Source organism: Phoenix dactylifera, chromosome 12, assembly GCF_051530095.1.
Source record: "Phoenix dactylifera cultivar Ajwa chromosome 12, Ajwa_hap1_PhDact_Kaust_v1.1, whole genome shotgun sequence".
NCBI lineage: Eukaryota > Viridiplantae > Streptophyta > Magnoliopsida > Arecales > Arecaceae > Phoenix > Phoenix dactylifera.
Window position 1 is genome coordinate 22,647,183 of NC_143201.1, and position 60,948 is coordinate 22,708,130.

The 60,948-nt window shown below is 38.5% G+C and overlaps 4 protein-coding genes, 1 long non-coding RNA gene and 1 pseudogene across 19 annotated transcripts; 3 read left to right on the plus strand and 3 right to left on the minus strand.

Moving 5' to 3' along the window:
- Nucleotides 1-2,788: 2,788 nt before the first annotated feature.
- Nucleotides 2,789-3,475, plus strand: LOC103719004 (uncharacterized). The gene has a single exon (XM_008808046.6). It carries the CDS (start codon nt 2,846-2,848, stop codon nt 3,290-3,292), a length of 447 nt encoding a protein of 148 aa, XP_008806268.1. The 5' UTR covers nt 2,789-2,845; the 3' UTR covers nt 3,293-3,475.
- Nucleotides 3,476-19,656: 16,181 nt separating this feature from the next.
- Nucleotides 19,657-34,812, minus strand: LOC103719005 (oligoribonuclease). Of its 10 annotated transcripts, none has more exons than XR_015972259.2 (10): nt 34,374-34,650; nt 33,308-33,498; nt 29,761-29,895; nt 28,288-28,364; nt 27,305-27,386; nt 27,145-27,200; nt 24,118-24,204; nt 22,785-22,875; nt 21,057-21,148; nt 19,657-20,298 (listed from the first exon to the last, which is right to left on the minus strand). XR_015972259.2 is itself a non-coding variant. In XM_089926493.1 (10 exons), exons 3-10 carry the CDS (start codon nt 33,417-33,419, stop codon nt 20,186-20,188), a joined length of 753 nt encoding a protein of 250 aa, XP_089782619.1. In that variant the 5' UTR covers nt 33,420-33,498; nt 33,911-34,264; nt 34,374-34,694; the 3' UTR covers nt 19,657-20,185. The 10 variants fall into 10 exon arrangements, 9 of the variants coding, with proteins under 9 accessions (XP_089782619.1, XP_088565263.2, XP_089782617.1 ...); XM_089926493.1 differs by lacking the exon at nt 21,057-21,148 and adding an exon at nt 33,911-34,264 and having other exon boundaries at nt 34,374-34,694; XM_088709137.2 differs by lacking the exons at nt 21,057-21,148; nt 34,374-34,650 and adding an exon at nt 34,683-34,812.
- A 2,144-nt stretch (nt 34,813-36,956) lies between these two features.
- Nucleotides 36,957-37,610, plus strand: LOC148700487 (indole-3-acetic acid-induced protein ARG7-like; annotated as a pseudogene).
- Nucleotides 37,611-38,098: 488 nt separating this feature from the next.
- LOC120111914 (uncharacterized) lies at nt 38,099-39,918 on the minus strand. The gene is made up of 2 exons (XR_015972260.2): nt 39,482-39,918; nt 38,099-38,395 (listed from the first exon to the last, which is right to left on the minus strand). It is a non-coding gene; the product is annotated as an uncharacterized LOC120111914 (long non-coding RNA).
- A 10,220-nt stretch (nt 39,919-50,138) lies between these two features.
- On the minus strand, nt 50,139-54,024 carry LOC103719007 (protein PIN-LIKES 2). 6 transcript variants are annotated; one of them, XM_089926564.1, is made up of 5 exons: nt 53,648-54,015; nt 52,403-53,159; nt 52,229-52,334; nt 51,968-52,190; nt 50,139-50,886 (listed from the first exon to the last, which is right to left on the minus strand). In XM_089926564.1, the coding sequence occupies exons 2-5, from the start codon at nt 52,557-52,559 to the stop codon at nt 50,854-50,856; spliced, it is 519 nt and encodes a 172-aa protein (XP_089782690.1). In that variant the 5' UTR covers nt 52,560-53,159; nt 53,648-54,015; the 3' UTR covers nt 50,139-50,853. The 6 variants fall into 6 exon arrangements, 3 of the variants coding, with proteins under 3 accessions (XP_089782690.1, XP_089782691.1, XP_088565267.2); XM_089926565.1 differs by having other exon boundaries at nt 51,968-52,084; nt 52,162-52,334; XR_015972262.2 differs by having other exon boundaries at nt 51,840-52,084; nt 52,162-53,159; nt 53,648-54,010.
- Nucleotides 54,025-56,550: 2,526 nt separating this feature from the next.
- LOC103719009 (putative ribose-5-phosphate isomerase 1) lies at nt 56,551-57,893 on the plus strand. The gene has a single exon (XM_008808052.6). The coding sequence runs from the start codon at nt 56,776-56,778 to the stop codon at nt 57,604-57,606; it is 831 nt and encodes a 276-aa protein (XP_008806274.3). The 5' UTR covers nt 56,551-56,775; the 3' UTR covers nt 57,607-57,893.
- The last annotated feature ends 3,055 nt before the right edge of the window (nt 57,894-60,948 follow it).

Sequence of the window (60,948 nt, forward strand, 5' to 3'; positions counted from 1 at the left end):
AAAAAAATAATAATAATAATAAAAGGAGGCATATTCATATGTCCGAGTGGTATTCCGGACGCTAAAACTCCACTAGGTGAATTGAAACCGGCCAGCCATTGTCCGCCGCCCCACAAGCTATTGGGTATAAAATGTGGAGTGCAAGCAACGTCTCTTTTTGAACTTTGAAAACCTTCCTTTTGCCGGCTTTATACCTTAAAACTTTACCTGCTTCCGTGAGAGTTAAATTATGAGCCACCATCCAATTGGAAATTGCAGAACTTTTTGATGAACGCTAGGCCCAGCTTAGGTATTGGGATGAAGGCACTTGTTAGGTTTACCCGCAACGGTAATCTTGATGCATTTGATGGAGGCTTCATCATCCATTCTCTTGGGATGCATCTTAACTAATTATGAGTTGATGTGAGGTGATTCTCTAGTGTGCACGCATGTATACATAGACTAGAGGAATTTACTTAATTTTAATTCGTTGGACATGTTGGGCAACTCATGATTAGGGTTTCCATATTTGGAGGATATTTTGGGAATAAGTGGCCCACAATTTACCTATATAGTATCTTCTCAAATTAGGGAAAGCACAGAGGATCACAAATCTTGGTTTCTGCTCCTAATTTGGCTCCTCATCATTTGGAGGCTATTACTCCATTACGTGGCTCTTTATTGCTTAGTAGATTAGTTAGAAGCTAGTTTATTTTTTGTCTGAAATCTACAAGTTGTTTATCGTAGTAATCATTGTTTTTGTTTGTAAACTTGTAGTCTTTCATGGCGAGTCTTAAATCGGTGCAATCCATCAGAACTTGCGGGGACCATTGCATACCTACAAGCTACAGGTGATATTTGGGATATGCTATACACGAAGCATACATGCAATTCAGATGCTATTATGGATATCTTCCATGTTTATCCATGTCCCTTGAGAGCCTCCACCTTCCGGCTATATCAATGTGAACTTCGATGGTAGCGCTTCCGATGATGGAGACGGAGCAAGTGTGAGTTTTGTGATCCAGAGTCATGACTCTAGGCTAATTGCTGCTGAGGAGCGAAGCATTGCCAAATCGACAGCCGTAGGAGCAGAGTTCAGAGTAGCTTAGGAGAGGGCCTTACCTATGCAAGGCGGGTACTGAGAGCTAAGCATATCATCCTAAAAGGGGATTCCGTGACGGTGATCGATTGGATATGGGGTGAGGGGCAGAGGGAGGATGGAGATCCTCTATTTTGTGATATCCGATGGATGGTGGGAGACTAGCGCTTTTCGAGTCACGCATATGTACCGAGAAACGAACATGGCCGCCTATTGGGCTGCCACCTATGCCGCCCAACACTTTGGAGTGATCCTCTGGCCACATCTGCTTTGTTATTTTCTTTTTTTTGATTCTACTGGCTACACGTTCATTAAAGTAGTGTTAGCAGCCGTTGTAGTAAAAAAAAGTGGTTATGAGCATCGTCTCATAGTTATGAGTTATCTTGAATGCATGTTCCTGAAAACGAAGTTTTCATCACTAAATTAGGCAGTGATTAAAGAAATGGAAACTTCTGAAACATTTATATCTATATTAAAATCAGGAATACAAACTTCTAAAACATTTATATCTATATTTATTTCAAGATAAATATAAAAGAGAAAAGAATAATTAAAATGGAATGAAGTATGCTATCATTAAAAATATTTGGTATCATTAGTTTTTTTAAGTAAAATTAGATTTATTAAACTATTATAGAGTAAGTAAATCCATGGTAACAAAAAAAATAAAACCTGCAAAAAATTAAAAAAAATCTAATAGTTTTCAATATATATAAAGATTTATTAAAATTTTATTAGTAAGTCGGCAATATATAAATCAAAATGTAATAAAAAAAAAATGTATCAAACATACTGGATTGATTCGGCTATAAAAAATTATTCAAAGGATCATTCTATCAAGATAAAAATCAATAAATAATATTTTTTTAATAATTCAGATAATGCTGTTTTTTTTTTTGGGGGGGGGGGGGAATAGGCTCTGCTTTTCATGTCACCGTTAGGTTGGATAGCCATTGACGCCAAAAATCGCTGCCTTGTCGGCTAGTCATTGAGATCTGGCAAGAAGGGGCACCCCATTAAATTGCCCCTTTTAACAACGGAAACGAAACAGTACATCCACTTTCAAAAAAAAATAAAAAATAAAAAAAAAATACATGAATATTCTTCTAAATGTCAAATTTTGTATGATTACTCTTCCAAAATTAATATTTGTATGTATACCCTAATAAAATGCTTGTTTATTTTTATTTTTGCATATGTACTCATGCTATCTAATAGCGTTAAAAGATTAACGGTTTCAAATTAAAATGATTAAAATATTTTTAATGGGTAGACATGCAAATAGATCGCGATTCCGATAGTAGAAAAAAAAGGAACAATAACATAATTTTAAAATTTTATTTTATTTTTAATTAATATAAATATAATTTTTCTTAACACCGTTAGAACAATCGTTATATTATGGGCATTTGTACAATAACACTGTTTTACAAAGGTATACATGTAAATATTAATTTTGATAGAACATTTAAATTTTTTTTTTGATATTTAGGATAATATTTATAAAAAAATCCAAAAAAAAAAAAAAAAAAAAAAACCATCCGCGACCAATGGATTGTACGGCCACCTGTGAATGCCCTCATCGGATACCACCAGGGGGGGCGTCGTCGTCGCGACGTGCCACTTGACCGCCACGAGGCCCCCACACGCTTTCCCCCCGCTCCTAAGTTTCCGAGTGCCACCCACGCCTATATAGACGCCCGACTCGACCAGCCCCCCTATCATCGTCTCCTCCGCTCTTTCTTTCTTTGAAGCTAAGCTAATATGGCGACTTCCATCATCTCTTCCCCTTCGCAATTTCCGGCCGGTTTGCCTCGCCGGCGTGCGAGTCTCCTCCGCCTTCCGAGGAAGGGAAACACGGTTGGATTTGCCCATAAGAAAGAACCCTACGGTTCGGGTTTCGAGGGCCGCCTCGTCGACGAGGATATGATACTGCTGCGGAAGAAGATCCACGAGATGAGGATGGCGGAGACGAACTACGAGCCGCCGTCCAACTGGATGGAGTGGGAGAAGCGGTACTACACGAGCTACGACTCCGATGTGTGCGAGGTGCTCGGCCTGCTGCAGACCCTTCTGATGAACACCAGGCCTAGCTTGGCCATTGGGATGGCGGCCCTTCTTCTGTTCAGTGTACCCACATCGGTAATCCTGATCCTGTACCATTTGATGGAGGCATCCACCTCCATTCTCTCCGCATCGCATCTTACTTGATCAATATCTGTAGCTATCTATAAGAGTAAGAAACTTGTTCCTGGATTAGCTTATTTTCTTTCGTTGTTTATGCCTCCAGGCCGGACGAGTTGGACGGCACATATATCTAGTAAAGTTGGACGGTATCGGTTTTTAATTTAGAATATTTAATGGTAAAAAGTTGCAAATTTGGGATAGAATAAAGAGTAAGGATTATTTTCATTCATAAAAAAATAAAATAGTGAGCGATACTAAGAATTATATCGTGCAAGGATCCCAATGAGCCCGGATGATATAACTGCAGTGGAATGGAAACTTATTCCCTCTGGCTATCCATTCTTTAATGATAAAATCCAAAATTCAATATATTGTATTCCACCGCTTGCTGTTTATCTTTATTCCTCCAACTAAATACCCAAAAAATCGACTCTCCAGCATAAATCCCTATCCCTTCACGCCTTCACGGCACAAGATACAAGCAAAAGGATTACTTAATAAGGCCGCGAACTTCCCCTTTCCTTCACTATTTATCTTGAGGTACTGCCAATCTTCCCGTCTCCATCACCAAGAAGAGGACATAAGGAGCCGAAGTGCGTCCTGCCCCCACGCGCCATTCTTACCTTCGCACTTAAGTTTCCGCGTGTCACGCTCCTCTCCGCCGCTTATTCCGGAACCAATTCCCCCGATTCCCTCCCGAATAATACGTTTCCCCCTTCCCGATCCCACTCTATTGGTTTGAGTAGATTTCTGAGATTGCACCCGTTTCTAGCTCCTTGTGTGTTCACAAGCTTTCCTTTTAGTCTGATTCCTCCGAAGCCGATGGAAACCGCAACCTTTTCTCTCTAGCACCACCATTGCGGTTTCCCGCTTCCTTTCTCGTTTCTCCTCTGTATCCCAAGGAGGAGGGAGCCACTGACGGTCGGATGTGACTCGAGGAGGGACCTCATCAACGAGAGGACGATGGCGGAGAGGGGGCACCCGCCGCCGCGCAATTGGATGGAGGTGGGAGAACTGGTGCTACGAAACCTACGGCTCTGATGAGTGCAAGGTGGTGGGCCTCTCCGTTTCGAATCTTTCTGATGTACACTCGACCGTGTTTCGCCGTTGGTCCTCGGGTCGAGTTTTATGTGATCCCCACTATTCTTCCATCGACTTATGCGGACGCCGTCCCATCGACCACGTGAGACTTACCTAATCCCCACTGTTGTCAGGTTGTCGTAGCTCCATAATGTGAATTGGGTGACTGCCCAACATTTTTTTTTCCTGTTTCTTTTTATTACAGCGGTAACTCACACCGTACTCATATAAGTACATCTATAAAAGTAAAAAAATAAAAAAAATAAAAAAAAGGGAAGAAGTGAATGGAAAAGAAGTAAACTCGAAATTTTCCCAACAGAATTATCGTGAATGATGCACAGCAAAAAAAAAAAAATCCAGTCAGTAACAGTATTCCCCTCCCTATAAACATGAATGGCCGAGCCCTCTCACAAGCTTGCACATACCCCACAGGTGAGATTACAGGTTCTAAATAGTGGATTCAAGTTAGCAATTATTTTTAAAAAAAAAATGGGATTCGAGTTATTATTTGTTGAATAGCAATTACTGGATTTAAATCTGCCGCTCTAATTCGGGACAAGCTTTCTCATGCCTTAGTTCTTGAAAATAGAAAAATAATAAAATTATATATCTCCAAATATTTGGATCTGGATAATTTATCTTGAATGAGTTCTTCCTTCCTTTCTCTCTCTAAACTAGACTTCCAGAGAGTAGAGAGAGAGAGAGATGCATTTCAAATATTTCTTTGTGAGGCGCTGCACGTTTTATATTTTGAATAAGAGAGATTTATCTCAGCAGGATCCATGAAACATGGAAGAATTAGTAAGTGGTTGGCAATGATCAGTTTCTCTCTGGTGTGTTTTGGTTGGGAGGAATTAGCAACGGTCTCGTTGGAGTCCAGGTCAGCATTCAGGAAGTTTTAGCTTAAGCTCCACGCTGTGCACTCCACTACGCAAACGGCGGCTGCCACTTTGACAAAGCTGTACGCATGCGTTTCATGGCTTTAAGATGTCATCAAATCAAATCCATTAATGACAGTTAGAAGTTTTAATTGGGCGTTTCCTTTTTCTTAGGATCCTCTCTCTCTCTCTCTCTCTCTCTCTCTCTCTCTCTCTCTCTCTCTTTTTTTTTTTTTTTTTTTTTTTTTTTTTTTTTTTTTTGCTAAAAGCGGATACTTCATACAGTACGGGTACGAATACACCCAATAAAGTCAAAATACAAGACCTCACGGAGTGCCAATGGCAGCTCCGCCTCTCCTGACCAGAGGGCATACCCCGAGTGGTGGGCCACATGGCCAGCCACCCAATCGACTGTCCCATTGGCCTCCCTGAATACATGTTTGGCCAAGGTGGCCCCTCCCTGACTCATCATCACAATATCGCGAATCAAGGGATGGTCTGTGCTCTCACCCCCCAATCCCCTCTGAATCCATCGGACAACAGTGGCCGAGTCCCCCTCCAAAATAATCGAGCTGGCCCGCAGTACTACCCTCGCATATCGAAGGCCTGCCCAGGCGGCGTGCAACTCTGCTCCAGGCACCGATGTATCAAACAACTGACAGCCACCTGCGGCCACTACCCTGGAGTGCGGGCCTCGTATGACAAAGCCTGCACCGCCTCGCGTGCCGCCATCCAGAACCGACCCATCGAAGTTGACCTTGAGGAAGCTCAGGGGTGGGGGCTCCCAGGTGAAAAACACCAACTGGGAAGCTGCCGAAGCAGGGGGGAACCCCAGGTGTCCCAAGCTGTCAAAGGTCTATCTGTAAGAACGGCGGGTCTGATCTCCAAGGCCTGTGCTCGAGCGAGCTCTGCCACAAACCTCGGTGACACCCTGCGCTCACCGAGAGTGCGGGCATTCCTTGCCAGCCAGATCTGAAGTGCTGTGCAAGTAGCTCTAATGCCCTCCTCGCGGGTCCGTAAACTGGCTAACTACTGCCGTGTCACCCTGAGAAACTGCAGCCGCTCACTCCGGGCCCCCCGCGGGATCCCAGCCCACTGCCATGTCGTCCGCGCCCATGTACACTGGAAGAGCACATGGTCCGCTGACTCCTCAGCTCCGCACGTCTCGCACTCCGCTGGGACCCCCCAACCACGCCTGCTCAGCTCTGCTCTCGTAGGAAGTCGGTTCCAGAACACCTTCCATAGAAAGAGAGCAACCCTCGGATGAAGTCCGGACCTCCAAATCCAGGTGCAGTCCGGCCCCGGCGCATGCCCTGACTGAATGGCGCGCGTGATGTCTCCCAACCTGACACTGGCCTGGCTCGAGGTGTCCCACACTCTGACATCTGGCCCCCCACATCCTGGTAACGGGAGGGATCGGATCCTCGCAGCTAGGTGTACCCCAAACAATAGCCTGAGTCTGGCCTCATCCCATACTGCCTCTCCTGGTACAAGGAGATCGCACACCCGTAACCCCTCAACTGCCTCTGTGTCAAACATAGTTGGCCAGCGGCTCAGGGCCAAGGAGTCCACCCATGAGTCGCTAGCCACATCAATACTCCGGCCGTCACCAATCAGAACCCTGATGTGTGCCAATACTGATGGCAGGTGCCTCCCGATCTCACGCCACATGAAGGAGACTCGGCGGCCCCGCTGTGCCACCCCTGAAGCCCCTCTGCCATATCTGGCTGCCATCACCTGACTCCAGAAGCCGTGTGGCTCTAAGATGAACCGAGCCGCATGCCGAGCAATGAAAGCCTCGCGCCTCTCAATAAGGGACTGCACTCCCAGACCGCCCTCACTAGTGGGGCGGCAGACCTGCTCCCAGGCAACCAGGTGCACTCCGTGACCTCCACCGTATGACCCCCACAGGAAATCCCTAAGAAGGCGCTCGATCCTTAACAGGATCGTCTTGGGAACCACTGTGTTGGCCATAATATAAACCGGTAGAGATCCCAGCACTGCCCTGACCAGTGTCACTCTCCCCATCATGGATAATGAGGACGCCCTCCATCCCTCCAGCCTGCTCTGGACTCGCTGTACCAAGCCGGAACACTCTGCCACCCGCAGTCTCCGGCCAGTGATAGGCACGCCTAGGTAGGTAAGCGTCCCTTCCTGCTCCGGTATCTGAAGGATCCCTCTGATCTCCTGTCTGACTCCGCTCTCTGTGCTGGGGCTGAAAGAGATAGTAGATTTGGAAAAATTCACTCTCTGGCCGGATGCCGCGCAGTAGGCCGCCACCACCCTGCGAAGGACCCGAGCCTCTGTAGTCCGTGCCCTGGCCAGAAGAAGGCAGTCGTCAGCAAAAAGTAAATGTGTGATAGGGTGAGCCCCCGTGGCTGGGGTGTAGGCCTCCAGCTCACGGCTGGCGCACGCTCTCTGCAAAGACCGAGATAAAATATCAGCACAGATAATAAACAAGTAAGGGGATAAGGGACTGTTGCCCAAGGTGACAAGCCAAGAGGGGGGGGGGGTGAATTGGTTTCTTCTAAATTTTGATGCTTTAAACGTTTTCTTAATTAAGTGCGGTGGATGCTTTCTTAAGCTATTTGAGTGAGTTAAACTAACGCAAGAGTAGAAGATGATGCAAGAGTAAATGAAAAACACAAGCACAACACAAACACAACAATATATAGTGGTTCGGTGCTCTCCTTAGCACCTACGTCCACTCCCCAAGCGTCCCCTTGGGAATTCACTATAATCTCGCGGATTACAGTTGGATTGTTTTCCGGGCTCACAATCCAAAAACCTTTGTTGGTTTTACGGGCTCACCAACGAACCTATACACTTTGGTTTTCCGGGTTCACTAAAAACCTTTGTTGGTTTTGCGGGCTCACCAACTAACCTTTACACTTTGGTTTTCCGGGTTCACTAAAAACCTTTGTTAGTTTTGCGGGCTCACCAACGAACCTTTACAAAGTGTTTAATAAACAAAAGGAAAGATTCAAACTCCTAAATGAGCATATGAAACAATATAAGCTACAAGGAAGAGTTAGAAAGTATTTATCGCTTTGAAGTCGCTTTGCTCTTCTTTGTCAAGGATGCTTCACTCTTTAAGGGGGATGGAGCTCTTGATGCCTCTTTGAATCTGCTCAATCCCTTTCTTTGATTCTTGAATGAAGCTCTTGATGAAGAAGATTAGGGCACTTTTGTATTCTTGGGTACTCTTTGATATTCCACTCAAAAGTTGTTCTCTCTGATGAATAATGCCCCTTTAAATAGCTTCCCACCTTCTTAGGACAAGTCCCAATGGTTAGATTTGAAAAACTAGCCGTTACTCACCTTGGGAAGGACAAAAAGTACAGTTGCAGAACTAGCCGTTACTGTTCAGCCCGTGTTTGGGTCGGCTCAACCTGTCCTTGGGTCGACCCAACTTTGCCTTGGGTCGACTCAAACATTCCTTGGGTCGACCCTCTCAGAAACCACAGAAACTTCAATTTCAGCCTTCCTTCCCATGGGTCGACCCAACCATTCTTTGGGTCGACTCAAAGTCCACTTGGGTCGACTCAACTTCTTCTTGGGTCGACCCTCTCAGTAATTCCAGAGAACCAATTTCTGTCTGTCTTTCTGTCTTGCCTTTGGGTCGACCCTCTCAGGGTTTGGGTCGACTCAAGCTTGGGTCGACTCAACCACTGTTTGGGTCGACCCTCTCAGTAAATCCAGAGAGCATTCTTCAGTTGTGTTTTTGAGGTTCTTCAAGGTTGGGTCGACTCATGCTTACCTTGGGTCGACCCAACTCACTGTTCATTTGTGCCATTTTTGCAGGAGTGTGCCAAATGATTTCTTGATGTGCCGGGGTTGACCCAATCAACCTTTGGGTCGACTCAATCCACACTTTGCTGCATTCTCAAGGTTAGATTCATTCAAATGAACAAGGTCATGTATCTATTTTCAATTAACCAAATATACTGAGAGTAATGAACTTATAAATGAAGTATCAATTTAACTTATAGCATACTCTAGATAATTGCTTGTTAATCATCAAAATAACACTATCATCCTCAATCTCCCCCTTTTTGATGATTACAAAATAAAGAGTATAAGTCTATTGATACTTGTCTTTAAAATCAGTTTATAAAAGGGATTAAATTGCTGAATTTCAGCTTTTCATATATACTTGTGAAATCTCCCCCTATATCATTCAAATGTTGCCAATTTGACTTTTTGAATTGCTCCCCCTTTCATTTATAATTCATTAGCAATGAAACTTCAAAAATTGGAGATAAACTCTGAGTTTCAGGTTATGTATCGGGGTGCGAAAGGTGCGTGCCAAATTCTGAATTTATATGTGCCAAATTCTGAACTTTGATGGAAATTTTTGATTTAGTCAATTTCATTGTTACAAATTGCTCCCCCTTAGATGTATAAGCTTTCTTATATGATTTTCAATTTGTTTGCCCATTTATTTCTCTTTTCTTTACATAACTTTTATCTTTATTTCTCCCCTTTTTGTTATATTTCTTTACTTCTCCCAAAATTAATACTCTTTCTTTACTTCTTAAATAAAATACTCTTTCTTTACTTAAATTGAATACTCTTTCTTTTCTTAATACTCTTTCTTTTCTTAAATACTCTTTCTTTTCTTCTCCCCCTTTTTGTTATCATCAAAAATATATATATGGGAAAAGATGCAATAAATAATAAACTTCAAACTTCATTGATCAAAATAGGAACATTTTCATACATTCATGTCAAAAACAAAGACAGATACAATGTTCCTTAATCAAGATTTAAAGATACATAAGATAAAAACAAGATACATAGGAGAAAAGCAAGATACATGTGAGAACTAGATATCTAGCCTAGGCTCTAAACATAGACGCTAAGATCAGCCTAGGGGGAATCTAATGGCTGGGATCTAGTCCTCATCCTCCTAGCATACGTGGCGAGGGGAGGTCGAGCCTGGTGAGACTGTGTCTGGCGTGGAGCACGACGAGCGGGATGACTCTGTGCCGATATTTCTGACTCAGCAGCCTGTGGCACAGACGGTCCATGTGTCTCTCTCTCTCTCCGGAGTGCTCCTATCTGCTGCCTCAGATCACTGATCTCAGCAGACATGACATCCAACCGGGCGTCCAATCGGCTCGTGAGCCCGTCAGTAATAGTCCTCGCCTGAGCTGTCATGAGCTCTGTCATCCTGCTCCAGAAGTCATCCGTATCTGTCGGAGGAGCGGATGACGATGGTCCAGCCTCTGAGGGTACAGTAGGATGATCCATAGGCTCCTCATCCTCATCCTCTGGTGCCTCTCCCTCTGGTGCCTCACCCTGAATGCCTGCACCGGTGTGAATCCACTGCCCGTTCACTTTCGCATATCCCATGCGTATGAGTGTCCGTGCAGTGTACGTGTCCGTGTGATGCAGACTCTTGGATGCCTCCTCCTCAAGAGGTAAACCATGCTGACGGAAGATCAATGTAAGTATCATACCATAAGGTAGTGATACCCTGTTGCTGCACATCACCTTCCTCATCTGCCTTAATATCATAGCCGGAAGATTTAGAGGAGTCCCCCGAATCATACACTCCATAACTGCTAGATCTCGCTCTGAGATGAGATCAAATCTCCCGGTCTTCGGAAATAAAATCCTATTTATCATATTGAGCAATAACCTCATCTCAGCGGAAAGAGAACTAGCTATTACCTTCTGAGAAAAATCGAAGTTTTCGTTTTCCATGATCAATTGCAGAGCTCTCATTTTGTCTTCTGGCCTCTCCGGAGTGGCTCCTATGCAGGGTAGGTGTAGTAACTCACTCAAGCTCTCCTCGGATACACGGATCCGAACCCCTCGAACTTCCGACACAAGCCCTCCCATACCAGTCTTGAGAAAGGCATAGAACTCTTGTACTAACCCAGGGTAGATGACCACATCTAGGGAGCAAAGATACTCCCAACCTTGTCTTTGGATCCATTCCCAAATCCGAAATCCTTCTTGATTGAAAAACTCCGAATGGATCCTTCTCCCGGTAGTAACCGGCCTCCCCGCAAATCTTGCAAGGATCACTGAGGGGGAAGGAGGAGGAGGGACCTCCGCACGTGCCTCACGTCTTGGAGACACGGGAGAAGGCTCGGTAGGGTGCCTTTCCTCTTGTTGGACCCGGGTCACTCTTCCGGATCTCTTGGCTACGGCTCGTTTGGGTCCCATTTCTCCAAGATCCTTAGGAAATCTACTGTTTGGAGGAGTTTAGTGGAGATTGGAGAGTGGGGGCTAGTCTTTTCGGAAGAAGACAAAGGGCAAACAGTGCCCTAGATGTGCTCTCGGGCCCCCTTTTAACAGTGGGGTCCCGACGTTGGGTCGACTCAAGATTTTTCTTGGGTCGACTCAACGTTGGGTCGACCCATGTTCTGGGTTGGGTCGACCCAAGTGCAGAAATTTTCTTTTCTCTTTCTTTTTGCTTCTAAAAAGTTTTCCTTGCTTCCAATCCTTATAAACTCTTTATGGAACAATGATACATGAGTAAGAAATCTATAGATAACAAATTTGACTCATGTTTCATGGGATTTTTGAAATTAGAGGAATGTATCATGAGACTACTATCTCCCTTTTATATTTCTTTAATAAAAAGGATCACATATGCCTAATTCCCTCCTGAGCATACAGAATCTATCTTCACTCAATGGTTTGGTAAATATGTCGGCCAATTGTTTTTCCGTGCATATATGCTCAATACATACATTTCCATTTTGCACATGATCCCTAATAAAATGGTACCTTATTTCTATGTGTTTGGCTTTAGAGTGCTGAACTGGATTTTTAGTGAGATTGATAGCACTAGTATTATCACACTTAATAGGAATATTATCTAGTTTGACTCCATAGTCCTCTAGTTGTTGCTTGAGCCATAATACTTGAGCACAACAACTACCAGCAGCTATGTATTCAGCTTCAGCTGTGGACAGTGCCACTGAGTTCTGCTTCTTACTAAACCATGATACTAAGTTATTTCCTAAGAATTGACATGTGCCACTTGTGCTCTTCCTATCTAACTTGCATCCAGCAAAGTCAGCATCTGAATATGCAAGCAAATCTAGACAGGAGTCTCTCGAGTACCATAATCCAATGGTGGTAGTTCCTCTTAAGTATCTAAGGATTCTCTTAACAGCACTTAAATGTGACTCCTTAGGATCCGATTGGTATCTAGCACATATCCCTACACTAAATACAATGTCGGGTCTACTAGCAGTAAGATAGAGCAAGGATCCAATTAGTCCTCTATAGAGCTTAATATCAACACTTTTCCCTTTTTCATCTTTGTCTAGCTTACTAGTAGGATTCATTGGAGTGCCAATTTTCTTATGATTTTCATTCCCAAACTTCTTCAGTATTTCCTTTGTATACTTAGTTTGATGAATGAAAATGCCTTCTTTGGTTTGTTTGATTTGTAATCCTAGAAAGAAGCTTAGTTCTCCCATCAAACTCATCTCAAATTCTCCATGCATTAAATCAGCGAATTCTTTGCATAGAGTATCATTAGTGGCACCAAAGATTATGTCATCTACATATATTTGCACCACTAATAGATTTTTGTCCTTTCTTTTGATGAATAAAGTTTTATCTACATTTCCTCTACAAAAATCATTTTCAAGCAGAAATTTACTTAGTCGATCATACCAAGCCCTAGGTGCTTGCTTTAATCCATATAATGCATTATGTAGTTTAAACACATGATTTGGCAATTCATGATTTTCAAATCCTGGAGGTTGTTCTACATATACTTCCTCCTCAATAATACCATTTAAGAATGCACTCTTCACATCCATTTGATATAATTTAAAATCCATGAAACATGCAAATGCCAGAAGCAATCTAATAGCCTCTAATCTAGCTACAGGAGCAAATGTCTCATCAAAATCTATTCCTTCTTCTTGATTGTATCCCTTAGCTACAAGTCTAGCCTTATTCCTTATAACTAATCCATTTTCATCTAATTTATTTCTAAATACCCATTTTGTTCCAATTACTGAATTATGCTTTGGTCTTTCAGTTAATGTCCATACATTACTTCTTTTAAATTGATTTAATTCCTCTTGCATGGCATTTATCCAGTTAGTATCTTTTTCAGCCTCTTCATAAGTTTTAGGTTCTAATTGTGAAACGAAAGCAAGATAATCATTTAAATTTCTAAGAGATGATCGAGTTCTTACCCCTTGAGATGGATCACCAATGATTAAATCTTTAGGATGTCCATGTGCATACCTCCATTCTTTTGGCACGTCTTGGGGTTGTGGTGGCACGCAATCATCTCCCTTATCTTGATTTGGCACGTCATCAATTTTCAACTTTTCAAAGTCGATAATTCCTGTATCATCATCAATAGTATTTTCTTTCCTAGCAGACTCACTATCAGACTCATCAAATATAATATTGACTGACTCTTCTACTACTAAGGTTCTTTTGTTGAATACTCTGCATGCCTTGCTAGATGTGGAGTATCCTAAGAAGATACCTTCATTTGACTTGGCATCAAATTTACTTAAGTCCTCCTTGCCATTATTTAAGATAAAACATCTACATCCAAACACTTTAAAATATTTTTCAGTTGGTTTCTTATTCTTCCAAAGTTCATAAGGAGTTTTCTTAGTTATAGGTCGTATTAAAACTCGATTTAGAATATGGCAAGAGGTGTTTATAGCTTCAGCCCAAAAGTACTTTGGAAGATTTGACTCGCACAACATTGTGCGTGCCATTTCTGCCAATGTCCTATTTTTCCTTTCAACAACCCCATTTTGTTGAGGCGTTCTAGGTGCTGAAAATTGATGTGATATTCCATTTTTAGTGCAAAATTCCTCGAAGTGTTGATTTTCAAATTCAGTACCATGATCACTTCGAATGGCTACTAAGGTGAGTTTCTTTTCATTTATGATTTTATTATATAGTTTCAAAAATTCTGAAAATGCTTCATTCTTATGTGCCAAAAATGAAACCCATGTATACCTTGAAAAATCATCAACAATAACTAGTCCATATTTCTTTCCTCCTAGACTTGTAGTTCTAGTAGGTCCAAATAAATCCATATGTATGAGTTCAAATGGTCTAGTTGTTGATACTACGTTTTTCGATTTGAAAGATGACTTAGTTTGTTTTCCCAATGAACATGGTCCACATATTTTGTCCTTTTCAAAAATCAATTTTGGCACATCCTTTATTAATTCTTTCTTAACTAGTTTTGATATTAATTCCATACTAGCATGTCCTAATCTTCGATGCCAAAGCCAACTAGTTTCAATTTTCTTTTCTTCATTAGTAATTAAGCATAAACCATTTTTCTTGCCTAACTCATGAAGATCTACTAAGTAAATATTTCTTTGCCTTTGTCCTACAAGTACAATGCTATTATCTTTAGGATTTGTGATTATGCATACAGATGCTTCAAATGTAACTTTAAATCCTTTATCACAAAATTGACTTATGCTAAGAAGGTTATGTTTCAAACCCTTAACTAATAAAACATTTTCTATAAAAATAGATGGAGCAATGAAAATTTTACCCTTTCCAATGATATACCCTTTACCATTGTCTCCATAGGTCACTACTCCACCTTTCTTTGGTTCCAAGGTGACAAATTGATCTTCGTCACCGGTCATGTGTCTTGAACAGCCACTATCTAGATACCATCGTTTTTCCATTTTATCAGCTGCAAGACACACCTGCAATCAAGATCAAGAAGAACCTTTAGGTACCCAAGCTAAGTTGGGTCCTTTAGGGTTAGTACTCCATGTTCCTTTTAGAACCCAAACTTTCTTGAATTTTATCTTTTGATTATTACTTGATCTGTTTTGACTAGACTTTCTAAAATTACATTCATATGCTCTATGTCCTATCTTATTACAACAATAACAAGTAATATTTTCTCTTTTAGCTTTTACAAAAATATTCTTTAAGAGTTTTTGTTTCCTATTTGTTCTATACCCTAAACCGGCCTTATCATATACAACTTTTTGGCTATCAAGAATCAAGTTTAATTTGGTAGAACTAAGAGTAAATCTATCTACCAAAGATTTATATTTTTCAGCATCTTCTTTTAGCTTGACATTTTCAGCAATTAGATTTTTGGTTTCATTTTCAAGTTTCCTACTTAATGTTTCATAGTTATGAGACAGTTTTATCTTATCTTTAATGAGAGATTGATTTTCTTCTTTTAGAGCTTTATTTTTATTAATTACTTTCTTATGTTCTTCCATGAGTTCTAAGAATGCATCATGCAATTCATCAACAGTAAAATCACAGTCAAGTTCAGAATTTACCTCATCGTCATTGGCCATATGACATATTTGGGCCGTGTCTTGATGATCTTCGTCCTCCGAACTTGATTCCTCACTTTCACTCCAATCGGCCATAAAATTCTTCTTTTTCAACTTTCTTGCCATCCTCTTCAAATCTGGGCAATCTATCTTATAATGCCCGGGTTTGTTACACTCATAGCAAATGGGAGTCTCCTTTTCTTTTTCCTTATCCTTAACCTTTTCTTTGCTTGAGTTACCTTTAAGAAAGGGTTTCTTTTTATGGAACTTATTCTTACCTCTCATGAATCTTCTGAATTTTCTCCCAAGCACTGCCATCCCTTCTTCATCAATATCTTCATCATCATCTGAATCTTCCGATTCAGTTTGTTGTCTAGGGGTGGTAGTCTTTAGGGCAATGGGTTTTCTTCTCTTGACCTCATCTTCTGAATTTTGCCTCATTGTCAACTCATGGGTCATGAGAGATCCTAGGAGCTCCTCTAACTGCAGTGTGTTGAGGTCCTTTGCCTCTTGAATAGCGGTTACCTTGGCCTCCCAATTCCTTGGTAGAGACCTGAGAATTTTACGCACCAAATCAGAGTTAGAATAAGACTTTCCTAAACTTTTAAGCCCATTTATAATATCAGTAAAACGAGTAAACATATCAGTTATGGACTCAGTAGATTCCATTTTAAACAGTTCATACTTGTGTACTAATATGTTTATCTTGGACTCCTTAACTTGATTGGTCCCTTCATGTGTGACCTCAAGTCTATCCCAAATTTCTTTGGCGGTGGTGCAAGTGGATATTCTATTAAATTCATTTACATCTAAAGAGCAGTAAAGTGTATTTACAGCTTTTGCATTTAACTGTGCTAATCTTCTATCACTTTCATTCCAATCCATTTCTGGTTTGGGTATGATAGTGCCATCTATGTTAAGTGTGGGTATGTGAGGTCCTCTAGTGATGATTTGCCACAGTTCATAGTCCGAAGCTTGAATGAATATCTTCATTCTAGCTTTCCAATATGTGTAGTTTGTGCCATTAAATAGAGGTGGTCTATTTGTGGATTGCCCCTCACTCATTGCACATCCCACTTGGGTTGTCATGATCTTTAACTCTTGATTGTTAGATCAATGAGCACTATTAGAGCACCTCGCTCTGATACCACTTGTTGCCCAAGGTGACAAGCCAAGAGGGGGGGGGGGGTGAATTGGTTTCTTCTAAATTTTGATGCTTTAAACGTTTTCTTAATTAAGTGCGGTGGATGCTTTCTTAAGCTATTTGAGTGAGTTAAACTAACGCAAGAGTAGAAGATGATGCAAGAGTAAATGAAAAACACAAGCACAACACAAACACAACAATATATAGTGGTTCGGTGCTCTCCTTAGCACCTACGTCCACTCCCCAAGCGTCCCCTTGGGAATTCACTATAATCTCGTGGATTACAGTTGGATTGTTTTCCGGGCTCACAATCCAAAAACCTTTGTTGGTTTTACGGGCTCACCAACGAACCTATACACTTTGGTTTTCCGGGTTCACCAAAAACCTTTGTTGGTTTTGCGGGCTCACCAACTAACCTTTACACTTTGGTTTTCCGGGTTCACCAAAAACCTTTGTTGGTTTTGCGGGCTCACCAACGAACCTTTACAAAGTGTTTAATAAACAAAAGGAAAGATTCAAACTCCTAAATGAGCATATGAAACAATATAAGCTACAAGGAAGAGTTAGAAAGTATTTATCGCTTTGAAGTCGCTTTGCTCTTCTTTGTCAAGGATGCTTCACTCTTTAAGGGGGATGGAGCTCTTGATGCCTCTTTGAATCTGCTCAATCCCTTTCTTTGATTCTTGAATGAAGCTCTTGATGAAGAAGATTAGGGCACTTTTGTATTCTTGGGTACTCTTTGATATTCCACTCAAAAGTTGTTCTCTCTGATGAATAATGCCCCTTTAAATAGCTTCCCACCTTCTTAGGACAAGTCCCAATGGTTAGATTTGAAAAACTAGCCATTACTCACCTTGGGAAGGACAAAAAGTACAGTTGCAGAACTAGCCGTTACTGTTCAGCCCGTGTTTGGGTCGGCTCAACCTGTCCTTGGGTCGACCCAACTTTGCCTTGGGTCGACTCAAACATTCCTTGGGTCGACCCTCTCAGAAACCACAGAAACTTCAATTTCAGCCTTCCTTCCCATGGGTCGACCCGACCATTCTTTGGGTCGACTCAAAGTCCACTTGGGTCGACTCAACTTCTTCTTGGGTCGACCCTCTCAGTAATTCCAGAGAACCAATTTCTGTCTGTCTTTCTGTCTTGCCTTTGGGTCGACCCGCTCAGGGTTTGGGTCGACTCAAGCTTGGGTCGACTCAACCACTGTTTGGGTCGACCCTCTCAGTAAATCCAGAGAGCATTCTTCAGTTGTGTTTTTGAGGTTCTTCAAGGTTGGGTCGACTCATGCTTACCTTGGGTCGACCCAACTCACTGTTCATTTGTGCCATTTTTGCAGGAGTGTGCCAAATGATTTCTTGATGTGCCGGGGTTGACCCAATCAACCTTTGGGTCGACTCAATCCACACTTTGCTGCATTCTCAAGGTTAGATTCATTCAAATGAACAAGGTCATGTATCTATTTTCAATTAACCAAATATACTGAGAGTAATGAACTTATAAATGAAGTATCAATTTAACTTATAGCATACTCTAGATAATTGCTTGTTAATCATCAAAATAACACTATCATCCTCAGGGACATCCCTGCCGTAGCCCAATAGCTCTCTCTTTTCCCACTTCTATTACAAGAACTTCAGCTAAGCTTATAACATCTATGTTGACAGTGTGACATGGAGTCTAAGAAGTATTTCAAAGAACCAATGGGTTCTTAGATCTTGTCAACATGAATCACTCAAATCATAACGGAAGAAATCGAGCATATAAATGATAGACTCCTCCATGGATTTATTCGGTTACGATTACTTCACTTGACAACAATGACTGATAACAATTAAGAACCAAAGCGTAGATTGAGCCACCCCTAGATTGTACCAGAGAATTGAGTGCAGAAAGCAAGTTCAGTGCCTCATCAGGAGATGTCCGACAAGGCCCAAGCTTGAAGTCGACCTAAAGAGAAGACTTGGTTATTGAGGTGGCGGAGTGGTCGACCCAGATAAAAGAAACAAATTAAGGAGAGAGATGGAGGGCAGGGAAGGCTACTGTAACGGCGGCCAAGGAAGCAAAGACGGTTTGATTAGTAACATAGAAGCAGCATCCTGGAGATTGAGCACAAGCGGACTAGTAAAAGATGAGAGGAGCAAGGTGAAGGATGAGGAGGGAGGAGGAGAAAAGGATCGCATTGGAGGGGAGGAGACACAAGGAGAGGGATTGGATGAGCGAGGTACTTTTGGTTATAGAGGCAACGTTATTCCTACAATCTCAGCTTGATATGTACCGGAGGCAGCACCAAGAAAACCATGCAGGACTCACAAAATAGTTGTAGGTTGTAATCTTAACCCTATTGATTTGCAAGCAAGCAAATAGTAAGCAGATTCCACTAAAAAATAGCTCAACATACTGAAAAACAAGGAGGCAAACCTCAGATAGATAAAGCAAACGAAAATAAATAAAGTTTAATTTGATTACAGAAGAAACCTTAACTCCCAGATGCCCTTGACAAGAACCTCAAGTGCTCCGACAGTGCAAGATCGCACGTCCTCTTTCCATCAAACTAGTAATATAATGACATGACAATCTGAGCTATCGCTTGGCTGTCGCAACTCCACTTACAGGAGGTTGCATGTTGTGCCCCCTCAGATGGGTGACTTGATAATTCACAACACACTTCGTTCTTTGAAATAATCGCTACCACCCTCGATGCAAATCTCAAAAGAGAGAAAAAAAGAAAGGAAAGGAAAGAAAGATTAAAGCCGAAAATAGGGTCCATCCCTACTACTGATGCAAATATAACACAAATCACCGTGCAAAACATCCGATAGACTTGATAACTTGTAGGTTTCTCGATAGAGCATCAGGAAGTCAGCAAAAAATTGATAGGGAAGCCAGAAAAGACTGATGAAGAAAAGTCTTCAAGTGTTCGATCCGCTAATAAAGCATGTGAACAAGTTTCATGAAGCTAGTTCCTATCAACTACTGGTGGCAAATCATCCAGAAATCAATCCACCTCTAGAATTTCAGACAATCTATATTACCGACTGCATCAGCTAAGACAATACAAACAAGATAGCAGCCAACGAAACTTGCTTGAAAGAAGCTTGCAGGCTCATGATCCCCATCCGAGTTATTGAACCGGCTCTTGCTCGAAGGCCAGTTGACTTGACAAGCTAACTCGTCCTGGGAGCCCACAACAAGCTTATATCCATCTAAAACCACACAAAATACAATGCCATGCACTTGGAAGGATAGCACGCAAAAAATTATTGTCCTACAAAGATAATTTACAGATGAAAACAAATCCTTTAGCTCCATTACTATGAGCACCAACAAAAGAACAATGGAGAGGGATCCCGCAACACACCACCCAGTCAGCAACTGATCAGTAGGAATTCCATGGTAAGTTGAATCATTCGCCTAACAGAACCAATGCCTTCCAACGAGACTTATTTCAAGCAAAAACTTCCCCTCCAATGTTGACTTAAATAGAACCTTCACAATCAGGTATCACAGTACAGCATCTCATGTTAATTACCGTTTGGACTTATTTGGTGCTTTTAAAAATGCTTGCTCTGTAGCATTTGAGTTCCCTTATGCTTTCTTTGATGTCATCCATAGCTCTATGCTTCTTTTTCTTTGTAGGTGCCCTTTGCTTTTCTGCTAAAAGACGAGGATAAGAAAAGTGTATATCAATGTTGCCGCTAATGTGATATGAAGCAAACAACTATCACTTTTCATTAATGAAAAGATATTTTTTGATACATTGGTATAGAAGCAAATTCCATTCAACACTTTGAGGCCATAATTTCAGGGGCAAGTTCAGAGAGAGAGAGAGAGATGGCCTACAAGCTTTAACTCCTTGTTAAAATGATCTTGAAATCAATGATAGGCTATTCAAATTGAAAATCCAAACCATTGAACATAATTTATACCACAAAAAATACCTCGAAACCAAAATTTACATATTTTGGTTATATCTAACTCATACATGAATACAAAAATGAATGGTATAATTGTACTAATAAAATACAGGTTAGGGCACAAAAATTAAAACAACTTAAATTCACTAAGTTTTGATGGTTAGTTCATAGTGAGTATAGTATCATGCTATTAAAACTATTCATTTTGACACCTATTTGATAATTAGGTTAGAGATCACCAAAACACACGAATTTTGGCTTTTAAGATTTTTTTGTAGTATAGATCATGTTCAACAGTCTTGAATATATTTATATGTGCGCGCGCGCGCATATTTTAAACAATCAATAGTCCATAGAACAATTATATATTATCCATAAACCAAGTTGAAGTACAAGGTTTGGCCATCTATCATGGCAAAATCACATTAGACTGTCACTAAGACTTGCACGCATACCATAGAAAACTATTCATGGCTGATTTAATAGCAAGCTTACTTGCATGCATGAATTCATTCAATCCAAATTTGCTACTAAATGTAGGTGATATTGCTGTTTCAATTTTGCTTATCTAATGGTTGCATCTTGGCCTGTCACAAAAGAGATGGCGTGTCAACATTTCTGAAAAAATACTCAAGCAACCAGATAAATGGCTACTCAACCAGTAGTCCCCAGTTTAACAAATTGGTTGCATATGATGACTTAAACCAAGACACATTGCAAATATTATATTATTACTAATTAGAAAACTAATCATAAATCACTAGAGTACCTGTAATATACCCACTCAAAAGCAATCCAACAGCGCAAAATCAGCAAGTTGAATCATTATTAAGGACAATTCGAGCATCTAGTTCTATCTAGGAATCTTTTATCTGTTGTAGTCTGGATAGTTTTGCAGTTCCTCTAATCACAGGAAACCTTCCCAGTTAGATATAAAATTAGATATCACTAGCCCTTCATTCGATGCCTAGTTTTTTGTTAACATTTTTGAGGCATCCAAGCAATTGCACTATTGAAGAACTTACAAGCTTATGCTCTTGTTATCAAAAAAAAAAAAAAAAAAAAAAAAAAAAAAAAAAACCTACCTAATTATATTCCAATTTTTTTTGTTCCTTTCTCATAGTCTTCTAAACTTATCTAATAGTTTTGCTCCATTCCACTTTCTATTAATATCAATCAACATGTTTATTGCAACAAAGTCCTAGGTAAACATACTCTAATGAAAAATCCATAAGCCCTGACACTAGAAAAAATTCTTCACCCTGACGCTAAACTCATTGGACTTTAATATATTGGACAGTTAGATAGAATTACTTACCCACTAAAACCAACTTATCTATGAATTCTTCTCCATCATTCATTAGTTCAGACAATTCTCCATAAATTTTCAATGTTATTTGTTATTTTAAATCATTTCTTTCACGAAATGTATACCAAGCATTTCTTTTAGGTAATCAATAATTGCATGGCCATTTGTATTTTCATAACTTGATCCTCAGCCTTACACAAAAGAAGAACAGCAATGAAGAATGCATGGAGCATGCCATATCTTGTTTAATATACAAAAATTAGATCAAACTTGTGAACATCTCAACTTCAAAAATCTACTTTACATTACTGGAAAGGAATACCCATTATATATGATTCACATATACTAGCAAGGATAACAGTTGTCTTCTTTGCTATACAAATGCTACCAGCTGTGGGATGCAGTCACCATTTCACCATGGCAGCATAAGATAAAGAGCTCCATGGACTCTGTATTTTTAATATTTTATTTCTTATGTTCATTTGTTGTGCTAGTGCTTTTAGATCTGAATACACATCCAACATAGAACAGATTTCTGGATTACCATTTTGACATGCATCAGCTACAGTTGAAAAGTCCTGATATCTTCATAATGCTTGGTTTAAAATGGGCATGGTTGACATTTTAACACTGTGGACCTTTAAGCTTGAGTTATCCTACCTAATCATATAATGTGCTTAGAACGAAAAAATAACGGAGGCCCTTACCACAAAACATGGAAGAGTAGATGAACCATCATCTAATTCTGATTATTCAGATTAACATGAATCTTTGGCTTCAGTAGTGGTGGTGGTTTTTTTTTTCCTTTCCTTTTCCTTTCTTTTTTCTATTTTTTTCTATGGCGAACTCATAATTAAAGGACACCTACGAGCTCAGCATGGATAAACATAATATAATTATAAGGAATGCATTACCTTTAGGAAACCAACGGATGCATAAAGCCGTGATGCTGCTAACATCAACAAGTACATGTGGGAAGATAGCTGCCAGATTTGGCATATATTTCTGTTCAGGAAAAGTCCAGCAAAAGTAAGAAAAATAACAAGTAGATGACGGGGTGGCAATACAAGAGAGACCATGAATATCTAATTAAGGAATAAAAACAAATATTTAAATAAGGAAAAATGGTGATAATGCACTGTGATCCCAGAGAAGGTGCAAAACAGGAGGAGCAGCAACAGTCCAAGGAAATTTTCCCATATGTCACAAGAGCCAAAAGCTGATTAGGCTTTCTTATATTGAGATGAAAGAAAAGGAACCCAGATGAACTTCTAAGGGAATTAAATATATTTGTCACTAGAAAGCATGGAGTAGTCCCAGTTTTGGAACTCACTGAATTAGTACAATATGCACCTTGTCACTCGTAAAACTTGTTCATTGTTTAGACTTTTTCAGATATTAGTAGAAATAAATCAGCAATCCAAGATGGTTTATATCAGGGAATCTATAAGAAAGCCATCAAACGGGCAAGTTAATACTCAATTCTTTACCATATCCTCCCTGGTCAGGGGGCTGTCATACAAGCAAGTCATTTATGAGCAGCTCATGCTCGGCTCAATAGTGCCCATTTGATTAGTAAACAAGCTGAGCTTGAACCTGCAATATGATCTCGAAATATAAACAAATAAAACAATAGATTTGATCAACTCTTTGTGTTTGGCTCAATTAATCCAGAAAATAATATATATATATATATAGAGAGAGAGAGAGAGAGTGAGAGAGAGATATAATATAGTATTTATACTATTGGATTTAAAAAAAATGTCTCTAAATTTGTGCTCATGGAATATATATGAAAGCCTCAAGGGACTTGAGGCTCTCACTGACCCTTTAAACTAGCTATCTATCAACAGCTTGAGCTTCACTAACAGTTAATTGTGCCATTAACCTGAGCTTGAGGTTGGCTAATAAGCATGGCCTCGCTCACTCATGCTCAGCTCGTGTAAACTCCTAATCCAGGTGTCATAACATATCCACCTCAGATTGATCATATTTGTTATGCTGACTTCCATGATCCTATTCACTGCAAACATTCTAATCCATAGAATGTTGCCAGCCCCAGCCTAACTGTAGACCCATAATTCCCTGGAGTCTCAAAAGCCAGCGGTGATCACCCAACACCTCAAAGCACACTGACCAGTCAGTTCCATCTGCTCTGAATATGACAGGAAAGTCTTCATCTACCTTTACAATCTTGTACAGTAGACATTAAAGTTTTTGTCTTCAAACATATAACAATTTACCGACCTTTAAGAATAAAAAGTCCACATATACAGAATTTCCAGCTAAAAGTGGTGTACCCGAACGTACATGTTTCTTCACAAAGTCTATAACCTGAAACATGTCAGAGTTTGTTTCATTTGATAATTGCAGTTTAGTTACAAACAAGAAGGTATACAATTGAATAAAGAAAAAAAATCATGTCTTGTAGCATTCCCACTTGCATTAACCATAATATTATATACATGGGATACTTGCAAACATGTAACGTCTTAAGTATTGACAGAACAAATAATTTAAAGAAACATTCAGGAAAACAAATATGGCCCCCAACAATTTTACAAATATCATGAATGATAATACCAAGAACAAAAGGAGCAAAATTTCAGAAATATAAAACACCAAAAATGATTGAATCATAAATAGCAACAGTGAGTCAACACTAAAAAGTCACTAGCATCTTTTTAATCAAAACTTATTGCGTATGAATAACAAACTCTGATGTCCTCCTCAACGAGTTCAATTGTGCAAGTGTAAAAGGATTAGAAGTTCTGAAACAAAAAGAAAAAGGGAAAAGGAATAGGAAGCTTATCAGTGCTCCTTATAACATGCCTTGGAATTTGTCAAATGTATCAATTCGAAGTTGCTTTTATTTTCAATACGCATAATTCTAGCTATCTAATAACTTTGTTGGAGCCCTCTTCCTGTTATTGGTGATGGTACCTACATTCTCTCACTATTTCTCATGTTTCCAATTAGTATCTTAGTAAAAATGTGACTAGACGATTAACCCATCCAATATTAAAATGGCCAACTTTGCTAAGAACCTTACAAATTGCCTTAAACTTCATTTCAAAATTTGCTCCTATAGTTTCACATTGCAGTTTCCGCAGTTTTAGATGTTACCTTTGCTCTTATAAGCTGATATCAGAATGATTTTTTTCTTTGTCTATTCATCTGTTTCCTGTTGACAAGATCTCGTTATGAAAATGATACTTTGGTAAAACAAGTAGTTTTTTTCAAAATACATTAACATTACCAAATTTGTTTCATATCGGGAAGTATACCAGTTAGCAGATTTGCCAGTTTATAGGTTTCAAGATGAGGAAAATTTTAACATAAATTGCACGTTATTGTCAATTTACTATGCTCCAGTTTAGCTGTGATAAAACAACCGCACTTATGGGATTGCATGCTTGTCATGGGATATTTAGACATTACAGAAAAGGATAACTAGCACTTAGAAAAAAAATGCATCCAACTAAAGAGGAAAAAAAAAATGAAATGGATCCTTCCTATGAGGTTTAGCTGGGAGCCCATTAGCCCCTTTCTGAGTTCTCACTAAGAAAGTTGAAGCCTTAGAAAATTTTGGTAACCTTGTGTCCGCTCCCCTCCTCCAAAAAGAAAAAAATCTCAACTAGTGTTCGTCTCATTTTTTTTCAAGATGAGAACAGAATAAATCCATTGGCATTGATTATATCGACACTGAGTGATATATTTAATTATATTTATCTAAAAAGATAAAATCTGATACTAAAATGACTTGCTAAATATTTCCCTTCACCATGCGGAAAGATTGCTAATAAACAATACCGCTCCCAGATAAATCAAAAAGATAAAAGTTGCACTAGCAATAAAATGTTCCAGCAAAATTTGAGATTATCTTCTCTGTTTGAAACCAATATTCTGCTGGATTGAAATGCAGTTCACTGTCATTTATCATAACACCATCAGCTAGTACATATATTTAATCATACATCCGGACTTTGGTTAAACAAATTGGCCAGTTTTTGAATGCATGTGTAGTTATTGTCTTAGATGTTATAGTTCCTTCTAGAAGTGCAGATTCCTTTTTTTTTATGGTGCACCTACACCACGAGTTGTTTCAATCAGCCCAATTGTTAGTGTTCCATCCTGAAAAACATACCTTGTGGACAAGACAACATTCTAGTAGTCCATGGTGGTATCTTACATATTAGTTGGTTAACCTTTTCAATATTTTTTTAAAGATAGTGGCATAGAAGTTACCCCCCTAAACCAAGCCAGGCAATGGATGGTGACAGTACTGGCAAGAATTGAATGAGAGAGAGTGCGAGTGATGCATACATCATTCATCAGTCCTTAGGCATACGCATGGTATCCCAGTTTTGAGTTCTAATTGGAACAAACACCCGTCAAAATCTGACTTAGTCCCCCAAGGGATGAAGGGCTCAAAGTGGAATAGTTTAGCTGGGCTATAGAGTCCTACTTGGTGAACACATCCCAAGAGACACCCCATCAAAGAACAAGTATTTGGAGTAAGCATTACTCTTCTTTTGGTGTTTTTAAAATTTTAGGAAACCATGGTGATTATAATTTATCTACAAAGGCCTGCAATCTATTTACAGTACTTCGCTGATAAAACTAATATAAAATTTCAATTTTTCTGTTATTTGGATATTCAGACCAACAAGGAATGCTCTCACAAGATGCAAAATTATTACATTTTTAATCTATTTTTTGTCAAAATCATAAAACAAAATAATCCTAGTGAGGGTAACACTGTTCCATTGAGCCAAAAAAAGGTCCAATTAAAATTGAAAATGCACATTAGTGATCAAAAGTTTCTGGAAAAATACCACATGCGCATCAAGTTCCTATATAAGTCAATATTTCTGTTGCAAGCATCTTTAATTTTTCATACTATTTGATTCTATTCAAACAAACTTAGCTTGTATAGTTTGATGCTCCAATCCTCATTTGATTTGAAGTTGTACCTAAGAAGATGAACATTTCATGCATACATATATACATACATACACACACAAACACATATGTACATACATACAGTGTATGGTGTGTGCATGCGCACGTTATATGTGTTAGAATAAGCAGGATCAAAACTACAATATTACAACCTGGGACCTTGTTCTACAATAGAGGCAGTTAGGCATATAAGTTATGATTAGATTTCAACAGCAATAAAACACACAAATTATGTCTTTACGCACCTATTCTCCTCCAGAATAGTAGGGCCAAAGGCAGAAAATAAGCCTTTGCAGAGAGTCAAAATACCTGTTTTTCTGCATCTTTTTCAGTAATAGTACTCCGTAGCACTCTCTCAGTCAAACCTAAATTGCACTCAAGTTAGAACCAGTTCCACAGAAGAAAAATATTGAAGATAGAATCTCTTTTTCCTAAAATGAAGCATATCACTATCATATCACTAACATACCACTAGCTGCATGATGGTCTCGACACCATTGGCCCATGTTATCCAAGCACTCCTTCGTCTGGCTAATAACCAAATCTGGACCCTGGTTAGCGGAAGTAGTTAAAATCATGTCTAAACTCATAGAGAACTCAGAACTAATAAAGATTTATAACTAGCGAGCCACCAAACAAGTCAACAGGCACCACCTCTGATCAAGTGATAGTAAATGCTTCAAAAATGATTATATGTAAATACTAACATTTATTACAATAAACAAGATGTAAGAACAAAAATCAACAAAATTAACCATTGAGAGTTGAAGCACAATGGTTAAAAAGAAAACCTTCCCAGGCACAATTAAGAGTTGTTACACAACATCCAACAAAATAACCTTGGATATAATGAAAAAAACCATGAAAATAATGGAAAGGGTTGCAATAATATTATCAATCAAGGACTTCTACCGAGAAGTCTTTGACCCCTAATTGCATTCCCATGGACCCTAGTGTACTCAACTGTTGTGAAATCCAAATTGTTTGTTTTCCTCAAAGCACAATATCACATCTTAATGGTTGTTTTCACATTTCATTTACTTTCATATGGGGGGGGGGGGGGGGGGGGGGGGGGGCTAGATAATTATATTCCGAGGTTTATATATTGTTGCCAATGCTAAAGAGAATAATTTCTATAAATAACATTTACAAAAACTTTCTATACATGTATTGTGTTAGAGATAAAATGAGAAGTTCTATCAACTCAAATTTAGATTTTGCACTTGTTTTTTGGGTAAAAAGAGTTTGCACTTGTTAAATATTATATCTCTATGCCCACTCCGCCCACCCACCCACCCCATAAAAAAGGAAAAAAACACTACGGGTGACATTTCAAGAAAAGAAAAACTAAAACGTGGTGAAATTGCAAGCACCTCATTGATATGGTGAAAAAAGAAGAATAGAAAAAGATTAGTTAAGCTCATAAACATCTATAGCAAATAAATAAGTCACCTCCACTTGTTTGGTTAGTTTACCATCCGTTATAACACAAGCAATCTCCAATATCTGATCAACTTCAATATTCAAACCTAGAGGTGCAAAAAAAAGACAGTGAAAAGACAGTAGATAGATTAATTAGAAATGAAGTTACTCGTAGATGCAACAAAAATCTCCAAAAGTCTACTAAAGACAAGATAAACACTTTCCAATAAATTACCAGATAGCAAATTACACTTAATGTAATACCTTCAGACAGTAATACCTTCAAAAACTAATAGAAAATAGGAATATCTTTTAATTGACTTAGAAACATCGCTGCACTTCTGCACATCTTATTCTTCTTCTTCATATGATATATCAACCTCCCTTGGTTTACAAACTTGTCCATCCCAACCGAGACAAAATTGGCCTTTTGTTTTGTTTATTCTTTTTTACTCCTGTTTCTATCCCTTTTAGTTTGTATTTTCTGTCATTTTTCTTCTTTTTACCTTGACCTTTTTATTGCATGTTTCTCTTTCCTCAATATCTTTCCCCTATATATTTCCTCTTTCTCAACCTCTCCCCTTCTTCATCTTCTTCCTCTGTTTCACACTTAAACAAGACCAATATAGGTCACTAAGTGCTTCACCTAAGACTTTAGAAATTCTCAATACATGGGAATTGCCTAGTTCTCTTGCAACTTTCTTTATAGTAAAGTGTTAGATTCTATGGAGTCTATACTGCATTAAAAATATCTGTTATAATTTCGCTATTTCTCCTTACAATGCATTAGTGTCGTCTGCCAGTTTTATGGGGGCTACTTCATTATCCTACAATTATTAAAATGTTTTGTATTTTAGCTTTAGCACCTCAAGTTTGCGTTCTTTAAAAGTTTTTTAATCTCGCCACTCCCGTGTGGTTTGTTCGACTCACCTAAATTACCAAATAAAACTAGTGGCCAAATCAGAAGGTATATCTCAAAAAGGAATAAAGATTCATTTTGGAAGAAGAGAAGTACAAAAACTTGTTTCAAGTACATCCAACTCGTATAGATGCTATCATTACATAAGATGACAAAAGTGCAATTCCAACATATAATTTACGTCTGATTTAACCTAATTAATTGATGATCCATAGACAAGAATAAGCTATTGCATTCACAGTACGAACCATGATGCACCATACCAGTACATACCACGCATACCATACTGGTACCCAACAGATATGTCGTATGGGGTGGTACATCAAACCGACCCTGAACCAGTCATACTAACACTATACCAAGATGGTACTAGTACGAAGTCCAGTACTGAGATTGTGAACCTTCATGTAAACTATTAATCTATGTTAAAAGAAATATGCTTAATGATATAAACTATAATAACTCTATTTGTATAATAACAAGACATATTCTAATATCAACCGATAACATAAAAGACTGTCTAATTAACTTCTAGATACTTATGGTACACAACATTTAATGCAGCAATTAAAGTAGAAGGATACCTGTCATTTCCAAGTCAATCCACACAAGGGGCTTTTTGTAGGCATCTGAAGACGATGGAAGGCTATCTTCATTTACTTTATCAATTTTCAGATTTCTGGTTTTCCCTGACAATTTACATTTCTTCTTATCTTTATCTGCATATAGAATGCATCCAAACATCATGTTAAAAAAAAACTTCATAGGTTAAGTGAGTCATCTACTTGATCTTGACATATTTTCAACTTATGGCATTATAATATCTATCAGATACATTAAGCATCAAAAGCCTTAGTGTTGTATCAAGTTACCAATAGACAACTACAGGTGCAAACAGAATAGTCGCAGACCCTCAATCAACAGATCAGAGTTACCTCCAGAGCTACAAAAGGCTGTGTAGAATACATTTTGACCAACTTCCAAAGGCTTGACAATATTTTAATAGTAAAACTAATCCATCCTTCAAGCTTCAATAGATCGTGATTTTCTTTTCTGAATAGAACCACGAATTCTATTGTTAGCGCACGCACGCGTGCACACACACACACACACAGAGAGAGAGAACAAGATTAGTATGCCTACACAAAGTCTCCCACTAAGTCACCATTCTGTCAGTGCTCAATACATGGCATTTGGTTAACGGAATAAATGATATTTGGAATAGAAAAGAATTGTTGCAAGACAAGTGTCGATGAGAAAAGGAAAGGGGAAAAAAGATAAAGAGATGTCAACTTTGGAATCAAAAGAATCAATGCATTAGGTATACATGAGCACGGATGCCAGAGAAAAAACATGATCACCTTTTCACAACACAACTAATATCATGTCCATGTGCACCAAAGATTCTCTTCATGAAACTACAAAGTAGGCCATATATGAAAGATCATCAGGTTTCACAGAGAAAAGTTCCTGGAACAGAGGGACAGTTTAGCCTAATCACAGAACTGAGCCTTCTTTTCGATCTGAATTGAGCCTACATTTTAAGTCCATGGTTTAGTACAAGCATCTTATTTTGAGACCTTGCCAGGCTTTTTAATTGGATTATTCATGTCCATGAAGACCCCCACAAGTTAATTACTGTTTTCTTATTTACTAAAAAATAAATCAGCCATTCTGTGATATAATGAGTATTTAAAGTTCTTAAAGGTAGAAAAAGTCGGGGCCTATTAACAAGATGGCCAGATCAAATCTAATTTCTTTCTAAATTTTTTCTTCAAAATTATGCCTATGACATCAGTATGAGATTTTAATGTAATTCATTTTCCTTCCTTCGCCTCTGTTTAACAAAGGACTAGCCATCTTAAAGAGGGAAGCAGCCAACCAGGTACATATTGGGAAAGGAGGAATTATTTGGAATCCCAATCTCTTACCTCTCTTCCTCTCTTCTGCCCTCCTCTACTTTCCTCCTCCATCTAATTCATTATCATCGTGACACATCTGCAAGAGATCTGTTTTGGGGTCTTCCTTTTGACCCCTGCAGAAAACAGCCATAGGAAAGTAAGCATAAGCTTGTCCATTCTCAAACTCAGATCACATCACCTACAATTGGCCAAATGCTAGATAGCTGTAAGCTTCTCACTAATGTTGTTCTTTCAAATTTCATTTTCACACATACATCAAGATTCAAGACCGATCAAAGTTTCAGAAGGAACCTCACAAGACCTGGAAACCAATCCTTACACTTCCAAAAGCAGTCTTTAAATTAAGCTTAAAACTTCGATTTCAATAAATCCCAATTGATCTTAATTCCAAATTTCTACCCCTTTGTTATCTGAAAAGATATGATGTGTCTGTTACTCTGACTGCAGGTAACATATCAGAAAAAGAATGCTACCAGAAAATGTCTCATAATGAAAAAGAAAAAAAAACTTCTTTGTAATATAATTTGCTGATGGGTTATGGTCATACAGTGAGCTAGAAAAATTCTGCTAAGCTTTATACCTGCCTTCTGTTGCAAGTTAAAGGCATTCCAGTAAAAGTTATTAAATTTACCTAAGTTACGTGTTATCTGCTAAATAATCATCTATAATCAAACTTCTTCCTTACAGTTACATCCATCGAATATTGCTACTCGATAGCGTACTAATAACAAAAAGAATCGTGCTTCTTATGACGCCTCGAGGCATGGATAAACATATTTCACATCACTATGCTAGCAGGCATATCACCACCAAATTTGGCAAATTAGTCGAGCCAATCACCATATGCCACATAATTAAACAAGGGCATCTCATTCCTAAGCTATCAAGCAATAGAAAGGCAATGAGAAACGATGATTTTTTCTATAAAAAAAATGAAGGGGATAGATTTGATAAAGAATAAAAAGCATTTTCTTTTCATTAAGGCAGCAGCACTAATTAACAACAACCATTCTCTTTCATCTTGTTGGCACGAGAATCTGCGAATGCATTCTGGCCTGCTACAACAAAGCTTGGCAACATCCCTACAACCTTGCAGGTAACGGTTTAAATCACGTTAATTAATTCTTTCAAGGTGCCTTCATTGAAAAGCTTTAAATTTGTCCATAATCCACTATAATAAATATGTCCTATTTTATAGGTCAAACAAAGATACATCAAAACAATTGCTCTATAAATCTCTCTAAAATTATTTATGTACATTCTTATACAAAAATAGGGACATATATATGGAAATTTTACAAATATTGGCAACATGGCCAAATGCAAGTGTTTTGTTGCCTGCAACTAAACCAGATGCAGGCAACTGAGTTGCACCCTAAGGCCCTTTTGTTGCATCTAGGATGCAGCCAATAATAACCACATCCCAAGTGGCAGGTTTTAGTTGCAAACTTAAAAGGCTACCATCACCTCCCTTTCTCCCAAATAATTATATGAAAAGCATAATGCTGATTATAATAATAAAAAATATCATGATATCATCATAATTTTTATTATAATAATTATTATATAACAAAATAATTATTATCATAATATCGAAGTAGCAACATAATGATATTATGTAAATATAATTATAAAATAGTATAATAGAATAAAATAGTATGAAAATGATATGATAATTTTTATTACAATAATATGATAATAATTATTATAATATAGTTATCATAAATATTGATTAATTAGCAAAACAAAATAATTCTATAACTATATGAATTGATATTATATTAAATATTAATTATATTATATGATAAATATACTATATGGTATCATAATATTATAGTATTATATATAATATTATATTATATGTAGCATAATATTATATTGTTATATAATGCAATATAATATAATATGATATAGTATAATATTATAATAATTCAATGATATAATAATATTATAATAGTATCTAGAATGCAGGCAACCAAACAGCCTCTAATACGTCCACAAAAGCATATAGGTCCTTTATCAGTTTGGCAGAACATATATCCATGATGTTTCTAGCTCAAATGAAATCATACAACTACGAAATCATACAACTACGAAATAATATGCAATTAGAACCTGCATGCAATTCAATGATGTTGTCGTGGATATTCTATAGCTGCACTTGAAATATCGGTATATTCACATTTCACTAGAAGCAAAACCAACTAACCTGATTTTGCGGCATGTTTTTCATCCTTGGCAACTGAAAGCGAGGTTATTTGCTTTTCGTTGTCTTCAGCATCAAAATGAAGAAGTGAGAAAATATTTGAAAGGCCGTTCATTACTACAAAAATTCTCCACACAACGAGAAGAGAAAATCCTCCGCGCTCTATCCTCTTTCTTGATCCCAGACAGCACTCACTTCAGTTAAACGTCAATAACAGTCAGATAGCAGTATCTAATACCAAGAAATACGAAAAAGCTACTTGCATCTCGAAATGAGAAGTAATAATCGTGTATGAAAACATAAATATTATAATCAATGTTAAAGATATTGCAAATAAATTAGAAGTCGGATATACTGTCTATCAGATGGAAATAATATGTATATTCTTATGAAGTTTAATTTGATGAAAGACAACACCTATTCACATAATAAAGCACCATGATATTAATAAAACTAATAGGACCACACACTTTTACACCAAAAATTATTAACCGTTCACAGCAGTCCACTGCTTTCATAATACGGTCTCATCATCCAGAATATCTATACACGATAAGTAGGTTCTTCAGACTTACAAGAAACAGAGACGGAGGAGAGCTTCATTACCAGTAATTGGCATATCGATCTTTCAATCAAAATCGAGTGAAAAGACCAATAAGCGCACTTAGAAAATGGCTTTCACATCACGGCAGCCCAGATTTTCCAATTCGGAAAGGTCACCAACAAGTCATTAGCCTTGCAACCATCGAAGGAACGTGTCCTTCAAGTGGCGGGGCCATGGAAAGAAAACACAAGAGGATAGAAAGAAGTAGAGCACTACAATTTGCATCCAGTGGTCGGCTAGAAATCCTAGCAGATGATAGGCAAGGTCATTCCGCATCATGGAGAGATCCGGTAAGTGGTTCTTGTTCTCAAAACCACTTACTGGAAAAATTTTCCAGACCTCTTTTCAGCGACAATCTAAATTTGATGGAAAGTGCTAGAGATATCAGAAGAAGTTTGCGCACAATCGGTGGGGAGTGCAAAATTCCATAGAAACCACTAATGGTACAGATTCAATCAACCCTACCTCTCCATCCGTAAAACCACCTCTTACGCCGCAACAAGATGAATTCTTGGATATTGCAATGCAAAAAAAAAAGTCGGAAAAAGAAAAGAAAACAAAAATATTTCCACTTCGATATATTTTATACGCAAATTCAAGAACACGAAAATCGAAGAACAAGCACTAAAAATACGATAAAGCTGGAAGCCGATGTCGCTGTTCTTGCAACGAAATCGAAAGAAAGGAAGCTGGTAAGCGTCTCCCATGTCCCGGTCCCCCCCGCCCCAACAAAAAAACAAAGAAAAAATAAAAAAAATAAAAGGAGGGACAGACCGATTTGGGCGCAGTTCTCCCACTAGTCTTCCCAGGTCTTCTTGGGTCGGGCATCAGGGAAACTTGCATTTCAAGGCAACGGCCGGCTTGGAGAAAGCGCACGGATCGTCGCCACGTGTTCATATTCGCCCATCACAGAAGTGTCGTGGGAGGATTCCAGGTGCCAGGGGCATTGTTGTACTAAGGTGAGCGCGTAACGTGCATAAATACAATTAAAGTTTTTTTTTCCATGAGTAACCGTGTAAAAATTTAAATTTGAGTGGATATCTTTTTAAAATTTATATTTAATTTTTCAATCTTATAAAATACTACTTTTACACAAATACTCCTAATATAACGATTTTTCTAGCACCATTAATAAAAATCATATTTATTTTAATTAAAAATAAAATAGAATTTTGAAATTACTTTTTTATTTTCTATCATAATCACCTTATAAATGTTTCTTTTTATACATCTATCCATTAAGAATATTTTAGTCATTTTAATTTAAAATTATTAATTTTTTAACAGCATTAGATAGTATGGATACATATACAAAAATAAAAATAAAAAATAAGTAAAATAGCAAAATAAGTGTTTTATGAGGGTATACATGTAAATATTATTTTTGAAAGGATATTCATACAAAATTTGATATTTAGGAGGGTATTAATGCAAAAACCCCTTCAATTAATCATCAAAACAATAAACCCTCGAGCTAGACTCGGATAGCATGCAAAGCGACTGCATCATAAACTTAGGAGTGGGGTTCCCAAGTGAACTCAATCGCCATAATAAGAATAAAGATGAGAATTCCAGATTTCCTAGGAGAGAAGTTCCATAAGAGAAGCGTGAATGAATTGGACAGAACAGTATAGGTTGCACAAATAATATAAGATATAGTCAGGTGCTTAATTTACAAAGTGAAATCTGAGAGCATAGCAACTAACAAGAAGAAAATGGGAACTAGTAAGATCTAAAAATAAAAAAATTCAGCATTGAAGAATAAACCGCCATTAATTGGGGTTGATTTTTGCCATTGTTGCACACCTAAGATGCTAAGGAGAAAAATTTTAAAGCCAAACTTAAACTAAACACTCCAGGATATCTAGTCTTTTGGAAGCGTTTGTAAAAGCTCTTTCACTTTCGAGCACGCTTCTCCAATAGCTTTAGATAACTGAAGACCTCTTGAAGCAACAGCTGCCATGGAAGATTGTTTGTTCAGAAAATTTCTTGAACTTTGTTCCTTTCCAACATTCTAAAGCTATTGCAAGCAATCAACATAAGTAATACCGGCTGGTCAAGCTTACAAATATTTCTATGCCTCGATCGAGGTAAAGAGACTCAAAAGATACCTATAAAAATTTTTTTTATTCGTATCTAAACTTATTTAAAATTCAAAAATTATCCACAAATTCTACATCCATCTTATCAAAAAATGGCAAATATGTGGGGTATCCAAATCCGCCCTATTAGTATTTATTAAGATTGGGGTAGGCCGATCGGATCGAGTACTCAACACGAAATTACAAAAAAAAATAAAAATGGGAGGGGAGAGATAATATCAAATAAAAATAGGTGTAAATAAACTAGCAGACAATTTGAATATAAATAAATTTTATAGCTTAGTGGATACCCAAGCGTCAAATCCCAACCATAAGAATTTTAATATTAAATTCCAAACTCATCACAATCTCTATAGGCTTTTGCTAAATGACTTCTATTAAGATTCGGGACTCTAACCCTAATAGCATTTGGCGATTTTGCTCAACCCATACAACTAGCCAAAACTCAAGAATAAAGTTGTTGAGGAAGATTAGTATTCCAAAGAGCCCCAGCACCATTTTCCTAATAGTATAAGAGGCCTCGGAAGAAACGATAGCACAAGCTTGTTATGTGCCCAATGTTTCTCGCAGGGGAGGGTTATGGGATATATTGGAGGCCTCTCATGGAATAATCTATGGAGTAAACTTTGAGAATCACTAGGGGGCAAATGGGTTGGGGCAGGTCGGGCCATGAGTGACTCCAACCCAATCCAATTTTTTATTTGGGTTCTAATTTTAGACCCAGACCAAATCCAATAGAAGATCGGGTTGGGTCGGGCTCCACCGCAATCATTTTTAGCCCAACGGGTCATTCGGGTCGACTCAGGTCGACTCGGGCAGGTCCAAATCTTGGAGAAAAAATACACAAGACCAAGCAGTGCATTTTTCCAAGAAACCAGTGAATGAGGCCCAAGCTTGCTAAAAAAGTTGCAGTCCTATTCATGAGTCTTTTGAAAGAAGAAACCGTTGGTCAGTTTGATTCCCCAGACAATGATCTCAGAAAACCAGGTAGACGACCAATAGCCATATAAAAATAAACAAAAGAAAATTACTAAACGAAGGATTGGAGCTCTCTTTAAATTCTGAAGCACCACCCACCATCCCATCTCAGCCCATCACTGCCAACGCGAACAGAGTTTTTGTCTTCTTGAAGAATTTGGGAAGCTATCAAATAAGATCCATGGATTCGAAGAAGCCCAACAAGATCACAGGGATAGTCTTCGGCAGATGCTAAAGAAGTGAAAGAAGCTTGCAGTTGCACCAAAAAGCAACAGCAAGAGCATCAAGTTCCTGAAGAATACCCTCTCCTTCTCCAACACTTCATCAGCACTCTCCGGAGATGTCCCCAAGGGGTATCTCGCTGTATGTGTTGGAGAGGAAATGCAGAGGTTTGTGATCCCTGCCGAGTATTTGAGTCACTGAGCCTTCATAGTTCTGCTTAGAGAAGCTGAAGATGAGTTCGGGTTCCAGCACTTCTGCTATTGTTCCTATGAGGCCTATATTGTTCAGGCCCATTACTCACCGAAACCAATGTAGAGACCATTGGCGTGGGATGCGTTTTTTTTTTTTTAGATTGAATCCGATCGGATCGTAAAGTTAAAAATTCAAAATTATTCAAATTTTAAATAAATTAGATCGAAATTCAGACTTGACCTAAAAAATAAAGAGTCCAACTAGCCCCATAAGTCCTCCAAAACAAGTCGAAGTCGAATCGGGTCACAAGTTAACCTGACCCATTTGTAGCCCTAGGAATCACTACCATCTAGCCAAACTTGCCTAGCTTTTATAAAGTCGAACCACAGTCTTTGGACCCTCCTAAATTCCTTTAAGTCCATTAACACAAGATGAAAACTAAACTCTGGACTGCTCTTTGGCAACAATTCTTTTGAGTTACACCAATTTTCTGATGCCGTGCGAGTGGGGCTGGGGATTTTTTGTTCGTACCAACTGGGAATCCGTAGCATTACTTGATAATTTACAAGCGATAAGAAATAAACCACGAATAAATTCAAGCAATCTTTTCGTATCCTTTCGTAGGCGTTTGTCCCCTAATGAATCAAATTTGATCCATATATCTAAGGATACAACGTTGCCCAGGGACCAAGGCGGTTAGAATATCTTTAGCATGTTCCATTTAAACAGATTGAAGTACTGTAAAGCATTCCAGCAAATCTTGCCTTACAAAAACCCAATTCCATGTATTAAGAAAAGGATAAAAAAGATCAAAGGAGATCAATCTCAATCTCAAGTCGTGACTTAAATGTTTTTCCAGCATAACAAAACAAATAAGTGAGAATAAAAAGAGTAGAAAACGTCCATTGGTTTGGCCTACGTATCCCTTGTTTCAGTCCCCTTTGCCTGGCTACCTCTTCAAGATGCGCATTTGATTCCATCTTCATTTCTGCACTAAGAAAGAACGAGCGGAGAAAAAGTATAATATGTAGTAAAAGTCTATTCGGCTAAATTTTTTATATGAAAAAAGGAGCTTATGATCAGAAGGAACAAACAATAATCCCTGTGAGTCATCACACCACATACTACACAAAGCTAGGAAAGAAAAAGGAAAAAAAAAAAAGGTTTTCTTTAGCTTTGTAAGGCCTGCCGACATCAAGCTTAAAAAAATATTTTTCAAATAATTTCTAACAAAATAATGGAAATACCAAAATAAGATAAAACACTCGTTCGGGAACGACCCCGGCCAACCCACACCAGCTGAAAAAGTTGGGAAAATGATGTAAAAACTGCAGACGAAATACTTGTTTTATTATCAAACAAAAATTAAAGCATCAGCACGTTCAAATCCAACATAGAATCCAAGAAAATCTAACAGGCAAACCGACAGTCGACAGAAAGATGATTACACATCGGAACAAAGGTAGCAAAACATCGCTCCAGCCCCCGTCCAACCAGAATAAAATGCTGAGGCCTGCACCAAGGTGGAAATTTACCATGGAATCTGGTCCTCTGTAGGCATACAAGAGGAAATAAGAGGAAAACAACGAGACCCAACAACAAGAGATGAAAGAGAATGGTAAGTAACAGAGAGTTTAGATGTAGAGCTCCCTTCAATCCAAACGAAGATCGAGAAGGGTTAATGCAGCTCCTGGGTCATGCAAACCACAAGCCTATTCCAAATCCCAAAAGAACTCCCTCTCTCTCACCATTGGCGTCAAAACAAAACCATGGGATAGGATAGTGGAATCCATGTCTCAGCAGCTAAATCCACCCCTCGAAAACCCTCCTTTGGATCTCAAGGAGCTCTACCTCAAATCCTATATCCCAGAATCCCAGACAAAAATCAACTTCTAGCCAAAAAAAAAAAAAAAACATGAAGAAGAAGAACAAACTTGTAAACTTAAATATCAAAGGAGAACCCGAAGCCAGAAGCTATGAAAATAAAATACCATCATCCGAACCATTCCCAAGCTCAAACCCAGAACATGGGAACATTCAGATTGCAGAGAAGGGACTAGTTCAGCTGGTATTACTTACTACTTAGGGCGTAATGGTAAGAGCAGGAGGAGTGGGTGTTCTTATAGAAAGACTTGGGGTTGGGTGGTGCGCTTTAGGGGTCTTTCTTTACTCTCTTTTCTGCATCATATCTAGAGCAAGCCATCGGAAACGGCTTGCATAGATTCCTCTGACTTCTCTGATCACACTCAGATGTCTGGTGGACTCCCACCTCCCCGTCTCTTCATTCCAATCCACCGCGTTCATCTGTGTACGTGGATAGGATCAGGCCCGTGTGAAGCTCTTCCCGTACGTAGTCAGGCTGGTGGCAAATGGTCTGTCATTTAAAACATCACTTTGGAAAGCTCCAGGGAGCTTAAGACAAAAGACACATACGGGTAACTCCGGGTTAGAGCAAGTTTTTGCTTGAAAGAATCTAAACAAGAACTAGGATTGCTAGAAGAAGCTTTCTCTCTAGCTTGCAGAATAAAGCCATCTTAGGATACTCCAGTCATTCTTATCTTCTTCCTCGATTTTTTTAAATTTTTTTTATAAAAAATAATGGTCTACAAGTAGATATGTTAAACTATTCAATAAGTTGAATAATCTTATAAGTGATTTAAAGAATCATTCTGTCTTCAATTTACGACTATATAGTCTTGTATTATGATACGAGTTAGCCTTTTTCTAAAAATATAGATTAACGTCTCTCAACGTGCGGCCAATAATTTTCTCCCTCTATACTAATCTTCTTTGAAGATATATTAGACTGACTAATTAGAAACGCGAATTACTACAAGTTGGATTGTTTAAATGTATTTTGTAAAATTAACCAAGCATTTGAAGAGCATCCAAAATTGCTTTATTTGAGGAAAAGGAGGATAAATAACAGGTGGATGGATGGCTCAATAGGCTGCCTAATGAGACTAAATTCTTAATTTCTTCAATATATGACTCAACCAAATAAATATTAATCTAGTTAATTAAGTATGTCCTGAAAACTAGCTAGCCTTTCAATCTATTTATTCTTGGTCCAAGAGCTTCTCGCAAATCTTGCATTACACTGGCGTTTGCTCGGATTCACGCGTGGAAGCAATTTCTAGATGACAATGACTTGTCGAGCTTATGGGGCATGGCAAGAATCATTGCCTCCACGGCCAAATTCAAAGTTACTCAAAAGAAAATTTAATTCTTTTAATGCACGCGGAATCTAGCTATGAACAGCAAGAAAGGAGTGCGACGAATAATTATTTGACGCCTTCAGCTCTGTCCATATCCTGATGTGGGGGATCCTGCCAAGAACAGAGTACCGTGAATTAAACGGTTGTGCTTGGGAAGCGGATTATTTGCGAAGATGCCATCCCTCAAGGGAAGCAAAGCTCAATGGCCCCCCTTATTGCAAGGCCCCAGTTTTAATTTTCTTAAGAGTTATCTGAGGTTTTGGTTTCATACGGCTACGAGGTCGTCCCTCCATAATGATGTACTCGATTTAAAGTATTATAGAGCTATTAACTAATCTGAGAGGTGACAGTTTTTTGAGCCTACTTTAACAAAGAATAAACCCCCTTTTCCTCCGGATTACGTGTGGATGAGAGCGTAGATGCTGACTTTTAGCTTCCTTTGCCCTGAACATGCTGCGAGGCATTAAAAATTATAACACACACACACACACACTCTCTCTCTCTCTCTCTCTATAGGTGAGGAGTTTTTTTAAATTTGTAGTTTTTTTTTAGTTTTTTGAGATGGGTGATTCCCATCATTTTAATATGAATATATTTAAAAAAACAAAAAGTAAAGCATCGCAAAGTGCTTTTGGAGCTGGTGTCAAATCAATTTATGGCGCGTTTGGTTCGGAAAAAAAATGTTGTCAATTAAAAAATAACGAGATACCACTTGTTTGATTGCAATTTTAAAAATAAAAAATAAAAAAAATATATTTTCATAAAAATATAATTTTCATATTTTATAAAAAAATTTTCTATAAAAAGTATGCAAAAGTTAATTTTTGGTGAGCCGGAAATTACCATATTTTTATTTTTTTCTAAAAAAATTATTCAACATAAAAGAGATATTAAATACCTAATTTTTATTAAAAATATAATAAAAATAACACATAACTTTCTTAAAAAATGGATAGTCAACCAAATATAAGCATTCTGAAAATCTATCATTTTTTTATTATTAACCAAATATGTCAAAAATATTTTTTAAAAAAAAATTATTCTCAAAAATTATATTTTTTTAAAAAAATATTTGCTGCGAGCCAAACAAGCTACAAAATTTGACCAAAGTGCTTGGCTATGAAGTAGGCTCTTAGCCGCCAAGGCGGTAGCTCAGTTGGAACGGAGCTCGGCTTCTAACCAAGTGGTTCCAGGTTCGAAACGCGCGGGCGTCGATTAAATGTGGGGACCGGATGCCCCTAGCCTGGACACGGGGTCTAGAAGTGCTACTGGTCGGCTGGTAGCCTTGGTGGTGCCAGGTGTGACGTACTCACACGTGGTTCTCGAGCCGGAGCCCAGAGGGGTAACCGAGCCGGGGTCACGGGTGGGGAGGGTATGAGTAATATATGGCTGGGGTCTGGTGCGCTGGGCCTATACCAAACGGCCATTCTGCCCGAATCGAACATAGTCCTGGCGGGGGCGGGGCCCGGTTGGGGTTGCTACGCGGGGTGGGCTTGTCCCCCCCCCCCCCCCCCCCCCCCCCCTACCTCCTTTTCTTTTAGCAAAAAAAAAAAAAGTAGGCTCTTAATCCGTTCGCCTCACGCTTCACAAGAAATGAAGTATTCTTTCTTGTCAGTTTCCTAGTGCCCGACAATAGGGGGGTCTATACCCACCCGTCCTATCCATCTCTAGATCCATCCGATAAGTCGCTCTCAACAAGGATGGAACCGGCTCTCAAGACCCATCACGCATAGCTAATACTTGTCCATGCTGTCATCGGTTTGGCTTCTAGAACTAAAGGTATCAAAGACCGAACTTCTTCTGCCCGTTGCTATGAGAAAATATAAGAATGGAAGTTCCCAAGTGTTGAACACCATCAACAGTACTGAAATTTAGAGCTTTTTTATAAAAAGAGTTATATTATTTCCAAATCCCTTTGGAGCAAGAAAGTGAACATAGCAACTATTTTACTCTCGCCATGAAATAATATGGATCATGACAAGTGAATCGACTATGAATTGACGAGTTCGTGTTCCGAGTCATGTATCTCTAAGTATTTAGACAACAAATGAATTGAAAAGTCTAGCTCGTCATTACCAACTATAAGCGTATCACTAAACAAATGATGATCGAGCGTTGTCGTAACATAAAGCAATTACCACTCAACCATCGGTCCTTCCATGAACTAAGGATGGAATTTGTTCTATTGATCATGCTCTTTTTTCATATAATTTGAAAACCAAGCTCGTAAACTAGCCCACCAAAATTAAACTCAACGCAAACCACATGTGAGCTAGTCGATTTACTATTTTTCTCTGAGCTGGCAATTTTTCATGCCAAGTTCATGTACAAAGCTTGAGCTAGTTATAGCTAAACAAGCTCATTTTGAGACCCAAACCCGAGTTGCTTATCAAATATAATGATGGTAATGATGATTTGCTTCTCGCCCAGTGGAACATTTCCATATATTCTTGCTCGGATACGTCTTGACATCTTCCCCCTTACCCAAGTCGGAACTCTTGCATATTTGAAATGTGAACACGTGTTTGAGTTGGGACTCCAAACTAAGGTTGGAATGCTAACATAACCAGTATGAATATAATATAATTAGATCTTGAATAAGATATCAACCATATACAACCAGAAAGAGACGAAGAATAAGTTAAAAAACGTAAACCTGACTCATTGTAACTCGAAGAGATCAGCCAACATAGCAAATGAGTGCATGCAAGTTTCGTGATCCGCCGTCGGCTGCCACGTTCGCCCTCGCCAACCTCCTCCTTTTTCTCATCCTCTCTTCCCCCTTTGCCCGTCATTCCCTCCCTCCTTGCCGGCATCTCTTCACGTCCTCGCCGGTACTCCTCCCGGCCCGTCGCCGGTCGCCGACTGCATCCCTTCCCTCCGCTTCCTTCTCTCCTAACTCTCCGCCGCTCCGCTGCTCCCCTTTCTCCACCTCACTCCAACACCTTGACTTACATCTTCTCCAACTCCAACATCGTTGCCGCCGGCGACCGGCCGTCTTGCAACCCCGGAGGACATCTCGCTGACAACTCTACCATTCCATCGCTGCATGTCCCTGCTCCTCCTCCACCATAATCATCTTCGGCGGCACTGACAAGGCCGTCGTTGACTGCGCATCCAAAAGTAGGAAGGACTCCTGCTAGAGAGCTCCTCCATGGTGGATGAGAGATTAAATAGATTTTCTTTTTTCACTCTTAAGTAATTTTTACTTCCTTTAATAGCAAGGACAACTCCAGAAAATATGTAAATTTTTAAAGTTTTCTAGGTGGCAGCCAGCTCATGTCGCCATATCAGCTCTCACATAATCTGTCCCAACCTTGTATTCAACCATTTTTTTCCGTTAGCTCTTAACCGCAAACTACCAAAGCTATTTTTGAATATAATAGCAATTTTAAAGCAATAAACATTACAGTAGCAGTTATAACAGTATTATAAAAAACGAGTCATTCTTTTGATTCTATAAAAGTTTTGATTAAAAAAATTAAATTAAAAATTAAGATTTAGAACAAAAATAATATTTTATCTAAAAAATAGTAAAGACATAAATGATGGAGATTATAATATTAAATAATATATAAGTAGCTTTATGGTTTTGTGTAATTCATATATAAAATTCTCTTGCTATGCGGGATACAAGTATACAACTCATTTAGGGCGTATATGGTGACCATTTTTATTTTCCTGTCAATAGATATATGATGTAACAAAAAAGAACTTCTATTTATTTTACGGTTATTTAAATACAAAAGATAAAAGAGAATTGATGTTTTAGAAGAACTGATCGTTGTAAGTATGCTATTTTTTTTTTTGACCTAACCGACTTCTTTCAAGAATAATATGATAAAATAATAATTTATTTTTTCTCTTAATTATTATTTTTATCATTTCTGATTTCTTTATTCGGCTTCCATACGTAAATGCTCGAAAAATCTGTGCGGAAGGAAGCTACAAGGCGACAGCGCAAACATTGAAGCGAGACAAAAATATTTCAATAGATGAGTGAAATTATTTGTGAGACAAGACGAGAGCGACGCCCACAATGGCAGGCAGCCGCACGGTTTCTCCGCTGTTCACGGTGACGTGGAGATGAAGCCGAATCTTAGGCGTGTCAGAACCCAAGATCCAGAGATAGATCTCCTGCCCGTTGACCAGTCAACATATGGGTCCCACGTTCCCGCTGCGCGATGATACTTCGTACGGTGCGTCCCACCGCGTGCGGCCGTGCGTTCGGTGGGACTTCACATTGGGAAGCCATCCTCTCCGGGCAGCATCATCCAACGCACAGATCTCAAAACGATTCGAACTCCATCTTCCATTAGCACTTCTCTCAAAGCAACCAGTCCTCCCGAGAGGCGGAGGAACGGGATCTGCCCTTCGATGCTAAATGCCCCCTCAAGAGCTCTTGCTCTGGTGATACAAGTGTGAGGCCTTGAAAGCATGTATAGTTGCAACCAAGATGGTAGTCTGATAGTAACATAGTTTGGATTTCATCTGAGTTGTTCGGATTCAAAACATACGGATGTCGATTAAATCAGAGAACCGCATATCCTACGTCCGGATGGCTCTGTACGCATGAATATGCTCTCGTTCCATCAGTACTGAAATGGCGCTGGGGTAACGTACTCACATGTGGATGATCCAGTGAAATTTTTCACGGGTTGGAAAGAGCATATGGAAACTTGTGACCCACATCGAATATTCTCTAGTTGAATAGGGGCTGCTACGTGGGTCGGATTCTGCACCCCCCCCCCCCCCCCCCCCCCTAATTTTTGACCAAAAAAAAGCCTATATGATCGCCTCCCACTGCTGAATATTTTGTAACAGAGAAATGTTTATCCATATGTAAAGAGATACATGATCAAGCCATGTCCGGTCTCCCAAACTAAGATGTTATATGTTACAGCTTTACTTTGCTATCAAAATTGTTTGGGTGGCCTCAATCTATAATTAATTTTTTCTTGCATGTCTAAAATCGTATATACTTTGCAGCAAAAGAGAATTGATATTTAAAACTTTTGATGATAAATCTAAGTATGGTTAATATGGTTGTAATCCATCATGTATTCCTGTTGGGTTCAGAAGCAGTACTGTCATAGACCACACGCTGTTCCGTTCACTGCTCCTATTATGACACCATGTTCCATATTCCACCAAGCATCAACCATAGCTGAGGATAGTCGAAGTGAATCATGACAGAAGGGTTTTTTAGCACTTTTTTAAAGATATATGATTACTTTATAAAATAGTGTAATCGAAATGATATGTTATATATAATTTAGCATTCCTTTTTTTTTTGTGGTAATGGCGAACGACACGCCATTAAGGTTGGCCTGCCTTATTTCAATATACTGTAGAGCCATCAGTTGCATGTCTCCACTCAAAGTTATTAGAAGACGAGACATTTCAAAAAGCAAAAAGTATTATTTGGATAAATAGACGTCCCTACAAATTTTTATATATTTTTTTCATGTAAATTTTGACATTGTCGTCACACTAAAAGTTCAAATCTAATTAGAATCACCACATTTAACATGTGGTCAATCCCAATAAATTTATACTGCAGTGGATCAAATATGCTCTAATACTGTTTGTCACAATTTAAAACTTTATATTAAAAAAATTAGCTAATAAATATTTTTTAAATTATAAATATCTAAAATTTTTTAAATAAATAATAAATATAGAACTAAATATACAGCTGCGCAGAACCCCGTAAGAGTAATTAAATGCGAGCAAATTAAGAGCATTGCCCGGGTTTCCTAATAATCACCTCCGGAACGTGCTTTGCTGCAATACATAGAATGGTTGCAAGCATACAAATGAACATATAATTATTGCAACATCCCGCTTCCGTCACAAACTACGTGAATGTCATCTCGGTAATCCTTTTATTTTTATAAATTATTTGTCTCCTTCTTAAAGGAAAGTTTCAGTTCAATCAATATGAAGATAGTCTTTATTTCTTTTCCTATTATATTTCCTCTCCGTTCTTTTCTTTTGTTTGGCTCCTTTCGACAACCAAACAAAGTTAAATGATGGGAAACTTCGGGCACATGTGGCTTTACGGAAAGAGGAGAGAGAAAAGTATACAAAAATATTTTTTATAAAAATAAAATTTTTATATTTTATTAAAAAGAAAATTTTATGGAATATTAAAAAAAGACCAACTCTCCCAGCTAAAAATTAGAATTTTTTTTCTTAAAAATACTAATAAATATTTAAATAAAATATGGAAGAATCTTTTTCTTTATCAAAAATATAATGGATATTTTATATATTTTTTAGAAAAAATAGATGCTTAACCAAATACAAACTATTCTACAATATATTATTTTTATAACTAACTAAATATATAAAAATATCATATATCAAGATAAAAAAAATACTTTGAATGGGCCATATTAGGGTGGGGCCGGCAGCATCGGGCTCGAAAAAAGTTAGGCCCTCCTTTAACGAGACTTGTTTGCGGTGTCGGTATAAAAGCCCGGGAAAGAGACTGGTGCCTGCATTTGGCTACAGAATCTGCCGAATTTCGTGCATGAAGCACAGCTTTGGAGCCCGTGAAGGGACACGCCGAGCTGGAAGACGAAACGTGTGGGTGCGTGGGGCTCATGAAAGACCCATCTAACTGCTTTGCCTCCTTCTTTTCATGTAGATAAAAACTGCATCTTCCCCTCCTTTTGGTTCGCCCAGGGGAGGTGAATGCTTCTGGGGCTCCAAAGCTACGTCTCTGCTCCCTGGCAAAGCCAGCATCTTTCATCTTTCATGAGGAAAAGTTGGTGTCTAGCTGCATCAATCACTTTAATGTGGTTTAGATCGAGAAAGGAAAAAAAAAAAAAAGGGCATTTGTTTGGTGAATGGGTGAAACTGAGTTGGCCTGATCGCATGCCAAAGAGGTGAGTAAGAATTTGGATGCAGATATTAGGAAGGCAGGGCCTTAGGTTTCATCTACTTGTCGTGAAACAGGAAAATAAGGTCGAACCATGTTATTGATTGGGTCTGCATGAAGCCTGGCGTTTGTGGATGGCGGGCTCAACTCTTAATTCATTTGTCTAAATCAACGGCTAAATGTTTTGAAAGTTTTCTATAATTTTAGCATTTCTACATTGACTTGGGATGTATATCTATGGTAGGATTTGGCTCAACTTTACAGGCCCGTGCTCACAAGATCTATAACGTAGGTCGAAATCCAACGTGGTTTTCTCTTTTAATTTACATGGATTAATAAATAATTTTTTAGCCCGGATGATTTCTTCCATCTAGCATTTTATGAACTATAGAGATATTTTGGATGAGTTGGTAGCTTCTCGTTCTGCTAAACCTGTATGCCATATGGTTGGAGAGCTAGATTACCGTAGCTTTGAAACATATTATGGTCTACTTAACCTGCACGAAACCCTATGGCCAAGACAACATGATGTAGCTGAGACCAGACAACTTTTGAGGAGGCTCGGACCCCTGAACGCCAGGATCGAGCAGGTAGTTCATATATTTTAATAGCAAGGCCTTCCACTCCCTTCGTAGCTGTTTACTTTACATAACGTAGTTGAGCAACCCAGTCCATTATATAACGTAGTTGAGTAACCCAGTCCATCAATTCCTTATATATATATATGTCCCATTGTTTAATTATAAGTCGTAATGCATGGCATAAAGCAAGATGCTTGGAACTGTTTTAAAGATCTGATGTCACATGAAGCGTTGGCTAAAAAGAAGAAGAAGAAGATAAAGAAAAGAGGCTTAGTTCAAAATGACTTAGTTTGCCCCTAAAAAGTAAGTCGGAGATGGCTATATTTGATCATTTTGCTCTGGTGAGTTAATGCGAGCTATAAACTAGTAAATCGTGAGATTCGGAACTCCAGCTTCAAGGTCAATCTAGCGCATGGCAGTCACCACTCACCACCTCCCTCCATTCTCTCTCGTTTACTTCTTTACTTAACCTATGCTCTCTTTACCACCTAGATTGAGTCGTTGTTGATATTATCTTTTCTTCACTGGTGAAACTAACAAGGGGAAAAGAGTCCTCTCCTTTTCTTTTGTTGTCGTACGGGGAAAGATCAGGATCCTCTCGAGAGGACATGACCAACCTGTTGTGAAGCATTTTCTCGAAAAAGCTTGCCATGAGACATGGTTAATGAATCTATGCTCCGGCGTTTGAAGGCGTTTGAAACCATTAAACATAATGCTGAAGATTTCCATAAAACAAACGAGCAAAGTACGGAAGAACAAGGTCCTAAACTTTAGAGTACGTCTCTAAATATTCGCATGGAACATGTTCTTATCAAACTATAATTAAAGTGGAAGCGTATTTTGCTGAATCATATTTATGACGGGTAAGCATGCTATCCACGATTATCATAAACTTAACATTGCCATGTCGAAGCATACCAAACATTCTACAGTAGAACACCTAATCCTTGCAAGATTATTACCAACAGAAATAAAAGCCTAAAAAGGCCTAATCTTTCTTGTACTGATTAATATATTTAACTCAATGGTAGTTTACTTTAATACTTTGTCATTTTCTTTTAAACAACGTTTAATCCATCATGGAAGAGGGCATGAGTTGCGGTTGGGACACCAAAAAGATATAAGAAACGATAGTGGAAATGGGGGAGGAAAGGGGGAAGAGTTGTTAAGATTACAGTATTGGGATAAGAAAGGGAGAAGTTCTGCTGGATATGGGAGGAAGGATGAATGGTGATTGATTAGGTAAATGAGTGCAGGATCGTGATGGTGGAGGAAAAGAATGGCGTGGATAAAGGAATAGTTTAAGAACCACGGGCCTGATAGGATTCAAGGATAAGAACCGAGTCCTTTTGCACAGAAAAGCTTGATCCCTGGGTAGACTAAAGCCGCCTCCATATATTACTCGGAGAAGGCAATGACAAAATCAGATTCTCTATAATGCATAAAAAGAAGAGAAAACATATTCATCTTTTTTACAACAAATATTTGGAAGACAGCCTAACAGAAAAATCAGCAGTGAAATTGAACTACTACTGAAGAAGACAAACACCTGCAAGAAATATTTTTCTGATATACACTCATTTCACAAGCAAGGTTATGGTATCTACATTGCTCTCAGTTTTTATGAATCTTTTGTGACATGAGAAGAGCTATGAAAACTGCAACATTACTGTAAAGAGAGGTTATAAACAGATGTTGATGAACCTTCAAAGATTTTGCCGCAAACACTGAAGTATAATAAACTCGAGGGGGCATCAGGGTGAAGGATATTTTTTTTCCAGAAAAAAAAAAGAGACAAAAAGAACGTGAAGTAATCGACTCCAGAAAACAAAAACCGGGAAAACACAACAAAAATGTAAAGCTTCATGAATAGCTCCAACAAAAGATGTTTAAATCATATGCTCGTGAAAGGGCAACCTTTCAGTATGCAGAGAAAGAAAACATAAATAAGATGAAGTGAAACCAATATAACTAAATAACCCCTACGTGTATTGTAGCTAATGTGTGAAACCAGTGAACCAGCGCATAAGTATTGCTGTAAGACAGAATTCCTAGAAACCCTAACAGATATTATTTAGTTACATCACACATTGTAGGATATTATTTAGTTACATCTCAAAGATTTTTTAGTTACATCACACATTGTAGGATTGAAAATGCCCCGGCATATGTATATACGTAATGAAATTTATAAGAATTACAGCTTTAAGGTCTTGTGTTAACATAGTCTCCACCTTTGGCCAACTCGTATCCTTTATTGACAAATATCAATGGCATGTCAGGTTATGCAATGAAAGGAAAAACCAGAAGAGAATTAAGATTAGAGTTCCACCAAGGGCATATGAAACAAAGACAAGCAGATTTGAAACGTCTTTGCATCAACACAAGGAGTGTAGCCTTCATAGAAATGAACGGCGAGCTACAAACCTCAACTGCTAGTTAAATGCATGTTTCTTCCTTTGCAAACTTATTTTTTCAAAAAATATTTTTTTTTAAGAAGAAATAGCAAGGAATATCTGTTTAAAGATGTGGCCACCAAGAGAGAGACTATTTTTATTGATAGTTTTCGTAGCATCACCTCTCACCTGCTCAATCAGCTCTGCAAGCATCCTCATCATTATGTCCCTGCTAATAAGAACTTCCAGGGAAAGTTCATTCAAGGAGGAGTTGGAGACAGGGGAGGGAAGATCAAACCTCGATCATGTGTGAATGCCCTCAATAGAATTTAAGCCAAATAAAGCAACCCATGCAGCTGCAGAATCCTCATCTGCCGGCACATGTTGAACAGCTTGGAGACTGCACATAGATTTAGATGATTAAGATGAGAACAGGATCACAACCAAAAGTTTTAAGAATTCTTGATATTAGCTTGCATGAGCTTTTCCTGCATTAAATTTGACCTAGAGTTGAGCCCAAGCTTATACTGCAAATTGTCTTGATTCAAACAATAAAGTTGACCCAAAGAAAAAAGAAACAAAATATAAGCAAAAGGACAATCTTGTGATGGCAGAAAGTTGTGCAGAGGCGGAATCCTTTTCTTTTCGGCATTCTTTATCATGAATGCATCCATAAACTGCTAAGATCCATTAAAGACCAATATATGCAAACTTTGATCCATATTAACAATCAAACCTAATGACCATACAATAGGCTCCAAAGAACACAACCAAAATACAATCTGTATTACATTCTATCAAAAGAAATGCCTCTCATAATTTTCTTGCCTAAAAATTTGAAGGTAAATAATTCATGTCTATAAACCAGTTCATCTGTCAATATATTTATCACTAAGTTCTGAGCTTCCACAAGAAAGTAGCGGATCTTCAAATTTCTAAAGCCAGTCTAGTTCTCCAAGCTCCACACCATAGAATAATTTTCAGACACAGCTTTTCCAATGCACAAGATTTATTGAAGCTCATGTCAGAATAAATTTGCCCGACAATGTTTAGCAAGAGATTGTGCTGGGAACAGAAACTTCAGTGAACCAGATACAGCTTCAGGTCCATATAAATCGTGAATAATACATAGGCAAAGCTCATCTCTGAAAAGGTCTACTTTGGGTATTGCTGAAGCAAAATAAGACTAGTCCGATGAAATCAATAAGTATATATCAAAAATTCACAAATAACATCGAGAGTACTCGGGTCGACTCGAGATAAACCATGCAGAGAGTTACTCCTTCATGCATGTTGTATACAAGAGCTTCAATCATAATTTAATAACATTAATACATTATGGAAGAATAATACCCAAAATAGCATCCGATAGTTCAGTAAAGCTGCCATCATTTGTGCACCATGCAATCAACAAACTGAAGACTTGGAACATTCTAACCTCAAATGTAGGAAAGCAACTTGAAGTAAATAACAACACAAACTGAGAAAGAGAATACTGCACAGATGTGCTGCCAGAACAAAAGTGCTGAAGCTTCCTTGACAGCATAACCCCTCAAGCTAGCGATGGCTCCCAACAGTATAGCACTTGGCATTGTGTCCTGCAACAAAAGTACAAAGCAGTATGTTTGATCTCCTTCAGCCAAAAAATTCAATTTATTTGCCAAAGCAACCATACCAATCCCCACAACTGGAACCACCAACAGCCTTGACACAGTGACCCCACAACTGGAACCACCAACAGCCTTGACACAGTGATACCAATCATAGTTCTGGTACCAAGAGCAGAATCATTAGGACCTTCTGCAAGCATTCCTCCAAGAATCAGCATCACCGAGAAAACCACAGCTCCTGCCAAAATTTCCAAATGGCGCATCAGTCCTGAATACAAAATCTCTAAATAAGGGAACCGTCCCTACCACAAGTGCCAGCAAGAAGCAATGGTTGGAGGAAGCAAAATGTGTTGGATTGGAGTCTCTTCGGCCATAGTTCTAATCCATCGAACAACCTTTGGCTCTGCCAAACACCTAAGAGCCTTCGGACTACTAGGCTCAGCACCGGCACCTCCTTCCTCATTTAAATCAAGGTCTGGGAAAGTGTTCTTCGAAGAGCCCAAAATACTCGCAAAGACTCTGGCAATAAACGGTGTCTTCAAATGTTCTACCATCCCAGGCCATTCAGCTTCATGAAGCAGAGGTCTGTTAATGTTATATATGGGCTCTTCTTCCATGTCACTCCCCTTTTAGGCTATCTTGTAGTATCGCATAGGCGGCTCCATCATGTGATAGACCAAGGTATAACAAGGATCACTGCAACCCACTGCGCAAAGGAGACATAGACAACACCCCTCCTATGGGAATCTGGTCCGAACGGGTTGTCTGCTCTATGGCGGACTGATCCAACAACAGCAATTGGGAGCTTCCCCGTGTTGCCAAATTCAGTCATGATCACAGTAAAAAGGAAGAAACCGGGTGGCAGGCGGCATATGATTGCGACAATGCAACCAAGAGTACAGCCTAAGGTTGTACTGATACGGTGACGGGCACGAACCACCAAAGCAAAACATCAGTAAGGGTGACCGATTTGCCGAGTTGGACGAAGATGAGGCAAGGGAGGAAGAGAGCAAAGACAAGCTTGCTGAGGAGCTTGAAGGTGGCTCTTGGCACAAGGTAAAACCTGAATCAAATAAATTACTCAGCTTTCCATTAGGACACAGTCACATACATGCTCTAAACTTACTTGAGCATCAAAAGCTGGGTTTTTTCCTCGGATTCACAAAGTTTCCAATTGGGAATGAAGAACTTTTGGCCCGAACAACCATAAGACTTCCAAGGAAAAAAAACACGACTTTGAAGATATGACAAGATCTATGAAACAGGTTCTGAAGATTTCCCTACGTTCAACAGTTTTTAGAGATTTCACCGCAGATTTTTAAATACAGACGAGGAAAGCAGGAAAAAAAAGAATTCGATCTTTCGTGAAGCAACAACCGATTTAGATCACGAGCGATGAAAATTTAGCAGCAACGCAAACAATTTTAAGAACCGAAGCAGGGATTTCGTATCAGAAATCTATCTAGAGATTTATACAAAAATACCAGAAATTTCGAAGAAAAAGTTCACGAAACAATGATTAATTCAATGAAATGACGCCCGAAAACTTACCCCAGCATCAAAAAGAGGAAGAAAGATTCAAACTTTTCGTAGCAAAAGTATTGGACTCAAAGCCATCGCCTACTATGATCTTTGCCTTCCCAGTCTCCAATAGGAACGAATGTGTCAGGGCCTCATTCTAAAGTTTCACCCACTGAACGCACAGGGGCTCCGGAGGAGTGATCGTACCCTAATGGCGGTGACGATACCTGGACTCGGACGGTAGTATTTTGGTCCCTTTTTGTATCTAGATATCTAAACAATTGCAAGGATGGATACTATTTTGACAGTTGTGGAATGTACCGTTGAGCAACGGTTCAAATTTCAGTGGGGTAAGAGCAGATTTCTCTATAGAACGAAACAAGATTTCTCTATAGAACGAAACACCCCACTATCCCATCCAGCCTTAATTGAGCACCTTGTAGGTATTGCTTTCCTTTTCTTTTGTTATTTTTTTCTTTCTTTTCCTCCCTACATTCTTTTCTTTTAGTTTTCATTCCTTTTTTTTTCTTTATTTTCTTTATTATTTTTTCTTTCTTTATATTCATTCTTCAGTCCCTCTTTCTTTTTTTTTTCTCCTTTTCTTTTTTCTCTCTTTTCTTGTTTTTTTCTAATCTTCTATTCATCCATTCTTGATTTCATCTTTTTTTTTTTCTTTCATATTATGGACAGATTTCAAAATCTTGCCTCTATCTCAATTCTTGGAGGGCAAATATATCCCTATCCTATCAGAATTTAAAACTATAAGAATTTACTCAAATTTATCAGTAGATTTTTTCAAATAAGGCATATGACCAGGACTTTTTGCATCAATGATAAGATTCATAATGCATCTCTCTTATTAATTTGTAATACATGATTAACTAGTGATTTACTGAAAAAAATCTAAATAGTGGTATCATGCCTTCACCATAGTGCATGCACCACATAAATATTTCAAATTTTATATCTCTGTTGTATTCATCCACATATGACATGTGTGATCACGAATATATTACTTGACCGATCTTTATCCATAAATTTTCTGTTTGATAATATTGTTTGCTAACATATAGAGTTCATATTGCATCCTATATTTTACAAATCAACCCACCAAAAAAGATTTATCTTTTTTTTTTGTCTTATTCTCTTGCTATTTTCTTGCCTTTTTTCTTATAATTCTAAGCCGTTCAAACCAAATCAAAAATGGATGTTTCTAATTTATATCAAATAGGTAACATATGAGACCAGACATATCACCTACTTATATGCTCTATGCACATATGAAAATATAACTAAATAATTTATAGCTTTCATGTCCTTGTATATTTATTTATGCTGTGGAAAATGTTATGCCACTCTCATTGGCTTTCTTAGAAGCTCAGTGGAACCACGTGTAGCTTCTTATCTGGTTGACCAAACTTTAGTGGTTAAAGAGCTTGGCCCAAATCTTGGAAAAAAACTACATCTCCTATTATGAGAAAACATTAATTTCTTCTTCTTCATTGGTAGAATTTGAAGTTGAGAAAACTCTGGATTCTTAATTGCTCTCTTATTCACGTATATTTCTCATCAAGTTGGTGCAGTATGTGATGCGAAGGGTCTTCAGTAAATGTTGCTTCCTCTTTGTTAACTCCTTTTTCAACTTCTACATTTTGGTCCTGTATTTATATCAATGCATCCACAATGTTTGAAAGAAATATATCTGTCGTGGTAAACAAGCTAGTCTTCCAAGGCATGATCAATCATAACACATGAGGGGTCGATAATTAAGAGACAAAATATCCATTATAAATAAAAAATAGGAACTTAGCTACATCTTCATGTTTTCTCTCTTGATCTCATAATTGTGTTGATATATAATTAACTAATGCGGTAGGAACTACTTGTTTCTCAATAGTAACGTCAAAATTGAGACAAACCACCATTTCATTTAACAACCTTTTTATTAAAAAATATATCTTGTAAACTAGTTAATCTGGCAATGCAAATCCATCATTTGATTAAAAAACTAATATAGGGAGGAGATAGATCGATCTATTTATCAACAATCAAATCATATTTTTTCCATGCACCATTGTCAATATAAATTTAATATTAAAAAGATAAATTTAAGTAAATCAAATAAGAATCTATATTGGATGGGCAAAACATAAATCTAAATAATAAATTTTGATTTAAAACAATGAAAGTTTTGAAGTAAAAAAAAAAAAATCCATTACCCTATCCTTAGTATATTATCATGGTTGTCCATCTAATCAATTTGAGAAATTACACAACCATCTGCTCCCCACAAGAAAAAAATTCTTAAATTAAGCAAATACATATTTAGATATCATGTAGAAATATTTATGCGGACTCTTCATTTATCATTCAATATGCTCTTAAATGTATCTTATCTAATCATGTACTATACACTTTTTAGAGAAGAACCCAACACACACACACACATATATATATATATATATATATATATATATATATATATATATATATAAAGTAGATGAAATGATTTCTTAATGATCAATCGGATTTTAAAAAAAAAATCATAAAGCAATCTGAAGTTTTATAGACCATGAAGGATTTTCTCTGCCAAATTTCTACAAACTTCATGAACGAATTTGATCGATTCTCCCATCAGTGATGGACAACTTGGTATAGTATATAAGCTTTTAAACAAAGTATTTATCATCAAATCAACCTCTCCTACCAAGTAGAATTAGAGGAGTCATTGCATAATTATCATGAACCCTTGTGCTGTGCCAGTAATGGATCGTAATCTGATATACAAACGCAATGGCAATAACCCGAATGGATAAAAATATCGTTTATGTTAGCCTTACGTGTCGTACAGCTATTAGCAGTGAAGGTTGCGTTGCGTGCACGCTGACCAGCCAATCAGAGCTCCAAATCTCAGGGGAAAATGATTTCTATCCGTCCAAGGTGCCCTCTCTCTCTTCCGTCCTCCCCCTGCCTCCCGAGTCTCGACTCTCGAAAAAGGGGGAGGGCGTCCTAGCCCCGATGGAACCCTAACCCTAGTATTCTCCCATTCTCTCCTTTTTCCTCTCGATACGAAGGAATTAATCCCGAAACCTCGATCCCGAGATTCCCAGTTCCCCCAAAATCATATAAAAATCCGGTTTTTATTTCATCTAGTCCAGATGCGGGGCGCGTTCTACCCTCAAGCCCTAGATTTGGGGCACCCGTTCCCCCACCACCTCTTCGCCGACCGCCTCCCGGTGTCCCCCCCGGCGCCGACGGTCGCCGCCCTCAGCCAGGACGACCTCAAGCGCATCGCCGCCCACCGCGCCGTGGACCTGGTCGAGTCCGGCATGGTCCTCGGCCTCGGCACCGGCTCCACCACCGCCCACGCTCTGGACCGCCTCGGAGACCTCCTCCGCCGCGGCGCCCTGCGCGACATCGTCGGCATTCCCACCTCCCTGAAGACCGCTGCCCACGCCACCGCCGTCGGCATCCTGCTCTCTGACCTCGACGCCCACCCTGTCGTCGACCTCTCCATCGACGGCGCCGATGAGGTCGACCCCGCGCTCAACCTCGTCAAGGGCCGCGGCGGCTCCCTCCTCCGGGAGAAGATGATCGAGGGCGCCAGCCGTCGTTTCGTGGTCATCGTCGATGAGTCCAAGCTGGTGCCTTGCCTTGGGGGAAGCGGCCTTGCCGTGCCTGTGGAGGTGGTCCCCTTCTGCTGGAAGTACACCCTCGGGCAGCTCGAGAGGCTGTTCGATAACGACTCTGGATTCTATGCAAAGCTGAGGACTTTTTCCGATAAGGAGGGGGTTGAGATGCCCTTTGTCACAGACAATTCGAACTACATTATCGACTTGTACTTCGAGAAGGGTATAGGTGGCGATCTGGATGTCGTGAGTGATTCAATCCTGAGGTTCCCCGGGGTCGTGGAGCACGGGATGTTTCTGGGTATGGCGACGTCCGTGATCGTGGCCGGGAAGAATGGCGTTACTGTCACGAAGAAGTAGAGGGGAAGCCACGGCCGCTTGAGGTAATTACACCGAGCAAGGAAATTAGATTTTTAATTGTATTATGTCCTGCCTCGAGCAGGGAATTGATGGCATTTTTTTTTGGATTTGTTCTCCGTGGAGGGTACAATTTTGTTGCAGTATTTCATGGAAATTTTGTTTTCCGATGAATGGTGAAATCAACGTTGTAGGAGGAGGGGAGAATTGGGGTTCCATGGGTTTTGTTGCTAATTTAGTATAACGGTTATGATATTAAAATGAGTTGGATTTACTTCTCATTTTTCTTACATGGATGTGGTATAAAGAGTCGAAAGCCTCTGAGAATAGTTATTGACTGCCGCGATGCTCTGTTTCTGTAATTTGAGAAAGGTACTTCGTTTTCATAATTTGGGAGAGGTACTTTACTTTTGTAATTTGAGATTACATTTTTTTTAAAGGGTTTCCATATTTATGTTTTCAGTACATGTTATATGAAACCGTTGCACTTTTCTCACAAATCACAATACAATATTATGTTACTTTTCCAGGGTCGTGTCTGTGATAGTTAAGCGTCAGTCCTTTGGTTAAATTTAGTACAAATTTTCAGTTTTCAAGATAATATTTATAAATTCTAAACAGATGAAACATCTTTAGTGCAATTGTTTCTGCTGATTATGTCTGTCACTGAGCATTGAGAGAGGATGATTACATTGTTTTGTATTGGTATAGATAGTTGAATAAAAGGTTGTATGTTCATGTTCTTATTAATTTTGTTTTTAAATGTAATGACTGTTGTGCTTTTTCTCACAAACAGACATTCTATTACTTTGTAAGTTTAACTGTTGTCATGTCTGTGGAAAATAATAATTGGCAGCTTGGTTAATTTTAGCAAGAAATTTCAGTTTATCGCTATATTACTTTATAGGTGAAATTGTTGTCATATCTGTAGAAATTAATAATTGGCACTTTCTGGTTAAATCTACTAAAATAATTCAGTTTGTTGTTAATACTTGAAGAAGCTAATAGATAAAACTTTTTTGGTCTGACTGGTTTCTGCTGGTTTTATCTTTCAGCTAGCGTTGATAAGAGTAGAATTGACATGAACTTGCTGTTAAGATACTTCTCATTCTATTAGATGAGATATCCTAGTTTGCTCACGTGCACATGCACTCTATAACCTAAATGTCAAAAATTATTTTGAATAAAAGATGTCTATCTCTCACCGAGTAGTAATAATAGCCTCTGTGAGTTTCTTTCAAATTTAACACACAACTATCTTTGAGACATATGGTATTTTATTTGCATCACGAATAGAATGATCTATAATGTGTTTCTCAGTGTGCACTTCAACTTGCACACCACAAAGAAATAGCTTCTTAGACTGTGCTATATAGGTGGGAACCACTTCAAAGATTCTAGTGCATCCATAATATAAGTACACTCCGAGTGTCAAAGTGCATGGTGGGCGATCCAATTTGATATTTTATGCATTTCATGGTGATCCAAATCATCCAAAATGCTATAAAACTTTTTCCTTTTTTTTTTCTTTTTTTGCGGGGTGGTGGGGTGCACTTATAAGCATTAAGTAGGCACAAGTAGAGGTTTTTCCATAACAAGCAACATATATTCTGTTTTGAATATTGAACCACAATTGTGGGCGCCTGCCTACCCAAGGGTTCAACTCCTTTCTACACCATGGGGGTTGGGTGGGGGGAACCCCCTCCCTTGAAAAACAATCACAGTTTAAAAGCTCTCAAATGACTTCAATTTTGGTCCCCTATCTAAAAGAATGACTATCATCTTGGATCAAACTATTAAAAAATATACCGATAGAATGCTAACTAATTGTGGATCCTCAAATTCTTTTTGCATACTGCCTATGCCATCCTAAGTAAATGTATAGGAATGAACTAGACATGGTAAAGTACCTCAAAACAGGATGTTAATGGACTAAATCACCCTGATCTATCTTCTATGATTAATCTTAGTCATCAGCTTTCAACAGAAACCATTCATCTTTTTCATTGCCCTGTGATAAATTGATTCACACACTTGTTATAGATTTACTTTGATGCGTGCAAGACACCAACATCCGTTTGTCAGCTTAAGTGAATCAGAAAAACATCTCTGAAAAAACTTATAATCTCGGCATCACTCTCTTCCAATTTGGCTGAGTAAAAAAAAAACAACAAGAAGTGTTCTCTATGTCAGATTTCATTCGCTCCTTCACAAGGTGTGAGTTCAATTGTCTAACTCTTTCCACACATTATCCCAGACCTGCTAATAGGATCTGCCAATTTCTAAGATTGTGATATCCTTGTCAGAATCATTCATAGTGGTAATGTCTAATTTTCTAAGATTGTGAGTTTTCCAGATAATGATAAAAGATGATTATCTGTAAAATTGGTTTGATGAAAACAGGTGGCATGCTTTCCTTTTTTTTATGTTTCTATGTTTTTTCATAGAACTTATTTGTCAGGATTTTGGCACCTGTCAGTTTTGGTATAGCAGCGTTTATGAAAAGCAACCAAACAGCCAACTTTGTCATCCTCGTTCACCATTTTCGCGAAGGCTATGTTGACATCTTAGAAGTTAATTACTCCATCACCTTGATCCTTAAGAGGATTTGGTACCTCTTTCTATTTATCACTGATGTGCTTGCTAGAAACATTCACAGAAGCATGCTTCATTGCAGACTAAATGGATAGGCCGATTACACTTTTTCTTCTGCAAGGCAACTTAAAGACCAGATTATGGCAATCAAATTCTACCTCTATCCTTTTGAGATTATCTCAGGAAATATTAACTTTTTAAAATCAGCATTGGTCCCTCTTTGAGAAGACAGCTAAAGAGGGAAACTCTTCGGAAGACATCTTAATTGCTGTCTTGGGGAATTACCAAACCCTTATCTTTGTATCCTGCTCCATCACAGGTTAGGCAGCACAACATACTGGCAATCTCTCATCTCCAAGATACAAAAAAAAAAGAAAAAAAAAGTCCCACAAGTACACCATCATCTTCTTTATCCCTCAATAGTACATGTCTTTTTTCCAATCTGCCTCATCCGCCTTCTGTTGGAGTTCTCCATGCAGCTATAAAACAGCATAGTTACTTTGCGGCGAGCGGTTTGCACTGTAGAATGCCGTGCAGTACTTGGTGACCTTCAGAAAAATAAATGGCTATCAAACAAAAAAAAGTTTTACATGCCATGATACATTGTTGTTGATGGCCATTATTTTCTGACGGCGAGTGCTGCACAACATTCAGCACTCTGCGGTGAATGGATAGGTGACCTTCGCACTTGAGCCCCATCATCATCTCCTCGACCTCTCCTTTCGGCGCACAAAGAATATTTGGAGAGAA

Excerpts from the sequence above, each read along its gene's own strand:
- LOC103719004 (XM_008808046.6), top strand. The coding sequence starts at position 2,846 with ATGGCGACTTCCATCATCTCTTCCCCTTCGCAATTTCCGGCCGGTTTG.
- LOC103719005 (XM_089926489.1), bottom strand. Across the intron at positions 24,205-27,144 it reads AAAAAGATGCAGAAAAACAG|GTTATAGACTTTGTGAAGAA; the intron begins GTATTTTGACTC and ends GACATGTTTCAG. Across the intron at positions 20,302-22,784 it reads CATCCGTTGGTTTCCTAAAG|CAGAAAAGCAAAGGGCACCT; the intron begins GTAATGCATTCC and ends CTCGTCTTTTAG.
- LOC103719007 (XM_089926564.1), bottom strand. The coding sequence starts at position 52,559 with ATGAGGAAGGAGGTGCCGGTGCTGAGCCTAGTAGTCCGAAGGCTCTTA. Across the intron at positions 52,191-52,228 it reads ATTGGTATCACTGTGTCAAG|GCTGTTGGTGGTTCCAGTTG; the intron begins GCTGTTGGTGGT and ends CACTGTGTCAAG. Across the intron at positions 50,887-51,967 it reads GTGCAGTATTCTCTTTCTCA|TCTCCAAGCTGTTCAACATG; the intron begins GTTTGTGTTGTT and ends ATCTATGTGCAG.
- LOC103719009 (XM_008808052.6), top strand. The coding sequence starts at position 56,776 with ATGCGGGGCGCGTTCTACCCTCAAGCCCTAGATTTGGGGCACCCGTTC.